Genomic DNA, 72089 nt, shown 5'->3' with positions numbered 1-72089 from the left:
GACCCGGACAATAACTTTGATGGCAGAAGCAATGGCTCAGAGGCAGACTGTGAAGGAAGAAGGGAGGACTTGAACTTGAAATGCAAATACTTGGTGTGGATGATTATTAAGTTTGGGCTAGAGATGGTAAGGTACAGCCTATGCTGAAGGGGTTCCATTTGCATTTAGAGGCGGATTCAAATTCTGCTGAAATCAGTGGAAGGATTCCAACTGATTTCAATGAGCACTGGATCAGGCCCTTACCCCTGTCAGTAGGAGGCTGTGATCTGATAACTCAACTCTTAAGAGGGGATTTTTATTTCCCATCAGATCACAATGGTACTGTCCTATAATCCACCCTTTACTCTGCCCGATGATGTCTTTCTCTCTTCAGTGATTATTGACCCCAGTGTAATCATTAATGCTCTCCTTTGCAGATATGCTTTGTCAGTGGTGAGCCTTACTTGAGCTGTTTCTTTCCTCCTTCTACCAAATATCTAACTCTTGTGTCCAAAAAGTTAAACATTGTTTATTCATTTGAATTTCGTTTACACTTTCAAGCAGCTAAGTGGCCCTAAAAGTCCTTTTTAGGTCACTGACCTGTTCAGACTGTAAGCTCTTTGAGACAGGGACATTGGGGGAGGTTTTCAAAGGCACAAATGGGAGTCTATTGACAATGAGGGTCAGTCACCTAACTCCCATTTGTGCCTTTAAGATCTCCCCCCGCTTCTAGCTATGTGTTTGCGGTGCCTGATGGATCTACTGCAGAACTTATTAAAAAACATTACAGGGAGTAATCCTGTCCTGGCAGAGAGACGGCCGGCTTTACCTAACAGGTCATTTCCATCTCTATGGGCAGTGATTTCCGTCTCTTCCATCAGCAGTGCCATGATACTCGCATCACACTGCTTCTATTCACTAGTGAAGAAGAGGGCAAGGACACTTTAGACACACAAGTAACTGTGCCCTTTCCCATCAGTACACAAGCACTCCACTGCAAGTGGCTAAACCACAGTTCACTTTAAAAAAAAAGACTTTCCTGGTGTCTGAGCAGGTTCTGGGGACTATACATTATTTTTAATGAGGGTTAATAGAGCCCTTTTTTTTTTAACTTTCAGGTTTATTTCCACTCTAAATCAGCTGCCTCCAACCATTTGTGGTTTTAGTTACATTTAGTAACTCTACACAGACATTTGAGTTCTTTTCCAACTTTAGCTATATATTAATGCTTGCCCTATTCGGAGTTGTTCACATTGGTTCATGTCACTGTATTCTCATTCATAAAATCATTCAGAAGACTGAAAGTGAACCTGCTGTATCAGCACTTGATAATCAACCCCCTGGTAGTTTGCTAATATTTCAGGTTTGAATTTGATCATAAATCCTAATTATTTAGGGCCAGATTCTCAGCTGGGTGTAAAAAGGGTGTAGTTCCAATAGAACAATGCTGGTTCACACCAGCTGAGATCAGGGGTCTTTATCAGAAGAAAAGAAAACAAACTTGTTTATTGCCAAGGAACAAACTGACGTGCCTACTGTGAAGGGTCACACCTCTGCCTTTCAAATATCGCAGTCATGTTCGCATGAAAGGAGGGGGATGCAACGGTGGGGAACCAAGATGAAAGACAGTCCCACGCCTCCCTCTGGCCTTTTTGCAATGCACATTGCACATGCTGTGTTGACAGCTGGCAGATGTGCCAAGTGAAGGATTCCTCTGACATCGAGGAATGCCTGGGTGACACGGAGCAGGTGTAAATCAGCTTATATGCCACTCTTCCACTCCACAGCCCTGTGCTATTTGGGGTGCTGGCGGTGTGCTGGGGAAGGGCAAAACCAAAATCCCAGGAGCAGGTACAGATGTAGGAATTTGAATAAGAGCCCACTCCTGTGCATGGGGTAGTGGCCACAGTATAGTACATTATGCTGATCCGTGGCTGGTGCACTAGCCCCATGAAGCCTAGAGCAGCAGTGAGGCTCCCTGCTCCTAGTGCGTACTGGGGAGTCACCTGAGTATTGAGTCAGAAATCTTTCAACCTAATCTAGCTAGACCAGGGGTTCTCAAACTGGGGGTTGTGACCCCTCAGGGGGTCACAAGGTTATTACATGGGGGGTCGCAAGCTGTCAGCCTCCACCCCAAACCCCGCTTTGCCTCCAGCATTTATAATAGTGTTAAATACAAAAAAAGTGTTTTTAATTTATAAGCAGGGGTTGCACTCATAGGTTTGCTGTGTGAAAGGGGTCACCAGTACAAACGTTTGAGAAACACCGAGCTAGACATTTCACTCCACCATTGCCATAACATTGGCGCAGACTGCCTGACAGGTAGTCTGAACATGGGCTCTCTGTCATGAAATCAACGTTTGACCTTCTCTAGGATATTTATTAACTAGTACCACATGCTGGGCCAAGTTCATCCCTGATGTAATTCCAAACAACTGCCCCCTCCCCCCATTTTTCAAGCCAGAAAGCTTTCTCGGAATGGAATCATCACCTAGTATAAAAGTGACACGGGGATGTGTTACATTTTGTCTTACAGGATTATGGAAAGTCAGAATCCCATCTTCTCAGTAGGTGGCTTTGTGGTGTCTCATGCAGCCTGGAAAGCTTACTCCATCTCTGCTGGGAAAGGTCAGCCACTGCTAGCTCCCAAAGTCCCTAGCTCCGGGAATGATTGGCGTGCCAGGGTGAGTCATGGGGACTCGGATATGTACATTGGAACAGGAGGTTCCCTTTCATCTCAGGCTGGGACTAACTGGGGCATGTTTCAAATCACTTTCTCTTTGATGCAGCCCTTAGGAAAGAGCTATTTGTTATAATGCTGTTATAAGAGGCTAGCATTAGCCTCCTGCCTGCCCTCAGGGTCAAAGCGTCCAATGGAAGTGGGCTCTGATTATGTAAGATGTAGCTCAATGGCTGGTTGGGGAGCTTTGATGGAGTTGAACCCAGCAGAAGTGACATTCTCCTTTCTCACATCACTTGTGCAATTTCAGTCACACTCAGTATGACCCTTTCCTGCTGCTCCGTAACTTGGAAGATTCGATTCTGCAAGAGGATCTCAAAATCAAACAAAGATAGATTCAAGTGCATTACTGGGCTTGTATGAAATAGTTACACCATTAAATAATGCACCTCCTACACTCTGAGGACACATTTAAAATGTGATATACCTGTCCTTGTGCGAATGATCCCCATCCCTCCACAAGCACGGAGACCACTTTCATCCCAACAGATACAACCACACGTGATGGGGTGTTCATTGGCCATGAAAGGGTGACTGTGGATTGAGAAGGGGGCTAACTAACCCGATGGGTCACAGCTAAGAGGAATCAGGTGGCTAAGCAATCGCCTGGCGCAGTGAGGGAGCTCAGCTGGGGAGGAATGAACTGGGCTGGATGTATAAAGACAGAGAATTGGAAGCACAGTGGGTAGCTGGGAGAGTCTACAGTCACTCCATAGGAGGAGTGTTTGGAGGTTCCAGTGACAGGTAGTCTACAGTTACTCCTTGGGAGGCGAGAGCTGGGAGGCAGACACACCCAGGGTGGGGGGAGTGCCAGAAGGTAAGGAAAGGGCTCAGGGAAAGGAGTAAGGTCTAGAAGGGAACACACCTTGGCTGCTGACTAGAGGGTCCGTGAGGCAGAACCTGGAGTAGAGGATGGGCCTGGTTCCCCTGCTAGCCCCTAAGGATGTGGTACCATGGGCAGTGAGTGGGAAGACTGCCTAAGACTGAGGAAGTGGTAATGAGGCAGTGAACAGGAAGATTGCTGAAGAAAACCTTTGATACCCCGAATGGGGAATCGCATATAGTGACCTGGCTGGACTGGCCAAGCCACAGAGAGGCAGCAGCAGCTTGTGGAGCAAGAGGAGGGCTGCAGACCCAGAGAAGCAGAGAGATGGCATGCAACTATGGGCAGGGACGTTCACCTCATGAAGCTAATCTTCAGAATGGCCAGCAGGAGGCGCCATCCTAGTGGTGAGTCAAGCACCCCCCACCACACCCTGGTGACTGTGACCATCAGCACCATGTCATGTTGATACCATGTATGCACCTAAATTATGCATAGAGCACAGATCCCAGGACTGGAGCTTGTGGATGGTTGTTGTGACTAGGGGGTACACTCTGACTAGCTTTAATATGCCTATAAAGAGGAAGTAAGACTCCTGTCCCATTCCCATGTGTAGCTTCCCTGCATTTCAATTACAGGTGTGATGAGGAAGAGCAGGTTCCAGACAGCTCTCCTCTGCATGCTGGTAGGGTGGGCAGGAGGATTTGGAGAGGGGCAGGGGTGAGCTAAGCCTTGATTCTGTACCCTCTAAGGCACAAGCCAGAGGATGCTGTTTGGTGCTTGATAAGGGGCTTCTTCTTAGCGAATGCGCAATGTGCCTCAGGTGACACATGACCAGGATTCATCACTGAATTTGGTCCTGCAGACAGGTTCTTATGGCCACATGGAACCTCCCTGAAATGAAGGAGGCTCTTGACAAGTGCAGACCCCCATCCATGCAGAGCAGCTTGCAGGTACAGAGCCTTCATTTTACATGCGATGAAGGGAGGGAGTTGGAACCATCTGGTGTAAATAAGCGTAGCTCCATTGACTTGAATGGAGCGATGTCTATTTACACCAGCTGACGATCTGGACTCTTGTCTGTTCCTGATTGTAATACACCACTGAAACCTATAGAACTAGTCTGCATAAATAGCAGATAAGAAGGATGTCTACACTGTTCCCGTATCTCTTTTCACTATAATCTGTCTATTTTAGCTATTCCTCTAGCATTCATCACTGGCATATCTACAGTGGTCATTTAGATTTGCACAGTGTTGTCCACAGAATGCTCAATAAAAGATTCCACTCTTCATCTGTCCCAGGGTCCTGGAAGCTCTACTTTTTAATTGTTTTTCTTCTCCGTCAGTGTTACGATAATTATAGCCGGATCTCCACCTCGTATAAATCGGTGTGGTTCCATTGACTTCAGAGGAGCTATGCTGATTTACTTCAGTTGAGGATGTGGCTGATTTGCTTATTCTTTGGTTTTGTCAACACCTATTGAAGTGCAATGCCTAATAGACCCTTGGGTGAAAGAATGTGTTTGTTTTTTAAGCTTCAACGGTCCCATCCTTTCAATTACGTTGTAAGTTCACAATGCACATCTCTGAGACCACCCCAAAAGGCCTCCAGCAAAACCTGGAAAGATCAGACTGGACATGCCTGACATTTCTAAGGTAAAACACAAGCAGAAAGAAACAATGCCTTTCCTCTCATCATAAAGAAACAAAAATAGGCACACACTCAAAAGGGCCTGATTCGCCACTCCCTTTTGCAGATTTGAGACCTGTGTAACCCCACTGACTCCAATGCATTTGATGACTGTAATAAAACTGATGAAACTAATGGGAGAATGAGGCCAATAATTTTCAAAAGTCCTTTGCAGGTCACCTTTAAGAGAATTAACCAACAAATTCAATTGCAAAATTCACTTACATGTTCCTGAAAACTTTCGGCTTCATTCTACGGTTTCTCTGTTTTCTCTTCCATGGGAGTTCTGCACAAGGAGTTGCAGAATCAAGTCCTTAATGATTTGGCCTGGGGAATTCAAAGAAACCTAATGGAATTAGATGCTCAGCTCTCATTGAATTGCCGGTGCTATTTGGATACCTAATTCCCTTAGGCTCCTTTGAAAATCCCAGTCTTATGATGTGCCAAATTGCCATTGAATCCAAGCACTGTATGGACCAATCATGCAAGGCTCTGAGGGTGGCCAGGGAGGTGCTGAGTGCCCTTAGCCCGCAGTGAAATCCTTATGAAGATAAGCTTTGAGAGAAATGTAGCATTGTGGCCTCACAGGGAAAGTCTATGTAATATCCAGTTGAAAGCATGCAATCAGTGATCTGCAATGACTGTGCCCCATGCCAAATCACCCATATCATTTGCCTACTCCAAGTTCACTCAAAAGCATTTAGAGCAGCGGTTCTCAGACTTCATTGCACTGTGACCCCCATCTGACAACAAAAATTACTACACGATCCCAGGAGCGGGGACCAAAGCCTGAGCCCGCCCAAGCCTGGGCCAAAGCCGAAGCCCAAGGGCTTCAGCCCAGGGCAGGGGGCCTGTTACCTGAGCCCCGGGCAGTGGGACTCAGGCTTCGGCTTCAGCCCCAGGCCCCAACAAGTCTAACGCTAGCCCTGGCAACCCTATTAAAACAGGGTCGCGACCTAAGTTCCCTGTAAGCTGCGCGGCCATGCAGCAGCCTATTTAGCACCATGCAGGCATCCCTCGGTCCCCACCTAGCCCAGCCGCCAACCTGCTGTTTGAGGGGCGCCCCTCCCCTGGCCTCAACTCAGTCAGCCTGCAGCCCAGACCTGCCGCAGTCGGGGTGCCATGGCCCGGGCCGGCCCCAGGCGCGACCGGGGCAGCGCGGCGTGGCCTGACTCCAGAGCGGCCTGGACCAAACCACGGCCGGGACGGCACAGCCCGGCCCAGACCCAGGTGCGGCCGGAGTGGTCCGGACAGCCCTCTCCTGGCCCAGACCTGCTGGGGGCCGAGGGAGGGGTGCCTATCCTGCAGTCCCAGCCCCAGAGCTCCCACTGCGGGGAGAGGCGCCTCTCACCCCCAGCTCAGGTGCTGCTGCAGGGAGAGAGAGCTGAGGGAGTCCTCTCTCCCCACCGTAGCCCCGGAGCACCCTCCTGCACCCCAAACCCCTCATCCCCAGCCTCACCCCAGAGCCTGGACCCCCAGCCGAAGCCCTCACCCCCTGCACCAAGCCCTCTGCCCCAGCCCTGAGCAGGGCGGGCGCAACCACTAGGCGACCTAGGCGGTCGCCTAGGGCACCAGGATTTGGGAGGCGGCATTTTGGGTCCCTCGCCAGAATTTCGGCAGCGACACTTAGCGGCAGCAGGATCTTCGGCCACCCCAGTCTTCGGCGGCATTTCTGCGGCAGCTTCTCCCGGAACCGCCCCTCTCCTGTCCTCTTCCATCCTTGGCGCCACCTGGGGAGGCAAAAAAGCTGGCGCCGGTCCTGGCTCTGAGCCCCCTCCCACACTCCAAACCCCTCGGCCACATGAATTTTGTTATGTGCACCACATTACCTCCATATTGGTGCACGTAACGTAATTCATTCCTCACATGGGTGGGAAAAATTAGAGGGAACACTGGTCGCAACCCACTTTGGGGGTTTGTAGATTCCTCTGTGCTAACCCCAAATGCTTTTGTTTTGCTTGTAACCTTTAAGCTGGACCTCAAGAAAGTTATTCTTGATGATTAATCCTTGTAAATGTTTTTTTTTTAAAAATCTAGCAATAGCCTAAGTTTCCAGATGTATTTTCTTTCTTTTTGTTTTTAATAAAATTTACCTTTTTTAAGAACTGGATTGGGTTTTTGTGTCCTAAGAGGTTTGTGCACATGTTGTTTAATTAGCTGGTGGCAACAGCTGATTTCCTTTGTTTTTGTTTCTCAGCTCTTCCCCGGTGTGTGTGTGTGAAAGGGCTTGAGGGTACCCCACAGGAAGGAATTCCCAAGTGCGCCTTCCTCGGTTCTCAAAGGGGTTTTGCACTTGGGTGGTGGCAGCATCTACCCATCCAAGGTCAGAGAAAAGCTGCAACCTTGGGAGTTTAATACAAGCCTGGACTGGCCAGTATTAATTTTTAGAATCTTTGCGGGCCCCCACCTTCTGCACTCAAAGTGCCAGAGTGGGGAATCAGTCTTAACACTCACTGTGTGATTTTCCTACAATTTACCAAAACAAATGATCTGCCTTAGTTATGAGATACTGTTTAGATGTATTTCACATATAGACTCTGTGAATGGATTGGGATTTCCAGAGCCCAGTGTGACTCTTCTGTTCATGTTTAATCATTTAGGCCATTATTGCTAGTACAAAAAGACGCAGAAGGAATGTGAATTGTTTAACATCGAGTCTTTTCAGAGATTGGGGTTCCAATTTTTAATTCAAATGATTGTTGATTTTTCTATTGGGAATTTTTCATATGCTATACAATTCCAGAAACAGCCGCTGAATCAATGATTAGCTGTTACACATTTGATCCTAGATGCTACTCTTAAATCAGGGATTTGGATAAGCAGGTGGATTTAAAATCAACACTGGATTATTACTAGAATGTACCACAGCCACTGAGGATTTTCAGAAGCCTCACTCTGCTCCCTTTGAAGTCAAAGGTAAAGCGCTCATTGGCCTCAATGGGAGCTGAAAGTCCTCAGCAGCTCACCTTAGTATAGGGCCCTCTGTGAGTATTCACCTACTTTTCTGCCTCAGTCTTTGCAGCACCAACACCATGGTGCAGACACATCTTAAACCAGATTAGTAAGAACAATGCCCCTTTCCCCTTTGCATGTCACCCCATGCCTTCTGCCACACTGCCACCCCTGATTATGAGCAGTCTTGCTATCAATTAGCCTCCCACGGAGCCCAGGTGTAGACTGTCAGTATTCTCAGTCAGATTAGCTTAACGGTTACCATCACTCCAACTACCAACATCTAAAGATCCCCAAAATAACAAAAATCACAGCTATTTCCTGTTAAACCATGAAAATCCTGGAATCCATTCCTTCCATGCCAGCAATTAATCTAGTAATCCCTACACAGGCAGAGAATTTCAGTGTGTGTTCCCTACAGAAGTTTCTTCCTAAGGACATTCGTTCTTCTTACTCCGCATCTCACACTATAAATTAATATTCAGGATTTGGCTGTTTTTTTTTCTAATTGTTTTAGTGAGTTAAATACTGTGTCCAAAGAATAGATAGACCATCCTGGAGACTAAAATCCTCTACTGTAGTATCAGGACCAACTTCCACACAATGCCTCACTAATAGGAGAAATCAGCTGTAACAGTGAGAGAGTAGTTCAGTATCCTTGGCAAATTCAGTACATGGCTAAGACTGTCTACAAGGATGCCAGATAGTACCAGCTATGGTCACAGTTTTGTGATGTAGGTGAGGGAATAGATTTAGGTCACACATTTATTTTATATTGTGACCCGATTCCCAGGGGAGCCAGCTGAGGTCACTCAGTTAGGGTGAACTGCAAAGAATGGGGCAGACAAATCCCCAAAGCTGGTGGATATTCCAATACTTAGGGCTTGGGTACACTTGCAGGTTAGAGCGCATTAAAGCAGTGCCGGGCGCCCTAACTCCCGATGTATCCACACTGGCAAGGCCCTTAGAGCGCCTGGACTCTGCGGCTGGAGCGCTCCTGGGAATCCACCTCCACGAGAAGTATAAAGCTTGCTGCACCCCAGCTGAAACACCCAGGCATCAGTGTGAATGAGGTGTTGCATTACTCCTCTGTGATTGGCCTCTGGAAACATCCCATAATCCCTTGAAGTCAGGTGGCCACTCTGGTCATTGTTTTGAACTCGGCTGCAGGCACGCGGATATCCCCTTTCAAAGCTCCGTTTCTGACAGCTGGCTGCTTATCTGCTCCGAGACAAAGCAAACCATTAGTGTGGAATGTTGCTGTTGTGTGTGGGGGGGGGGGTAGGGAGGAAGGGGGTTTGCTGCTGTCTGAACTTACAAGACAGCGTGCTGACACACTCTCAGCACCCCAAAACACACTGTCTCTCCCCCCCCCCTACAAAACACACTCCCTGTCACACTCCACTCCCCCCATTTGAAAAGCACGCTGCAGCCACTTGAACGCTGGGATAACTACCACAGTGCACTGCTCTTTGTAGAGTTGCAAGAGCTGCTAATGCGGCCACACCAGTGCGCTTCCAGCTGACAGTATAAACACTCGGCAGCGTTTTCCCTGCTGCGGTCTCCGAAGGCGGGTTTATCTCCCAGCGCTCTACATCTGCAAGTGTAGCCATGTCCTTAGATTTACCAAGCCAGCACAAAACAGCTTCTTTATTACCTCACTGGTTACAACACAGTTCCCTTAAAGTAACCCAGCCTCAGGCCTCCACCCAGATACCTAAGTCAGGTATGATGAAGATTACTGAAAATTGTATTCACCATATAAAAAAGTTCTAACCAATCCCAAGGGATTGGACGCATTATCTCCCAGGTTAATAAATATTCCAGATCTTACGTAAATATACACTTACAGCCAATTCTTATTAGCTAAACTAAAATTTATTTAAAAAGAAAGAGAGAGTATGGTTAAAAGATCAATATACACATAGACATGAGTTCAATTCTTGAGGTTCAGATTCATAGCAGAGATGGTGAGATTTGTAGCTGCAGGGAGTTCTTTTAGAATTTAGTCCATAGGTTATAGTCCAATGTCCAATATCATTTCAGGGCGTTCCAGTTTAGGACTGGGATCTCAGGCCTTATGGCTTAAGCTTCCCCTGTATGAAGCCTCAAGCAAATCTGAGATGACAGGATCAGGACCCAAAGATGACAGGCCAGAGTCCCTCAGCTTACAATGGGCAATCAGGGTGACTTTGAAGTAAGTCCATCAGCAGTAATTAGCTACACAAATTAACATAAAGCAATTGCCTGTTTTTCCACCATTGGCAGGTGATTGGCTATACATTTCAAAGAGAGATGAATACAGCGATATCCCGTGTTTACAGTTCATTTAAATGCTAGGATGTTCTTTTGATCTCTGAATTAACAGAATACAGCATAGACAGTGACTGTTGGTTACATTGTTGACCACCACCCATATATATGTAAATACACAAAACCACAAACATTATCTCCCCATATGCTTTAAGGGTTGAATTTGAGTCATTCATCCTGCAGGACGCTTAACCCTTTCGGGTCATGCGTCACATATGTACAGGAGCAAAGAGCTGTCAGACTGAAATACCTTCCAGCCACCACCACCTAGGACTGAATTTGATCTACCAAACAGGAGGTGAAGAGGAAGAATAGTCTGGTGGTTAAGACACTTGGGTGGGTTTTGGAAGATCCGGGCTCCATTTGTGACTCTGCCACAGACACCCTGTGGGATCTTGTTCTCCTACCCTTTAGTTTGTCTCGTATATTTAGACTGTAAGCTTTTCAGGGCTGGGACTCTCTTACCATATATTGTATGGTGCCTAGCACAATGGGGCACTAATCTGAGTTAGGACTAGCTCTGCCACTGGATTTATGGGTGACCTTGGGCAAGTTGTTTCACCTCTCTGTGTCTCTGTTCTCCATCTGTAAAATGGGGATAATGATACTTACCTTCTTTGTGAAGCACTTTGAGATCAATGGCCAAAAAAAGTGCTGGATCAGAGCTGGATATTATTATTGTTATTGTTAATTGTTGGCGTAGCATACCAATGCAGGTGCAAGTCTGAATCGTTCTGAAGTCTAACATTACACATTATATTTATGTACATGATATCCTGGGTGCCAGTATTGTATATTTACCTTCTTTGCTTTGTTTTGCTTAGTTCAGGTTTTCCACAATCTTGAATTTCCTTAATTATCTCTTCACAAGCCCTTATTTTGAGCTGTCATGTTGGCTTACTGCCTGTCAGCTTTATTCCTTTGTGTAAAACATGTACTATTTGCAAGCCTGATTAAGTACTCAGTTCCTTCTGCTACAGTTGAGTTAAACTGTCATCAAACATTAATCAACTAAAACCAAGATTTCAGATCTCTTGGAACAACTGGGAGTCTTTGTGGGTTTGTTTTTATTTCTAATTCTAAAGCTATGGTTGCTTCTTTCCTTTGAGCTTCCCCAGGGCAACCCTCCACCCCCATACACACACAGTTGAGAGAGAGAAATAAATAAGCTGCAAGTTTAAGTGTTCAAAGCCCAAATCCACACAAGCACCTAGGCGTTGCGGATTTAGGATGGAGTATCCCAATGCCTAACCTTTAGGCACCCAGCCAAATCCACAAAGCCTGAGTTAGGTGCCCAGGCTCCCTATACAATGCATGAAGAGAGATAAGGGCAAAGAATGGGAGCTGGGTGGGGAGCGGTCTAAGCCTAGCCAAAAGCAGAGGTTGAGGAGAAGGGTGTCCCCTAGACCTTGCCCCCTCAGGGAGTTAGGCATCTGAGTCCAGGTGGGAGGGAAGCACCTATCTCTGGTTGGGATCCACAGCTGGGAATGCCCTTCTGGAGTCAGACTGTTTCTTGCATGAATGGTTGCAGCTCACGCCTAACTCTGCACAAAATAAATAAGAGGGTGTGGGGGAGAGGTAGTGACAAATGCCTCCTTCTCCCTCATAACTTTCGCCTAGTGGTTAGGTCACTCACCGGCAGGGCTGCCCAGAGGGGGGCAAGTGGGGCAATTTGCCCCAGGCCCCGGGCCCCACAGGGGCTCCCACGAGAGTTTTCGGCGGGTCTTCGGTGGCAGGTCCTTCAGTGCCGCCGAACACACCCGGCGCGAGTGAAGGACCCGCTGCTGAAGATCCGGAGCTTCTTCCGCTCCGGGTCTTCGGCGGCAATTCGGCAGCGGGTCCTTCACTCGCTCCGGGACCCGCCGCTGAAGTGCCCTGAAGACCCGGAGCAGAAGGACCTCCACCGCGAAGACCCCAGGCCCCCTGAATCCTCTGGGCGGCCCTGCTCACCAGTGATGTGGGAAACCCCAGTTCATTTCTCTCCTCTACCTAAAGAGAACAGATTTCAGCATGAGTTTTCCACCTCTCAGCTGAGTGCCCGAACCACTGCTCTGGGATAGTCTGATATAGGCCTCTTGCAGTCTCGTGTGTTGAAGCTGTTCCACTTGTGACGTTGTGCAGTCTATATGGTTTTATAAAAACTTGATAATAAGTCAATATAATGTAACTGGGATAGTTTTAGAGAAAATATGGTAATAAGTGAATATAACGTAACTGGGATATGCTTCATGCAAAAGGTCTCTTGTAAGGTATCATTACAAAGCTTATAATCTATTGAGTATGATCATCTGATTTGTATAAATGTACCACTCTTGTATCTAAAACTAGAAATATGAAATATAACTCTGAGGGCCTATTGTAATTATGTAAAGTGTGGGCCATTAATGATGGTTTGGAATCTTGATGACTCCCATTAACCAGGACCATTGTCTGCAGATGACTGTGTTTACCTGTTAGTCTTCCTGTATATATGTGTGCTGGCAAGTGGGCAATGAAGTCTTGCAGTGACATGTGATCATGTCACCTGAACTGGAATCCATCTTTAACCTGGTGCTTTTCCAGTGAGGGGGGGGGGTGGAAACCCAGAGAAACAAAGGGTTCCCGCCTTATGCAAAAGATATATAAAGGGGTGGAAGAGAACAGAGAGGGAGAGAGAAGCCATCATGAAGAATCCCCTAGCTATCACCTGAGCTGGAACAAGAGCTGTACCAGGGGAAAGCATTGTGCCCAGGCCTGGAAGGCGTCCAGTCTGAGAAAAACTTACTAAAGCATCTCTGAGGGTGAGATTATCTGTGTTCAGTTTGATTAGGCATAGATTTGCGCATTTTATTTTATTTTGCTTGGTGATTTACTTTGTTCTGTCTGTTACTACTTGGAACCACTTAAATCCTACTGTCTGTATTTAATAAAATCACTTTTTATTTAGTAATTTACTCAGAGTATGTATTAATACCTGGGGGAGCAAACAACTGTTCATATCTCTCTATCAGTGTTATAGAGGGCGAACAATTTATGAGTTTGCCCTGCATAAGCTTTATGCAGGGTAAAACGGATTTATCTGGGTTTAGACCCCATTGGGAGTTGGGCATCTGAGTGCTAAAGACAAGCACACTTCTGTGAGCTGTTTTCAGGTAAACTTGCAGCTTTGGGACAAGTGATTCAGACCCTGGGTCTGTGTCTGGAGCCAGACGGGAGTGTCTGGCTCAGCAAGACAGGGTGCTGGAGTCCTGAGCTGGCAGGGAAAATAGAAGCAGGGATAGTCTTTGCACATCGGGTGGCAGCTCCCAAGGGGGTTTCTGTGATCCAACCCGTCACACCACTGTCTATAAATACTGAAATAATATGGAGTGCGGCAGAAAGAGTGAGCATGTCTTTGTAGTCCAGTGGTTCGGGCACTCACCTGAGAGGTGGAAAACCCATATTCAGATTCCTTCTCCCCGTAAGGAAGAGGGAGGAATTCTCAGGGTTTTCCACATTCATGGTGAGTGCGCTAATGGTCGGGCTAAAGGTTATAAGGGAGGGCAGCTGCTGCTGCTGCTTTGTGTGGAGTTAGGCATGTTTTGAGAACGCCGGCCAGTCAGGCCCTGCAGGTGAGATAGATGGGGTAGTGCGTTCCTCAAAGCAGGTGAAGATAGTCACTGGGGCTTAGGACTGAGACAGAGGCCTTGACTGAGGTGTTGTGTGCATGCCCGGCAATGGAAATACAGACACTGAGAGGACCTTTATGACAAAATTTAGGTGCCTCCAGAGTGAGATGGCAACTGAACAGGTGTTTGGATGATCTCAGTGGCACCTAAATTTTGGACTTAAAAGTGGGGATTAAAGTCCTCTCGTGGATCTGGGCCCAACAGTGCTTTTATGAGGTTCATGAGCATGGCTGTGATCCCCCAGTGCTCTTGGTACCTAATCCTGTGAGATGTTCAGCACCTCCTGCAGGCTGAGATGAGAGAGCCTGGCTGGTAGGCAGCCTGGGCTCAGCTGCTGGGGAGAGGGAGGGGGACCCCGGCTCGCTCTGACCCTGTCCCTGCAGCAGGACCCAGATTGGGGGTGGCCCGCTGCCGCCCCAGTTGCCAGGGACAGGGGTGAGCGAGCCAGAGTCCCCTCTCCCCATCCCCAGCATGTTTCTGGCTCTCTCGGCCCCTGTCCCTGGCAGCTGGGACAGCAGCAGGCTGACTCCGCCCAGGCCCTGCTCCCCACCGCCACGCCCAGGCAGGGAGTCGGCCACCACTGCCTCCCAGCCAGGCTCTCTCAGGCAGATGTGGCTCTGTCCTGCTCCCTGCCAGGGAAAGCAGCCAATTTAGCCAAAAGTGTGTGGGGGGAGACACAGGGATAGAAGGTAGAACCCCTTTCCCTCCCCGCCCCCGGCAGGCCAATCGGGGGGGGGCACTTGACCCCTCATGTCCCTCCCCCAGGATCAAGACCCGATTCATCCACTTAATATGCAATTTACCCCAATCTATTAAGTCTTTAAAATATGTATCTGCCAAGAAACATGTAAGAAATCTAATCACATTTGTGAATCTAGCTGTCACTATTATTTGTGTTTCAACTGCATCTAGAGGTCCCAGCCCAGAATACCATTCTGCCAGGCATTGCCCATAGTGAGAGAAGGTCCTTGACCAGAGCAATCTGCAATCTAAATCGACAGAACAGATAAAGGGTGGGAGGGGAAATAGAAGCTGGATTGACTTGCACAAGGCCAGTGGCTGAGCCAGGAATAGTGTTCCGGGGCACAAATTTCAAAAGCACTTAAGTGATTTAGGACCCTCAACCCCTTTTTCCAAAGGAACTTAGGCACCTAGGACCCTAAATCCCATTGCCTTTCAATGAGACAGGCATCTAAATCTCTGGAAAATGGATGGTGGGCTCCTAAATCACTTAGGTGACAAAAATGTTACCTTAGGTCTCCTAATACCAGTCCAGTGCCCTACACGCTGGACCACACTGTCTCTCTCCAATGGATGTTGTACAACCCCTAAACACAGCCTTCCAGTACCCACAGCAATCCAGCTGATGCATGGCACGTATCACTTGCCTGCAGCTGAAGTTCTAATCATTCCCTTTGCGATAGCATTTGAAGCAGCAGGAAGCTCTAATCTATACCCAAGTAAAACTGTACTTTTCTGCGTGCTGTTGTTCTGGTCTAAAGCCACTAGGCGGGAGTAACAGAACAAGCCAAACACTATTAATTACCCTTTCTTTTACATGTGACTGCAACACTGCAAGCTGCAGACTAAATGACAATAGCTGTAGAATTATAAATATTCCAACATTTGAATCTACCGGTATATTTCAACTAAATCCTCTAAAATAAATCTTCTAAGGAAGCACGATGTGTATGTTAAAATACATCACAAACTTCCTTCAGCAATATTTATAACCCTTTTTGGTTTTTTTGCAAACATGTATGCATGTTGCTTGGGTCACAAGCATATTCAGAGTCTCATGAATACTGATGTGAATGTGTCCACACAAAGATTTACACGCGACTTACTCAAACATCAATCTTGAAATCTCTTTAATTACCTTCGGTTTGATTCTAAAAGTTAGCCATCTGTAGCTTTGCGGACTCATCCCTGTGGTGCCTCCTGCTGGTCGTCTCGGGAATTAGCTCTCCAGCCTCCAGAGCGCCCTCTGCAGGCCGGTGTCCCACTTGTCGCTGGCCCCGTGTCCCTCCCAGGACCCTGGTGCCCTGTTGTCTGGGGTGTTGCTCCCTGGCAGTACCCCCCCACAGTTCTGGGTCTCCCCCTCCCAGGGGAACCGCCACCCACTATCCCCACTTCACTTCAGTTTTGGCTACTGCCCAGTCTCCATCTAGCCCCCGTTCACTGCGGCAGACTGCAGTATCAGCCACTCATCACAGGCAAAGGGGTTCAGACCTGCTGCCTCTGCCTACCCATGGGCTGCCCCCTGCAGCCCAGTACCTAATAGGCCTTACCAGGCCTGCAGCCTGGGGCTTTCCTAGGCCGGTGCTCCCCGGCTCCCTTGGCCTGTCCCCAGCCCTGCTCCCCTCCAGGTACCTAGTTAAGCTCCCTGCAGCCAGGCCCTTCTCTCTCTGAACGCAGAGAGAGAGTGACTGGGCTCCTGGCTCACTGCCTCTTAGAGGGGACAGCTGGGCCTGATTGGGGCCTGGCCTCAGCTGCAGCCACGTCCCCAATCAGCCCAGCTTTTAGAGCTGCAGCCCTCTCCAGGGCTGCTTTCAAGCCCTTCAGGGCAGGAGCGGGTGACCACCCCGTTACACCATCCAATTAGGAAACTGAAGCAGTGCCATGTGACCTCAGTGACCAGCTGCACACCACAAATAATGAATAGTTAATACCCAAAGACATAGCAAGCGGTTTGCAAACAACCCATAGACATAAATATGTCAGCATAGAGGTCAGCTGGTGTGAATCAGTGTAATTCCTTTGAAGTCACTATAAGTTTCTTTTTCCATTGAATCATTCAGAGGCCCTTTAAAGGGACCAGTCTGAATGACTACATTACAGTATTGTAGTGACTGGTGTCACTATATGAAGTCAATGGTTCTCTGCTGATTCACACCAGCAGAGGAGCAGGCTCTGCTAATGATAATCAAACAGCTTTGAGTGACAAATGACTTAAACAAGTTAATAAAAATCAGTCTCTTTACAGATAACTTACAACCAGAATAAGGAGCACAACACACTGGATAAACAACCCTACTATATACAAGTCTCTCTATTTTTTTTAAAGATAAATAGAACGATGTGTGAAGTATGTTGTTGAGATTTCTCTCAAGGCCCTTTTTTCTTTTCACCGTCAAGTATGAATTTGAATTCTGAGATTGCCCACACAAACTTTCTCTTAAGAATTTCCAACACGTAGATGACGACATTTCATTCTGAGCTATTGGGCTTGCAATCAGAATTTAAAGTGAAACACAGAATGAAACTGAGTGCAGCAGAAGTGAGCTTTAATATAGCCCTAGTCCTACCAAACCAATAGCTAGCATACTGCATGTGCAGAGGCAGTGTGTTAGCAATCAAACACAAGTTATCGGGCTGAATGCAGGGGTAACTGGGTGGAATTCTATGACTGGGGTTATGCAGGAGGTCAGACTAGATCAGATTGGTCCCTTCTGTGCTTAGAATCTATGAATCCATCTTACCCCAGACCCAGCCTGTATTTTTCTGCAACTGTCTTATCTGCCGTCCAGGGAAATTTCCCAACAGGGAACAGAGAAGACCTGAGGGTCAGAAGCAACATGGGCTAGGGTCTAAAGTCCTCACACTCCTGTGCCTTCCGGGTGCTGAGGGGAGGGAAAACCCTTCCCTCAGCGCCTGGGCATTTGGAGGGGAGCTGCTCTGTGGCTGAGATGACAATCTGCTGCCTCCTCACAGGTGCTTTGCTAGGGATGGGGGGAGATTCCCACGCCACAAAGGGAAGGGGAAAGGAGGGAAGACAAATAATTGCAGCAGCTAGAGCACTGATAAACCCCTGGCTGGCTGGAAACCTGTAGGGAGGGAAGAACCCAGCGGAGCTGCAACAGCAGCAACCCTGAAGCTAACTGGGCTTGATGCCTATTTGGGACCATGGGAGCTGCCAAACCACCTGCCCCTGGGCTCCGAAGCCTCCTCAGTTTATTGGTAGGTAAACTGCATAGATCCTGCTCCTATATGGTGCATAGTCAAGAAATTAATAATATTTTATTGCAGTGGTTGCTATTAATACTTCTTAATTACGGATTGTTCCTAATATATTCTATTTCACTAATATAGATAGAAATAATTGGTTCTACTTTCTTCCACTCCTATGCAGAAGACTAATGGCAGAATCTATTAGAAGAAAATAGTCTATTCTGCTAATAGATAGGGAAATAATTAGGAGAATATGTTGCATTCTATTCTACTAAATGTATGGAACAATAATTAGAGAATACATTTGAAGACTATATTCTATTCTATTTACTGTTTTACTAATATGCAGAATATAATAGAATACCTGAGAAGAATATAACATATTGTATTTTATTCTATTCTTCCAATATATAGAATAGCAGAATACATTAGAAGAACATGTTCTATCGTATTCTTTTACTAATACCAAGAAAAACCACAGACTATATTACTCTATTCTATTCTAGTATATAAAGTGAAATATATCTGATAATATATCCTGCTGTTTTTCTGCTATATACTTTGAGTCCCATCAGTTATGATTAATATATTCTACTTTTATTAATAGAACATAGTATGCATTAATAAAATACTACTAAGAAAAAATAGATTCTAAAAAAAATTCAGTATAACTTTTATATGTTATAAAACCTGTTTATATTTATTTTCTTAAGGGTATTTTATATACAAATTATTTAAAATTAAAAAGAAAAGGAAGAGAAGATTTGGCTGGAGTGTGACATTTAAAAAGCACACACGCTGAGCTCTGTTTAAACCCAAAGCACAACTGGATTAGCTGAGTTTCTCTTATTGTTTTAGAAATAATTTCGGGGGGTGGGGGGGGGCATGTGGGAATATAATGAACCTGTAATCTAGTTTCTGAGCATTTAGATTATTCCTGGCTGTGATCTTTGTTCCAGAAAGTTGGAGAGACTTTTTATCTTAAGAGAACAGATTTTGTAGACAAAAATTCCTCTGTTTTATGGGATTATTTGGTATGTTTTTTCCATGGCAGGTGATATTAGTGGACGGGTGGCACGACCTGGATAACAGCGACTATGATTGCTGGCCCCTGGAAAAACCAGATGAATATAACATGCTGGACTGTGGAGGTGAGTGGGTCCCACAGTTGCTCAGGGAAGATCATCTCTGCCTGCTAGGAAAATGGATGAGAATGTGAAAATTTAAGTAATCAGAATAATTCCTAATACATCTCAGGTCTCAAACCTAGTGGAAAATATTTCAGTCAGCAGCAACGTCTCTTTCCAGATGAATTAAGTCAAGGAAAGAGGCCAGCACACATACACTTCAGAATAAATATTTGTCTGGAGCATATCTGTTCCAAAGGGAACATAATTAGGATGATTAAAAAAGAAGGAAATCATTGTCTTCAAGCAAGGAATTTTGTTTGACATTAGAAAAAACTAAAGCAGCCTAAACAAAACAAAGCAAACAAACAGCCCTGCATTGCAGCCAGATTGTATTCAGTACTTGGTTCAATTATACCGTGCCAGTTCCAGATTGGATGGGATTCATTTAAACACTAAGCCAAAAAGTGGAGCCTCTTCCTATGTATTTTCATGCTTTGATTTCCCCGCCCCCAACTTCTATTCAATAGAAACAAATAACGAATCTCAGATCTTTATACTCCTACGTATAATACTTTGAAAGATGAGTTTCTAGTGCAAAAGAATCAGAAATGTAAAGGCTACTTGTTTGATATTTGAAACTCAAAGTGTTTTTTTAAAGAGTTTAGGAGTAATCAGAAATAAGAAGCTAAATAATTAATGCAAATAAACAGTTATATAAATGTTGGAAAAGGTTAGGATGAAATGCAACAACTTTTGACATACTGCTGCAAAGAGAAATAACAGGACCCAATCCTACAAGCTATAAACTGGTAAAACTCCCACGGAAGTCTGTGTACAGACTGTAGGCTCAGAATGTAACATAATAGTGTTAACATTGCCTCAAAGTTCAGATTAAATGGTGAAGTTCAAAGAATATTGACTATAAACTGGACATTCTCTACCCTGGCATATTTAGCATCTCTGTTATCCACGATTAAAACAGCTTCTTTGCTAATGCAATTGACTTTCTTGAAACAAAGTTACCAGTGAACCAAAATGCAAAATGAATGCAATAGGAAACAAAGAGAAGGAAGGGGAGGGGAGGGTTGCTAGAGTTTTGTTTTCCCCAACCCTGATGAATAATGTGATTACACTAATATGTGCCCTTTGCAACCAATTTTAGAATGATCTTTAAGCTTTGTACAGTTTATGTAAAATACCTTTACCAGCTCCTATATCAGGGGTTCTCAAACTGAGGGTCGGGACCCCTCAGGGGGTCACGAGGTTATTATGGGGGGGTCGCGAGCTGTCAGCCTCCACCCCAAACCCGGCTTTGCATCCAGCATTTATAATGGTGTTAAATATATATATATATATTTAAATTTATAAGGGGGGTTGCACTCAGAGGCTTGTTGTGTTAAAGGGGTCACCGTACAAGTTTGAGAACCACTGTCTAGACGCAGATGAAAACTGAGCTAGAGACACATATTATGGCTCTTATTGCTGTAAATTAAACACTAGTTCTTTGGTGTGCATATGTATCTATGTGTAAATAGAATTAAATAAAGGGATTTGCTGCTGTTGTGAATCCTTTTCAAGGAAAAAAAGCCTTTTGCTCTAAGAAATTTATTTTGACCTCTCACCTAGCTGCCATGAAATACTCTCAACCTAAACAATTATTTTACCTTTTAATAATTTGTGAAAATCTGGCTAGAATAATATATAAAGTGAGCTTTCTTTTGTCTCTTCTATTGTATTCATTATTAATGATTTGTTATGATTGTTCCTCTAATGCTGTTGACCCAAAAGGATTGTTTCTTTTATAATTAACCCTTTTATATCTGAAAAGGGAACTATGTGCAGAAACAAATCGTTTAGATCACCAAGCGGTATGCAAGTGAAGAATATTGTGATAAAGGAAAACTCCAGTGTAATAAGTTCTAATCACATCTAATTATAAGGAAAAGGAAATCACTACAGAATAGTAACCCTTACTCACATGAGTAGTCCTGTTTAAGAAGATTACTTGCTTAAGTAAGGATTATTCATGTGAGTAAGGGTTTTCAGGAATTGGCTCTGTGTGTACTAATGATTCCTACTACTTTGTTCAGTAATATACCCTCTGAGAAAGAAGGGCTGTATTTATGGCTTGACAGAGCCAAGAGATTAATAAAACTGGGATTTTTCAGCTTGGAAAAGAGACTAAGGGGAGATAGGATAGAGGTCTATAAAATCATGACTGGTGTGGAGAAAGTAAATAAGGAAGTGTTATTTACTCCTTCTCATAACACAAGAACTAGGGGTCACCAAATGAAACTAAAGGGCAGCAGGTTTAAAACAAACAAAAGAAAGTATTTTTTCACACAACACACAGTCAGCCTGTGGAATTGCTTGCCAGAGGATGTTGTGATGGCCAAGACTATAACAGGGTTCAAAAAAGAGCTAGATAAATTCATGGAGGATAGGTCCATCAATGGCTATCAGCCAGGATGGGCAGGGATGGTTTCTCTAGCCTCTGTTTGCCAGAAGCTGGGAATGGGCGACAGGGGATGGGCACCTGGCATTGGCCACTGTCGGAAGACAGGATACTGGGCTAGATGGATCTTTGATCTGACCCAGTATGGCCATTCTTATGTTCTTAACCGTTACTAGCAGGAAAACAGTGTAAATCAGGAATAACTGCACTGAAGTCAACTGAGTTACACTGGAGTGAAATCGATACAAGTCAGAAGAGGATCAGGCCCACCTGAGCAAAGTGAGTAGGGTTTGGTCCTAAGTTTCCAAGTGCTCTGATTAATTAGCTTGCACACTGTAGGGGAATAAAATCTAAAAACACTTCTTCTCCAATAGATGTTATTTTGGAACTACCTGTACACTATACATGGGGAAGTCCTTTGGCCAGCAGTAATGACAGGAAGAATATTTGTGAAAACATTTACATTTCAATTGGATTTCTGCTCCAGAACAATTTGTCCAGTTGCACATAGTTGTAGTAGGTTAAACCAAACATGTTGACCCATAACTGTGTGTTATTTCTAGGTCTTGAGATGGCCTGGGTCCAGAGACCTCCAGAAAAGGCTGTGAGTGGGGAGTTCTTCAATGTAACGTATGCAGTCTTTGCTTCAGATCACTTTTACCACTATGCTGTGCAAAACGGAATCCTTTCTCACAGGTACCACCTCCTGGTGCAGGTTTGTGTGTAGACAAGGTGTCAATGGATTAAGCTCCTGGGAATGGGTAGGCCACTGGTGTACTGAGACCACTGCCGATCTTGTTGACCAATATTGTCTCATTGTTTACTTGTACTCCCCCTTTGTGCTCTCTGTGTCCATCTGTTGTTTCTTGTCTTGTATTTATATTGTAAGTTCTCTGGAGCAGGGACCACCTTTTTGTTCTGTGTTTGTACAGTGCCTATCACAATGGGGGTTGGTCCATGACTGGGGCTCAAACATACTATGGTATTACAAATAATAATTTGTATTAATAATAATAATCACTGCTGCTGAACAATTGGGCGGTGCACATGCTATTATAGTTGTTATTCATCTTTCCCATCCTCAACCCAGCCTGCTTGTTTCATCCCACTGTTATGTCGTACCTTTTACATTCTGAGATCACTGCGGCCGGGATATGTTTATTCAGTGTCTAGCACACTGGGACCCAACTTGGTTGTGGCCTGTAGGTCTCAATAGGAATACTACTACTACTACTAATGTTTAATGTACAACACACACATTAACTACAGTATGGCTTGTGACTGTTGAAGTCATGGACAAATTTCTGATTGACTTCAATGAGGCCAGAATTTTCCTACTGTAGCTATATCAGCACACTTACAGAGACTTCTACAAACGTAATGGTGTATAATAAGGCAAAATCGGGGGATTAACATGATGCCATTGTAATGACAAGTGTAAAAGCTGAGCAGCTTGTGACATAGGATCACTGAGATGCATATTTAGGCCCCAGTCATGTACTGTGATCCATGCAGAGCAACGTAGGATTGGGGCCTTAACCTCATTTCACCATTTTCTATGTTGTTTTTATGTATTTGGTGGGTTAAAAAAGATGGTAAATGAAAAAAATCAGATTACACAGAAAATGTTCCAGTGCCTTCCTACGTGTTCATTTTTACAAGATTCAATTTGTGAGAGTAGTTCTTCAGAGAGATTTTTTTTTACATGTTCTTTAATATTTAAAGCTGATATTCAAGATTGTTGGGGAGGAGGAATTTTGACAGTATAGGTGGCTTTAATCATGAAGTTGTATTTCGTTCATTTGTGTACTGAGGGATTTTGGACAAACTTTAGTAATGATCTGTAATAGTAATGGTAAAACTTTTTTTACATTTTCCCAAAAATATTTATAGCTATAATGTCATAGCAGTAAATTATAGCATTGTGATGACATAGCCATAAAATAAAATTTCTCCAATAGCTGGAAGTAGGATTATTGCTACAGTCTTTCCAATGGGACTTGTGCTCATAAATGATTGAGGAACGCTTGAAAATCTCACTCTGAATGCATTAATAATACACACAGGTATCAAACACTCAAAGACAGGACCCTTAGGACCCAGTTCAACAAGATGCTTAAGTATGTGCCTCTCTTTAAGAAGGGACGTAAGTCCCATTAGCATCAATGGGATGCTGCCTTGCTTAAACTACCTGATCCCAAGGCCATTGGAGTGGACAGGAATCATTCTATCGACTTCCTGGGGCTTTGGATTGGGCCCAAAATGAGGCAAGTACTTAAGCGCTTCACTGAATGGAGATCTTAGAGTTTAGGAGTAAAATGTTAAGAAGTGCCCAAGGACCAGATTTTCAAAGGTATTTAGGTGCCTGAAGATGCAGATAGGTGGCTAGTGGGATTTTCAAAAGTGCTAAGCAGGTCAGGTGCCTAACTCCAAATTAGGAGCAAGAAGAAGTCAATGTGAGTTAGGTGCCTCTCCTGCTTCAGCACTTTTATGAATCCTACTAGCCACCTAACTGCATCTTTAGGTGCCTAAACCCCTTTGTAAATCTGCCCTTAAGACACTCTTGAAAAATTTACCCTAGGTGAACCTTAACTCTGTTCCCTTAAAATGTATTCTCCTTTTATAACACTACAAATTACTTGTCAGTTAATACAATTTGCAATAGGATAAAAACTGTTGTTTTTTTCATAGAGCTTTGAATCCAGTAACAGTACACTAGATAAAGTCTTTAGATTTTAAGTCTCAGTCATATCTACAAAGTAAGCCACACTTGAAAAAAAATCAATTACTTTGTTTTGAAGTAAAGAATGTTTACAATGGAATGTCCTGAAGTTCAGAGAGACAATCACTCATTTGAGATGGTGCAGAGACTGTAAGTAGAGATGGACATCATCAGAAGTGGCATGAGGATCTGAGTCAGGGGTTGTGTGGCCAAGATTCCCCATCTGGTGGTGTTGTCAGGGTGGAGGGCCAGGTTGAGGAGTTGGCAGCTGCCAGAGGATTGACAGCTGCCAGACCTTTTCTGCCTGGGACCAGATGGTGCCCCAGTTGATAGCAGAGATCCATCACTGTGGGGCTATTTCCGCACACAGCAAAACAATATAAAGAAATAGCAGTGTGTCTCCTGCTGTGTATATCTGTGCAGTGTAAAGAACAGGACTTCATTACATGCCTGTTAAAAAATTTTCAGGAATGAGAAATGAATATAAAATCCTCTCTTTGTATTTTAAAAAAAATGGTTAGCAATGCTGCGGCAGCCAAGAAGTTCTGTGAAGAACAAGAGTGCCCTTCCAACTGGAAAGATGCAAATGGAGAGAACTGCTGTGTCCATCACGCCAACATCCACTCCTGCCCTTTGGCCTTCATGGTTAGTACAATGGGTGGGTCTGTTCTGCATGCTAGATGAGACACTTTAATAGCCAGGTCAACATAATGAAAAATGAGGGCCTAAAATTAGCCCCCTAAGTCCATATTAGGGCCTGATCCAAAGTTCATTAAAGCCAACAGAAGGACTGCCATTGATTTCAGCAGGCTTTGGAGCAGGCTGCTAGAGACTGAAACAGCCTGATTTTCAGAAGTTCTGAACATCCAGCAGTTTCCATTAAAGTCAATGGGAGTTGCTCAGTGACTTGCAGGGTTGGACCCTATATGAACTGGTTTTATCATATTTCATCAAGGTAGAAAAGCATTCAAAGGCCAGACAATAAGCTCCTGATGGCTGACTTTGCACTGCGAGAAGAATCTATCCATTTCTTCTGGACTCTGTTAGGGCACTTGTACTCAAACATACTGGGAGAAATCCTGGCTCACGGAAGTCAAGGCAGGTGTTTGTGCTAAATTGCAGAGGGGGACAGTCTGTTTCTCTTCACTTTGTGTACTTACCATATTTAAAATGGTGGCTCCAGAATGACGTGTTAGAACAGTTTAGTCTATTTGTATTTACGGAGGGACAGATAGTACCCATAGGACCAGAAAGGAAAGGAAGTTCTGCGAGATTCCACTCATTACCTTTTAAATGTATTTAAAGAAAGAAGGCTTCACAGGGGAAATCATAGAATCATAGAAGGGACCTCAGGAGGTCATCTAGTCCAACCCCCTGCTCAAAGCAGGACCAATTCCCAACTAAATCATCCCAGCCAGGGCTTTGTCAAGCCGGGCCTTAAAAACCTCTAAGGAAGGAGATTCCACCACCTCCCTAGGCAACCCATTCCAGTGCACGTGTCTAGCCCATAAATCATGTTCATCTCACCCAGCTGCACCAAGGCCCCTGTGCCTCCACAGCAGCTGTGGCCCTGCTCCTTGCCAGCACAGCTCTATTGGAGCCACTCTGTTAGGGATTTCCCAGCTGACCTCAGAACTTCCCCTTGAAGGAAGGGGGCTACAGAAATATCATCCAGCCTGTGGCGGTGTAATTTTTTGGCTGGAATCTCCACTGGCACTGCATAGCACGATATGCATCCTGTCAGCATGCCCAGTCCTCCTTCCGTCTGCCACTGGCTGCCACCTCCCTCAGGATCACTCCCGTGTCCACACACCACCCTCTGTGGGAAGGGAGAGGGTGCATTGTTGTGGAGGTGTTCTACCCCCAAATCCTTGTGGGGAGGGTGTGATCTGTGAGTGATTCTAGCACAAAGGCACCACCCAGCCTCTTGCTTTTAAAGTTTGAAATATTTTTGAGCTTTCCTGCTTAGACAAGGCAAGCATCTATAAAATAGCCCCCATAGAGCAAAACTGCTGTAGGAAAGTGGGCTTGTGCCACTGAATGGATAGTTACAAATAAAGCTCTTTCCATTAAGCAGGGGCTTTCAATACGGTGTCATCTTTTCAGGAAGAAACATAGAATCATAGAATATCAGGGTTGGAAGGGACCTCAGGAGGTCATCTAGTCCAACCCCCTGCTCAAAGCAGGACCAATCCCCAACTAAATCATCCCAGCCAGGGCTTTGTCAAGCCTGACCTTAAAAACCTCTAAGGAAGGAGATTCCACCACCTCCCTAGGTAACCCATTCCAGTGCTTCACCACCCTCCTAGTGGAAACGTTTTTCCTAATATTCAGCCTAAACCTCCCCCACTGCAACTTGAGACCATTACTCCTGGTTTTACCTCAGCTAGCATGAGCAATCTATTTCTTTTTTGCATACTGTATTTTAAAGTGCATGAACAGAAATGCCTGAATACATATCTGAAATTTAGCAAGAAGGATTAAGCCATTTAAAAATCCATGATCCTTAGACAGCCATTATAATTCTCAATGGCTGCAGCTGCTGGGAAATTAAAGTTGATACAATCTTAATGAGAAATGCTCTGGAAATAGGAACTTTCATGAAAGAAACACCATATCCCATAGTTGTCAAAAAAAAATAGTAGAGCTACAGTCAATCTACCAGGTAGAGAATAAAAAATTGTGGACAAAATTCTACTTTTAGTGAAGTAAATACAGAATAACTCCATTAACTTCAATAAAGTTACTCCAGATTTAGGTGCCTAAATGAGATGAGGACAGAAAATGGCTCATGGACTTTGAGTGAGTGAGAATTTTGTGGAATTTTAAACTGGACTATCAATCCGTGTGCTCCTTTCCATTTGTTTGTGTTTTATTTTAGCACACAATGGTGTCATTTATGATTGAGCATTGTCATAATGAATAATACGTTGCTAGTTATTGGAATAAAGCACAAGGCCCCCAAAGAGTACTAAATTTAAGAGTATTAAGGTCTGGAATTTTCCTTGTTTTATTATCTATTGATATAACTGCTCTTTTTTGGTAAAGGGGAAAGGTGGAATATGTGGCCCGTGGATTCCAGATGATGGCCAGATATTTACTCACACTTTATCTACAGCTGGCAAAATGAGTCAGACAAACTGGACTGCCAAGGTATAGTACATTAACGGCATACAATGCTCTAGACCTTTTTACTAGCAGGCCAGATCCCGCAGTCCTTAGGTAGGAAATCCGCCCACTTATTTCATTTGGAGTTATATGCATATAAAGGCTGCAGGATAAAGTCCTGAGACTGCGAGGTGCTGAGTGCTTTCAGCTTCCAACTGACCTTACTGGGAACTGAGTGCACCTAGCATCTTGTTTCCAGAGGACTGGATTCTACTTCTGCTTGTCTCACTTCCCTCACTTCATGGCAGCTCCGTGAGGGTTGCCAATATGTCTCAAAAACATTTATGGAAATAGCTGAGGCTATTTGGGCCCCAAAAGTCTTGGAAGAACATAGACTTTGCCTCTCCCAGAGGCTGACCTATTCAACAGAACTGCACGTGCAGCAGTAGGGTTGGGTGGAGTTACAGACTCCCTCGTGGAGAGACAGAGGTCTTGAGTGGCCATTTAGCTTCCATTCTGGTAACAATATCTAATGAGGTTTGGAGACAATTGATCATGTTGCCACATGGGCTGATGGGAAGATGATGAGACCTCCATTGCCTGCAAATAGGAAGAAGGTGAAATAATAAATCTCTAGGAGAAAGGAGATTAGATTATTGGCGTTGAAAAAGTCCAATGTATGAAATTTAAAGCAATGGCTGTTTGTTTGGCAGGTCGTTTTGGTTCATGTGGGGGTGACCTCTCTCATCGCACACATCAGGGTTGGGAAAATGCAAGTTGCTCTGGAAGCCAAAACCACGGTGCTACCTGCAGTAGGTATGGTATGAAATAAAGACTTCTCATATGTTAAACAGGAATTACACAGCTCTTCCAATTCTACTGATAGGCTAGAAGAACAAAAGCCCACATAGCCCCTTCACAAGTGAATGTATCCCATCAAATGTTTCTACAATTCTTTTTCAAACCACTTGAAATCTCTAAAGTTGTTCCAGCTTCTCGTTGCCTGTGTAGGACATGAGAACCCCGTAAAAGGCTGCACTTGGTCAAACAGCTGAAATCAAATACCAGAACCAGCAGCTTCAGGCACTACAAGGCTTGTTGGGATGTCATAGGGATGCGAAACTGTTCTACCACATGGTCTCTTTCCAGTATATGGACACTCGTCATCAGACAGGAAGCAGGCTAGCCTGAGGCATGACAGCTAACGTGCAAACACAAGTGATTCTTGAGCCTGGTGCTATTGTTCCTATAAACCTCAGAAACACTGCCCAATGCAGTGCTCTTGTGTTAATTTTAATAAATATAATTGTTAGGCATTCAGAGACCTCTGTGATGGGCATAGTACTGGAACGCAGATTACAATGGAATAGAACTGAAGCAGGCAGAATTATTACCAATTGTTTTCCAAAACATTTTGGTAGTTAGGAGATCTGTGCTTTCGCTCATCTCAGTGGCACTAAGTCTTCTCTTGCTTGAGAATCTGAGGTACAGCATTCTAGTAGTGAAGATCCGTGGGTGAAATACAGGCCCCATTAGAATTAATGGGAGTTTTGCCATTGACTTTCACTCTAAAGTATCTAAAGAAATTCCCACTGGGATTATGTTTTAGTAAATGAAATGAGAAAACAGTGATTATTTAATGAAGTTACCGTTTGCCATTGACCTTATTGCCTACAAAACCAAACAGACAGCTCTTTGAACATCTCAGCTGTAAAGATCATGTCTTTCAGGGATACTTTTCAACTTTGTGATCATTTGCTGATGTTGGGCTGGTGTTGAAACTTCCATTTAAATTACATTACATCTGATATTGGTTCTAATTTTCATGAGCTTTCGTTTGAAACACCTCTTAGCATGTTTGTTCATTTTGCCTGAAGTTATTCATACTACTGAATACCAGTCCTGCTGATTGAAAGGAAAGGGGGCAAAGATGGCTTTCTGTTCTCCTGACCCCTGGGTCTCCCAAGGGCTGGGCTGAGTATACAGAGTAAGGGACAGTCCCTGTTTTCAAGAGCATACAGTCTAAACAGGCAAGACAGGCGACGAGAAATAAACAGACAAAAGGTAACAACCAAGCAACACATCTGCAACAACATGTCAAAAGCACTGATGTCCACACTTAGTCTAAGGTCAGTGTATTTTAAGGGTCCTTAGATTACATTTAAAATCCACAGCTTTCAACTGCAGGACAAAGATCCTAGAATCCCTCAAAACCTGTTCTTTCGGATTTTCTGTGGCCACTCCCAGGGATCCCCAGCCCAGGAGCCCTATGTATTTGTTACTGACTTGAGTCCTAAGAGTGGATAGAGCTCTTTTCAAGCATTTTGCTCTCTACCTCCCTTTTTGCCCAGTCTGCGGAGATGGTGTTTGTGAAGAAGATGAAAGCTGTTCCACGTGTCCAGCTGACTGTGGGGAGTGTCCACTGACAGCTGATGCCAGGATAGCAATTGCCTTACCAATATGTTTAGTCTGTGCTGGCTTCATTCTGACAATAGTGGTAAGTGTCAAATGAAATCTCCTTTCTCTTCTTTTATTTCCATCCTGGTGTCTCCATTATTTTATTGTTTACAACACAACTCTTTACGAGCATCAGAACAGGTTCTCTGCTACACACAGAATCCCCCGGGTAGATCCAAGGGGGAAGAAGAGAAATGGGAGGGAAAGTTGCTTCTTGATTCTGGGGCCCATTCTACACCAGCCCCCCGGGTATAGTTTAGAGCAGCCCCACGTTGCTGAAGAATGGCTCACAAGGGGCTGACACCTAGGATTACTCCTTCTCTGTAATGATCCTGGCATGTCTGACTGTGCATCCTAACACCAGCTGGAGCCTCTCCCCAACTTAGGAGATCCGTTCAGTTTCCAATCCTTGGGTTTTGTTTAGTAGTAGTAGTTAATTATTATAACAGACTCACTGGGGGGAATACAGAAAGGGGTGTGTGTGTATAAAAGGATAGATCAATATAAGGAAAATGCTTTGTGATCCTTTGGGATGAAAAGTGCTGGATAAATATAAGATGATATATCATTTTTACTTATTCTTTTACTATATTTCTGCAGAATAGGCCCTTCTATTTTTTGCATTCCTATAGATTCCTCTGTATCTGAAGGAACATAAATTAATTTCTGAACGTTATGGAAAGCTGTTGCCAGGGAAATATTTTCAGATGTATAGTCATGGTATTGATTGTGTGCATTATGGATAACTTGCTTGGTTTTAACCTATAAACCTGTAAGTGCATTGGCTCTTTGTTATGGCAGGGATCACTTCCCTCCTCATGTCACACTGCTGTGGCTGAGACATCTGGAGCGCTCAATCTAACACCCCCTGGTTGATTGCAAGGGAATGAAGGCAGGATGCTCTTGCTCAGGGGAAGAAAGATGATCTTACGGCTAAGGCACTGGGTTGGGATTCAGTTCCTCGTCCTATCATATACTTCCTATGCGAACTTGGGCAAGTCACAATCTCTGTGTGCCTCAGTTCCCAACTTGTAAAATAGGGATAATAGGTACCTACTTCACAGAGCTCTTGTGAGAATAAATCTAAAGTCACAGCCCTGGGAGACACTTAGATACTACCATGCTGAAGGCCATATAATTAGATAAAACTGTGGAATTAGCTTTCTGCTTCAGATTGCCACAGCCCAGATCTGTTACCTTTCAGGTTACAATGCAAGACCTCTTTGTTCTTGCCAGCTTTTTCTAGGGGTAAGAGAGAAATTGCTGGGAAGAGCATTGAGAGACTCTAGATGGGAACTGGACAGTTGTGACTACTTTTCTGAAGGGCATTTTCATGGAAGGAAATTCTTGTTCCGTGTAAATGTGTCCAGAGTCTCTGGTGGGCACCGGAATATTTTACATTCTAAGAGAAAACACGCCAATGTAATGAATTAATTAAATCATAGAAAAGTATCAGTTATACAACTGTTAAGCCTCTTTACATGTTTCAGTATCAAATGTATTAACATAACGTAGACTCGATTCTGCATGCCTTCCTTATCCGCTCTTATCACAGTGAGAGGGTCAGTATGTGGACTACAGCATTGGACCCTTGAACTATTGCAACTGGATGAGCAACTTGAGGTTTCCTAAGCCCATTACAGTGGGCCAGTTCTCTTGGTGGTACAAATAGGCACTGCTCAGGTCCAACAGAAGGATCTGACCCCATATGTTGATTCAATGTTGGTTTGTTACTCAAACATTTTTATTGAGGATCTTCCAACATAATACACATCAGACCACTTCACCTTCCATTTCCCACTTCTTTGCAAGACAGGCTGGAGTTCAATCAAGCCCCTACAACCAGATTTCAGTGGATAACTTTAAAGTCATCATACGAGTTAGGGAAACAGTTAGCCCCCTTCTCACTTATGCATATATTAGCTGTGAGTCCTCCAGAATAAACCCAATTTACCTGTTGTCTCAGATATTCTTTGTTTTGCAGGGACTCTGTTGTTTTTCCTCTTATGCTGGAGTGCATGCTAAGTATCATCTACCTAGCTTCTGTAGGTAAATGCTACTAAGAATTCTCTGCTGCTTGTTGCTTAGTCAATGTATAAACTTGTTTTTACAAACAGAGCTGAAAAGGTCACTTGTATCCAGTTTTCAGTATACAGCAAGAGCACAATGCTCCAATGATCCTCTCTCTCATATGATCTGATCCAGCCCCCATTAAAGTCAATGAAAGGATTCCATTTAATTCAGTGGGTATTGAATCAGTCCCATCATGTTTGTTTGATTATGGTCCTTGCACACTAAAATACATCTCCTTTTCCTGAAAGCACAGGCCGATTGAAATCAGGGGAAAGACTCCCATTGATTTTCTGGGCCTGGAATCAGGCCCAAAGCTCTCCCCAAATTCTGCCACCACTTCCCAAGATGTCACAAGAACTCTTGTGTAAATTGGGTTTTTGTTACTTGTCATCCATCCAATGTGTGCTGTTGAAGGTAATATTAGATGGATGGCAAAATGCTGACCATCTAATATTTGTGTTTAAATTGTCTTCTGTTTATCATAGCTAACCTGCAACTCTGATCTACAGACAAGTATGTGCTTGTATAAAATGGGTTTATTGTACTTGACAACTTTTTGGTACGTCAGTTATTAGACATACATCTTATTTACAAAATAGTGACAGTGTCCCGTCTAATGTTATGCAAGCTACAGTACTTTGTGTAATAATGTACCATCTAATTTGCTGCTCTGGGGCCTGATTTTGATTGCCCCATCCGATATGACCAGTAACTGCTGCATATCTGGGGGGAAATGACATTTGTTTACACACTGGACATTTCCAAGATGTGAAATGATGTTCACCACATCGCTGGGGTAAGAGCTGGGTTCTAAGTGCAGTGCACAAAAATGCAAACATGGACTGAAACTATCAGACTGTCCACTACAAAATGTCATGTTCTTTAGTCTTCAGAATGACAGATTTTGTATTTTGGTGTTAGATCCAGATCTGTTACTTCTATGTAAGTCAGTAAGACGTTGAGAGAGGATGGAGGCGAAAATGGTGATTCTTGTTCAGACACCTGTAGGATTTTATATTTGAAAATATCCATACAACTAATCATTTATTGGCTACGCTCATCCCTAGTGCAACTCCACTGAAGCCAATAGAGTTGCCCCAGGAATGAATCTGGCCTGTTATGCTTTCTGCAGTGGTTTCAATATCAGAAGCAAAAGATGTTTTGGGATGAAAGCTGGATTATAGACTTCTCCCGCATCAAACAAGGTTTGTAAAGACTGTCATTTTGATGCACTTATCATCAATGCACATCCTGTTGTGTAAATGAAGCACACACGGAAATATACCCATATTCCATAAGGGTCTGACCTAAAGGAGGAGGATCTATCTTTGACAGGTGCCGGTCACCACAGCATCTGTGAGCTGATCACTGGAGTTTTCCTTTAAGGATGTTATTTTAACTTGAACACTTTGGCTATGGCTACACTAGAGAGCTTACAGCAGTGCAGCTCCACTAACTCTTACAGCGCTTCTAGCGTAGCTGCTCCAAGCGGACAGGAGACAGAGCGACATAAGTTATACCAGCATAAGTAGTAGTGTAGACATAGCGTAAAGATCAGGGTTGTTGTTTTTTCACATATGGTTTGGGGGCTTTTTTCCTGTAATTGATGGTGATTTACAAATAAAAAACAAAGGAATAGATCAAAAATACACAAATCCCCTCTGGAAATATGTGAAAATGGGCACAACAGATGGCGGTGGCCCTAGTTGCTTTATGATCAAACATGCTCTTTTTAAGTGACTTCAGTGGAGCGATGTTGGATTTGCACAGATGTAACCAAGTGCTTAATTTGTCCCACGGTGTGTTATCCGTAGCTGAAGTAATTCGTCATCACTTGAGTTTTCTTCAATTTATCTAATGTGTAAAATCATAATTATATTTGTTTTCCACTTGGACATTTTTTAACATCGGAGCATTATTGTACAGTTTGTCATACAGGCTGTACATTCGCTGTATAGCATATAATTCACCATGTCATTTATTGCTATCATATGGGCCAGATGCTCGGCTGATATCGATTAATGTAACTCCATTGAAGTCATTGGAACTACATTGATTTACACTAGCTAAGGATCTAACTATAATTGTAGTCCTGCCTCCACAAGGTATTGCTGAAAAGGTCCCATCTGCTTTAAATATATAATATGTTCAGTACAAGTCAATGGGATAAGACTTTATTGCATTAATTTAGTACGGATACTTGGAGCTGTATGTTCATTTCTAAGTAGTGTAATGAGATACTTTCATGGTCTTAAGGAACAGATACCAGGTTAATAAGGAGTCTAATTTACTAAAAGCAGCCAAGATTTTGTGTGTGTGTGTGTGTGTGTGTAAAAAACAAAATGCCAATGCAGTGCTGAGTTGATATGTCCCTGTTCCATGGCATTATGCCTCTGCATAATAGTGTCTCTCTCTAGCTCTGCGGTGACCTCAACTGGGGTACTGAGTTCATTTCTATGTAACCCTTGACCAGAACAATTAGCACTAGACGGAGTTCAGAGAAGATAAACAAAAGCGACTAGGTGGCAGGATAGACTGACATTTTTTGGAAATTTGAAGAGTTGAAGATATATCCAGAGAGAGGCTGAATGACGTCTAATATGATGCCACATGTCTAACAGACATACTTGGAGTGCAAACATCACGTCAAGAAAATGTTAGTCTGTTACAGTAACGGAATGTAATCAAGGAAGGGAATATACATCACATGGGCACATTTAAAATGAAACTTGACAGAATGCTAGTAAAGAAACACTAGAGAACATTCCTGCATTGACATGCAAATTAACTGGAAACCTAACAGGTCTCTTCCGTTTCTAGTTCAGGTATTGTAGGGCAGAATTCATATGTACTTATAATCCCTCTCTTTAACTGTCTCTACAGCTCTCATCAACATAGGATCCAATCTGTGCACATTTTTTCATGAGTCTGTCTAATCTGCTCCCTATGTAGTTTTGTTACTTTTTGTCCAGCTCAAAGCATCACCTTCCTCCCCCTCCACCCCAAAAGAAAGACGTGAAAAATGTTGATATTCTAGTTTTTTCAACCAGTTGGATTGTGGCTTTGTTTTGAATTCCCTTTAATGTCAGAATCACTTCCCATGATAATAACTTTACATTCTTCAAAGAGTCCTAAATAGATTTGTAACATCATAGGTTTTGGAGTTTGGGGGTTTTTGTACTGTCTCTTCCTTTATTGGCTTTGTCCCTCGCATAAAATGACACTCACTGAGTTTGAAATTGTTCCATTGAGGGCTGATAGTTTTGAAGGCAGAGGAACTGCCTTCAGCTACTGATATTAGTGGGAGAGGCCACTGGCTATGGCTGTCAACCACAGTCACCCTGTTACATGTTAACAGTCAAATCCTCAATTAAAGCATTCCTACTGCAAGCATAAATGAGCCGGCTCTCTGGTGCCATGGGCAGCAGCATTTCCTGGGTTTTTATGATTCAGGAGTCTTCTGCAGGTGCACCTGCATATAATGTGCATCTCAATGGCTTTTTTTTTATTTAGATCGCATGCTACGGACGGCAATGGGCAGCATCATTAGTGCAGCCCATGCACCCAGCGACTCCAACGCCAGCTGTATCACGGCCCTGAGTTCTTGCACAGCAGCTGTCAACGCATCCAGGAAACAGCACTTCACCCAGACAGGGATATAGTAGGCTTATATGTCAGTCAGTCTTTGTGTTATGTTGTGTATTGTAGTTACACCCATGCAAGATAGAGACTTTCAGTTCTTGCTGTATTATCACCTGGAAATAATGTGAGGGCTAATTTTCCTCTGCTTGGGCCAGGGCCAGGAACGTTAAGGGACTAACTTGGCCTTCCTAGCACACTCAGGCTGAAGGATATTCTCAGACGCACATTGATGTTTTCTATTTTTGGATGCCCCTTTTCCTTCTCCTGCTGAGATTTCAATGCTCGTGGGACTGAGCTGCAAACTTGACTCTGCTTCTGAACATCCACAGCATTCAAGTTTATTGGGAGCGAAGGTTTTGAGTCAGGCCCGTCTCTAATATTTAAGTAAAATACAAGTAAGCAATTTGGCACAGAAAATTATGTACTGTACTACAGCTCATTATAATCTATGGCCTTAAACCAGCTCGCAAGACTGGGAATGGCGCATTTCCTCTCTAGCTCACTGGTTTGGAATACATCCCTAGCTGGTAGTGACCTACCTGTACACACAGACGGTAGATGTATCCATGGCTCCTAAACGTCTTTTGTAGGAGCACCGGCTTCCAAGAGATTGGTGGACACTGCAACCGCCACAAAGTCCCCTCATGTCCCAGGAAGGTTGCTGCCATCTCTCCTTTGTCCAGCAGAGTTTCTCTGTCTCCTTTCTTGCCCCACCCATTCTTCTTTTGTTCTCTCTCCTTATTGCCTTTTACTTTCCTTCTTGTTTTGTGCTCCTCCTACCTAGGTGGGTGATCCCCTTTCCACAGTGGCTCCCCTTCCCCAATACTCTCACTCACTGGAAGGCTCTGCTCTGGCTGGAGGCAAGAATCACCGCTGGCTTTGTGTGGCTGCACTGTTGTGCTTATTCAACTTAGCTGAGTGCCACATGGAAGCACAGAGGAGACCTTGGACTGGCAGGCTGCTGCCTTAAAACTGCAGCCCTGTAAACATGAGCTACTCCCCAGCTGACTGCATTCAAAGTTGCTACAGGCGGAGGGAGGGAAAGGGAGGGCTTCAAAGAATCACCTGCTACTTTGTCCCACCCTTTTATTGGGGGTTTGCAGCTTTCTCTGCCCCCACTGGTTCCTTCCTCTGCCCTCACCACTCCCATATACTCCATACTAGTCTGGTGCTCCCCTGCAGAAAACAGAAGACTTCACTTCTTTGATTGGGGAACATTCTAATACACACAGAGATAAATTGACCTGAGCTGCAAAATTTGTAGGGATCTTTGGGTTTTTATTCCCTACACGCCCACAGTTCCAGGCTGCTTTAACACAGAGTTCTAGCTCAGCCTATAACAGAAAGAGGCCCTAATCATGAAATTCAGACCTATCCAGATTTTGACAAAATCCACATCCGCGTACCTTCCGCAGAGAGCCAAAGCTCCTATATAGAGAATACTGCATTCTCACCATGTGGGAATCCAGCACTTAGGAAAGTCTTTTTCTTGTTGCAGTGATGGTAGAACAGTCGCCATCAAGAAAATAAGGAAGAAGACATTCACCTTGTCCAAATCCATACGCAAGGAAGTAAAGCAAGTGAGGTAAACAATGAAACCTGCACATTGGGGGCCATTCCACATTTACACCAGTGTAATGGAGATCAGAACCTGCCCCATCATTACTTGTTTTCGTGTTTTTCTCTCGCAAACAGTGTTGAAAACATTTCTTTGAACCTGGTTGAACATATTTCTATGCATATTTAGCGTTTCCTCTAAATCCAGTGACAAAAGCCCTAACTTTCCAGTTCCAAAAGGTGTAGAGGGGAGGCTTAGAAAGGGTGTGATTCCTGTTCATTTTCACAGAGAACTTGATCATCCCAACCTCTGCAAATTCATCGGCGGTTGTACAGAGGTGCCAAATGTTGCCATCGTGACAGAATACTGTCCAAAAGGTAGCCTGAGCGACGTGCTGCTCAATGAAGACATTCCTCTCAACTGGGGCTTCAGGTAAAAAACAAAAAAAACTTGTGAAATAAGATACACGTAGCATCACCAGGTGACACTTGAAGAGGGACATTAATTATAGATAAAGTCATTGGTAGACACGACAGTGCTGTGATGTATATCAGAGGATACCATTCTTCTGAGATGCAAGGAGAAAGAGAGAGACCTATTGGTAAAGAGATAATCCAAGTTTCTGATTTGACCTGTCCCGTGGACATCCTGACACCCCTGAATTTAGCACTACCCATGTCACGCCCAAACCTTTTCATCCCATCTCTAGTATGCTGCAACACCATTTTAAACCTTGGTTCCCATATAGCCTCTTTTCCCCACCGCTGCCATCTGTACTTAGTACACTTTGATGTTCTGGCTTAAGATAAGTAAACGAGCAGCACAGCCTCATTCATGATAGTCCAGCCGTGAACAGATTAGTACAACTAAAAGTGCAACATTAGCGTTACCCATAAAAACAGATGTACACAAAACTGGCTCAGGATTTCAAAGGAACTCCCCTATGAACTACTTCATCACATATAATTGCAAATTGTCCCTTATCCCTTCTATCTCTGCCTTATGTTTGCCTTGCTTCTATGCAACAGCAAAGAAAAAAAATGGTCCAAGTCGACACGCCATACAAACTAAAAGTTGAGTACTTTGCTCAGCTAGTAAATATCTGCGCACATGATTCGAGCCCACAAACTGCTGAGAACTTCCACAAGATTCTGTGCATTCCTACAAGGGACCCAGAACCCTCCACTCCCATTCAACTGTATGGGAACTGAGGGCATTCCGCAACTCATGGGAGTCCTCAGCACTTTGCAGGATCGAGTCCCTGGGGACTGATCCAAAGGCCATTTAAGTCAGTGGGAGTCTTTCCACTCATTTCAATAGTCTTTGGATTAATCCCTTCCTGAGTGTCTGGTTCAGTGGAATACTAACATGTTAATAATGATTTTGTGCCTTTCAGGTTTTCCTTTGCTGGAGACATTGCCCAAGGAATGGCTTATCTTCACCAGCATAAAATCTATCATGGATGCTTAAAGTCTAATAACTGTGTGATAGACGACCGCTGGGTCTGTAAAATTTCAGGTAATGAAGAGAGATGAAAATCTGAAACATGGCTAACTAACCTACTAATGCAGGTTGATTTCACAGCCTTCACTGCTCCAGCAGGACAGTGAACCAACGTTTCAGGTGGAAATGCTAACTGCAGCAGCCTTCATTAAAAGTAAACTATGCCAGAGCAAACATCCCATTACATTATCCTGTCTAGCCTACAATTTAACATGTCACCATTGCACCAATTATATGACACAAATGATGGAGTCAGTCATCAGACCTAGCAGTATATCCATGTCATTCTCTATGAATTCTTTGCCTGATGCCATTCTTTGACATAAGGCAAATCTTCCTTTCAGACAATAAACGCAGTGCCCTTTCACAGCTAGGTGAGAAGCTGGGCTTCCAGTCTAAAGAATGGGATCCTTGGAGTGTCCCAATTAGATACTGGTCAGAACCAAAACCACCAACCTGAACCCCTGTCTCCGCATACCAAATTTCAGTGCTGTCTGGATCTAGGAAATAGAAGTCAGAATTTGTATCATTCTGTTCTCTGAACACAGCTCAGCACGCGGACCCTGAGTCAGATCCTGGGGTCCAGATGAGCTTCATACAAAGCAGGTTGGAAGATGGGGTACAAAGCTGGTGGAAATTTCCCCTTTACAGTCCCCCGATGCTGTGGCCTCTGTGCGTAGGTCCAGGCCCTAGCATACATTGGAAGAGCATGAGAGCTGCTCTGACTTACCCTGGCATCTATGTAGTCCAAGACACTGAAACCACAGCTGGAGATCACCACAGCTGAGCGATGTCCCAACCACACCCCCTTTTCTTTGGGCACACCCCTACACTGGCAGCAAGGAGGTGCAGAAAAGAAGCAGGTATGCTGACTCTGGCTTGCACTGCAATGATCCTACTGTGGCTGGATACGTTGGGCCAGAACCACCACCACAGGGGTAGCAAGAAGCACTCATACCTCACCAGACAATCTCTCCCAATATTTGAGCTGCAGTTCCAGTATTCACAGCTATATTTGGGTACAAATCAGAGCAACATAGCGCTATTTTTTTAAACCAAGTCATCTCCCCATACAGAGCAAACTCTTTTAAACCACTAATATTGCTACTTAATAATGGAAGAGTTTCAGGAGTGAACACAACCCTTACGGAGTACCTGTTTCCTTCTTTCTTCCATGAAAGACTATGGATTACAGTCCTACAGAAAAGAGGATCATTATGAGGGTGCTAGTGCATATCAGCAACGTTTGATGCAGATTTACCTGGCTCCTGAGGCCCATTCGTTGTCAGACTTTGTCCCCACTTCCATGGCAGATGTGTACAGGTGATGATAAACTTTCTTGTCTTTCTCTCTGTGATCAGATAGTCTTTCGTAATAATTTAGCTAAATTCCAAAGCTATACCAGGGTGAATTTGGAGGATTGTGATTAAAAATTGATCCTTATTTAGAGAATAATTTAGATGCCAGGATCTACCCTTCCAAGATAGGAAGCCAAAAATCTCAACTCAGTCATGCTGGTGTAAATCCAGAGTAACTCCATTTGTTTTTATGGAGCTATTCTGGATTTGAATCCGGGTAAATGGATATAAACAAAAAAACTAGCCCTGGGTCTGTTTTTTTGGTTTTTTTTTAAAATCACTTCCTCCCTTGTGTTTTCCCTGTTGAAAAAAAATTATTACTTAGCTAATGGCAATATACTAAAAGTTAAAATAGGAGCAGTTTTCCAATGTGTCAGCAAAATTCATCCATCCTATATTTCCATATGCAATGAGAACAGAGTGTTTTTGCTGAATACACTGGATGGCTATATTTTGTATGGAGAGAAAAAATAGCTACATAGAGGAAAAGAATGCATTCTTGAGTGACTCCGTGCCTTTCTTTCTGAGAGAACCCAGAGGGCAATACTTCACAATCGCTCATCTGCCCAGGGGATCCTGTCATGCCAGCTTCTAGTCTGCCCCTCCGCCTATTCAAACATGTACAGGGGTTTACTAGGAGAGTTGCAAGGAGAAGAATGGTCCTGTGGTTAAGGCACTGGATTAGGAATCTGGAAACCTAGGTTTACTGCCTTGTTCTATCACAGAATTCCTGTGTAGCCTTGAGCGAGTCATTTATTCCCTCTGTATCCCATTATGGGACAATAATATTTAGTCTTTTTGGACTGTGAGAGCTCTGTGGCAGAGATTCTCTCTTACCTAGTCTTTGTACAGTGCTTAGCACAATGGGGCCCTGATCTTGGTTGGGCCTTATAGAGGCTACTGGAATACAAATAATGAATGATTAGGGGTAGTGAAGGAATAAAGGCTGTGGTGCCTTCAGTGTGCGGAGATCTGCTTTTGTATTTCCATCTCTTCTGACCCAGCCAGAGCATTTGAGCAACGAAGACTAAACAGCCAAATGCACTCCTCCTGTGGAAGAAAGCTATCCACACTATTACGTGATTAAAAACGTTAACTGCACTGTTAAACAACAGAACACCATTTATTTAAATATGTTTGGATGTTTTCCAGATTTTCAAATATATTGATATCAATTACAAGACAGAATGCGAAGTGTACAGTGCTTATATTTATTTTTGATTACAAGTATTTGCACTGTAAAAAAATAGTATTTTTTCAATTCACCACATACAAGTACTGTAGTGCAATTGCTTTATCATGAAAAGGCAATTTACAAATGTAGATTTTTTTTGTTACATAACTGCACTCAATAACAAAACAATGTAAAATTTTAGAATCTACAAGTCCCCTCAGTCCTACTTCTTGTTCAGCCAATGGCTCAGACAAACAAGTTTGTTTACATTTGCAGGAGATAATGCTGCCTGCTTCTTGTTTGCAATGTCATCTGAAAGTGAGAACAGGTGTTCGCATGGCACTGTTATAGCCAGCATCACAAGATGTTTGCGTGCCAGATGCACTAAAGATTCTAATGTCCCTTCATGCTTTAACTACCATTCCAGAGGACATGCGTCCATGCTGATGACAGGTTCTGCTCGCTAACGATCCATCCAAAGCAGCATGGACCGACGCGTGTTCATTTTTATCATCTGAGTCAGATCCCACCAGCAGAAGGTTGATTTTCTTCTTTGGTGGTTCGAGTTCTGTAGTTTCCGCATCAGAGTGTTGCTCTTTTAAGATTTCTGAAAGCATGCTGCACACCTCGTCCCTCTCAGATTTTGGAAGGCACTTCAGATTCCTAAACCTTGGGCCGAGTGCTGTAGCTATCTTTAGAAATCTTACTCTTTGAGTTTTGTGAAATCTGCAGTGAAAGTGTTCTTAAAATGAAGATGTTCTGGGTCATCATCCGAGATTGCTATAACATGGAATATATAGCAGAACGTGGGTAAAACAGAGCAGGAGACATACAATTCTCCCCCAAGGAGTTCAGTCACAAATTAAATTAATGCATTTTTTTTAACAAGCGTCATCACCATGGAAGCCCGTCCTCTGGAATGGTGGCCGAAGCATGAAGGGGCCTACGAATGTTTAGCATATCTGGCACGTAAATACTTTGTGATACCTTCTGATGGCTGTTTGGGGACATTTTTATGAATTCACTGCTAACTGTGACAGGCTTGCTCTACTCACCACTGGAGGACGCTGCCTCTTGGCGGTTTTGGGGATTAGCTCCATCAGGCCAACTCCCCTTCCAGCAGTTACACCCGATCAGTTTCTGCTCTGCAGCCCCTCTCTCGCTACAGGAACCATGTCTCCTTTTCGTGACTCAGCCCTCCAGCTAGGACACTATTGTGGTTTCCCATTCCAGGGGGTTGGGAGGTGCATCCAGATTCCTGCTCTCCGGACCAGTCTTCTGCTTCACTGCATCACAGTGCCACTCCCACAGCAGCTAGCAGGAGCACCTGGGCCCACCCTCTACTCCAGGTTCCAGCTCAGGCACCCTCTACACAGCAGCCAAGGTCTGTTCCCTGCACCTTGCTGCTTTCCCTGAGCCACTTCCACACCAACTAGCCTTCCCCACTCTTCTGGGTTTGCAAGTCTCTTCACTCCCTCCTCCCAGGCCACTTGTCCCTACAGCCCCCAACCCTTTCTCCCAGGGAGTAGCTATAGACTTCTCCCTGGTATCTCCTCTGCTTCCAATTTCCTGTCTCTTGTAGAAGCTCCACCTGTCCCTCACAGGTGAGCTTCTCTCTAATTAGCTGCCTCCAGCTCAAGCTCCCGTTTGTAGCCTAATTAGCTGATTGGGCCCACCTGGCCTAACTCCGCTCTTGCAGGGCCAGTGTGGGGAAGCACACTAACATAAAATGATTTAAATTAATTCTTCCCTGTTATCACTAAACACCCACCAAAAAGGAAATATTCTGCAGAGAAGCTTGTTAGTTTATGTCTTGGATTCATGTGTATTACTGCCTTATGCAGAGTCATACATGTATTATGCTGAGATCTGCCAGGACTCTGCTAATGACCATTAGCCATTTCAAGCCAGATTTTTAACTTCAGTGGGAGTTAGGTGCTTTTGAAAATCCCACTAGCTGCCTCTCTTCATTTTTAAGTGCCTAAATACCTTTACAAATCTGGCCCAAAATGGCTTGGCCTTCTAATGACTGAACCCAGCTATGCTGTTCTATTTCTGTGCTAGGCCTGACTTCAGAGTGATTGAGTGCTTGAGCTTCAGTGCTCCTTGAAAACAACAAGGAGTCCGGTGGCACCTTAAAGACTAACAGATTTATTTGGGCATAAGCTTTTGTGGGTAAAAATCTTCACTTCTGTCAGAGGGAGGCACGAGGAATATTCCGAAACAAATCTGTTAGTCTTTAAGCTGCCACCGGACTCCTTGTTGTTTTTGTGGATACAGACTAACACGGCTACCCCCTGATACTCAGTGCTCCTTGAGTTATGGTGCTCCTTGGAAGCAGTTGTTTTGCAGGAGTGTCTCATGCATTTTGTTTTGTCACTGCCTCACATCCAAAAAGCATCACGTTTCCCAGTAATGCCGACTTAGTTGTACATGCTTTCAGATTGCTGCCCGCTGCAGGGGCAAAGTGTGCAGTTTTAGGCTACCGAGCTGTAAATTTGTGGCTGAGCTTGCCTCTTGGAGTCACATCTTGCTAAGACCTTTCCTTAAAACAGAATGTCAATAGGTACATTGTTCACGTCTTAGGCAACTGAACACTCCAGTGAACTTAAAAAGGTTACTGAGATTTCTGTTACAGTACAACATGTCAACCCCAAGTGCCTATAAAGTCTGTCTTTGCCTAACATGGCAGATAATCCCAACTTGGCAAATAAATGGCAACAGGTGAAATCAGATAGAGGCACGTAGCACCTGAGTTGCCAAGCAATCCAGCAGAAGAGTTCCTGCAAAAGAGATGACACGTGTAGTAGTACAAGGGCTGTCCATCTAACCCGGGTTCACTAGCGCTTGGCATCTTAGTGTTTGACACTATGAGCAGGTGCTAAGCCATCTCAGCATGTGAGCATGTGTATTGCTGGCCAAAACGCCACGGGCCCAATCCTGCAGTCCATAGGCATCCAAAAGGTCCATTGATTTTCATGAGAATTTGGCCCAAATAAAGATAGATTAGTGACAGGAAAAAGAAAAAAGCAGGAAGTGAGAGAGAAAATGGGCAAAAATGTCATCTTGTTCTTCAAATGGCTCTGTTTGCGATATATTCACTACAATTATTTGTCTCTAATATTGCAGTTATTCCATCATTTTATTAGAGATCGCAACAAGAAGTGACCCTGTGCAGGTAAGAGTTGAAGAGCTATTTGTGAACGTCCTCATAATTTTGATCCTGCTGCCATTGAAGTTATTCTCAAAACTCCAGTTGACTTCAGTGGGAGCAGGATTTGGCTCACAGTACCGTGTTCACAACGGTATATATTCCCGTCATGGATCAAAATCTTCAGTGCTTACTCAGGGCTGGATCTTTATTTTGGTTACATGGGTTTAAATCCAGTTCCAGTGGAGCCAGGCTACCAGTGTAAGATTCCTCCTGGCCCCACCAGCCCCTGGGATCCTTGAGAGAAATGCAGTGGAAAAGAGAATACAGCTTCTGTTCTATTCTTTTTTTCTGGGTATGCTCTGTGGGGCTGGAGTGGGGATGAGGTATGTCACTCCTAGCCTTACCCTTGACCTGCCCACCCCTCCTTTGGCCTGCTCAGTTTCCAGTCCTCCCACAATACAGCCCCAGACCCACAAAGCACCTTGACAGGATCCAAAGCTGGGGGGACAGTGCTGGGTAGCTGCTGAACCCCTATCCATGGGGAAGGTGTTGTCTGTACATGGATTCAGGGCAAATGATCTAGGCCAAACTGTTTGCATAAAGGTAGGGTTACCATCCGTCCGGGTTTCCCCGACATGTCCGGCTTTTGGGTCTTTAAATAGCCGTCCGGGGGGAATTTGTAAAAAGCTAAAAATGTCCGGGATTTCCCCCCGGACGGCTATCTAAAGACCCAAAAGCGGCTGACAGGGCAGCCGCGCCGGATTGAGCCGCTCACTTGGGGCCGCTCCGGCAGCAAAAGCCCCTCCCCTGCAGCTTCAGCACGCCGGTAGCAAAACGGGAGCGGGAGCTGTTTGTGCCGCTACAAGCAGGGGAGGGTTGGATGAGTCAGGGGTTCTGGGGGGACCTGTCAGGGGGCAGGGGTGTGGAGAGGGATTGGGGCAGTCAAGGGACAGGGAGCAGGGGAGGGTTGGATGGGGTGGGGGTTCTGGGGGTGGCCTGTCAGGGGGCAGGGGTGTGGAGAGGGATTGGGGCAGTCAGGGGACAGGGAGGGTTAGATGGGTTGGAGGTTCGGGGGGGGCAGTCAGGGAACAGGCAGCGGTTGGATAGGCATGGGAGTCCCGGGAATCTGGCGGGGGCAGGGGTGTGGATAGGAGTCAGAACAGTCAGGGGACAGGTAGGGTGGGGGGGTCTCAGGAGGGGGCAGTTGGGTACAAAGATAAGGGAGGCTTAGATAAGGGGTGGGGTCCCGGGGGGTGATTAGGGGCAGGGGTCCCAGGAAGGGGCGATCAGGGGACAAGGAGCAGGGAGGGTTGGATGGGTTGGGGGTTCTGTGGGGGGCAGTCAGGGGGGCGGGAATTGGGAGGGAGTGGCTAGGGGGCGGGGCTACACCCCCCTCCCCCGGAGTGTCCTCTTTTTTGAAAGTTCAAATATGGTAACCCTAATAAAGGATTTGCATCAAAATCAACGTAAGGTGCCCTGAAAAAAATGTGCATAACAACTCTGGCTCCATAAAACAATTTTGCTTAAAAATAACTCTAGTGGCCTGCACTTATGGTTATGGTTCTCCTACTGTTAACTGTTCATGCCAGTGGCCCAGTGTGGTCCTTCCAGCTTCATAAGGGGCTGTGGCTCTCACTGTGCCTGATGTTTTCAATCATTTCAAGAGCTGCTCCCCTTCAATATAGGCTGAGCTCAGATCTTGTCAGCTGAGTGAGAGTTTGGAGACAGCCGTCTGTGGCAGAGTGAGAGATGTAGACCTCTTCTGTACTCAGACATGAAAGCCCTGATCTGGAACATTTCCAGTGGAGAGAACAAAGGAAGGCTTCTGTACAGGAAGTGATAGGCAAGAATATGTCCCCACCATATGACAATAGGGGTGTATTTTCAACATGGTGGATGAGAAACCTACCAGCTATTCTCACTTTCCTTGATTGGTGTATTCAGTGCTTTACATCCTTATTATTGATTTCTTTTCACTGCTGTCCTCATTCCTGTCCTCTTCTTCCAACGTTGTTTTCTCAAGGATGATTCTCATTCAGCGGAATATTCCTCGTGCCTCCCTCTGACAGAATTAATTTCAGGAAAGTCTGAGAATTCCTGCCCATGCCCTACAGACTATGTGGAGGTAAATAAGGTTATTTAGTCTCTCACACAAAAATCTTTATTGCGGTGAACTTCAGATTGCAGGCACATGACAATGGTTTCAGTGCAATATTCCTTTGAGGAATGTAAACATTATTTTTAAGTTAGAAACCCAGGAAATGCAGAGTTAAGATTGTACTTTTTAAGGAAGGCACCATAAAATGCTCTTTAGCTTTAATATCCACTACAGGTATGTCTACACTTACAATGCTGTCGTGGCACAGCTGCAGTGCTTCAGTGTACACGCTCACGCCAGTAACGGGAGAGGTTCTCCCATCATCGTAGTTAATCCATCTCCCTGATAGGTGGTAGCTAGCTCGATGGAATAATTCTTTCATCAACCTAGCACTGTCTCCACCAGGGGTTAGGTCGGCGTAGTTACATCTCTCAAAGGTGTGTATTTTTCACACCCCTGAGAAATGTAGCTATGCTGATGTAAGCTTTCAGTGTGACCAGCCCGATGAAGGAGCCATTATTCTGCCAAATGGAAAATTTCAGTTTGTCCCCCAAAAGTTTCAGGGCAGTAATGTTTTCAATATTCAGTCATTGGAATTGTATGGCTTTTAATTTTGTTATCAAGTGTCAAGTCCATGTACATATTTAATATCAGTGAAGCTTTATTGTTAGCATTTGAAAGTCAGTTGTTAGTCAGTTATAGTATGTGTCTGGAGATTAAAGGTCTGAGTCTCATTGACACTAAGTGCTGGTCTGCACACACAATTGCACTGGTTTACTAAAGTGTGTCTTTAAACCAATTTAGTTAAACTGGTGCAAGTTTGTGTGTAGGCACTCTCAGGCCTGGTCTACACTGGGGGGGGGGAAATCGATCTAAGTTATGCAACTTTAGCTATGTGAATAACGTAGCTGAAGTCAACGTACTTAGATCGACTTACCATGGTGTCTTCACCGCGGTGAGTCAACTGCTGCCACTCCCCCGTCAACTCCGCCTGCACCTCTCGTGGCGGTGGAGTACAGGAGTCAACAGGAGAGCGCTCGGGGATCGATTTATTGCGTCTAGACTAGACACGATAAATCGACCCCCACTGGATCGATCGCTGCCCGCCGATCCGTTGGGTAGTGTAGACATACCCTTAGTTCACTTTAAGAGTGTCATAGCTTAGCTTGTCAACTTAAATGAAACCAACCTACCCTTAAACTGAAATAAGAGTGTCTATACTGGGTTTTACATTGATTTAACAAAATCAGTTTTTAAACTGAGTTAAGTTAAACTAGTACAACTTCTGTGAATAGATAAGCCCTAAAGCCACTTTCCACCACTCTGGCAGTGTAAAGTGCTCTTAGTGTAAATAAGATTTAAAAGTATTTGACAGAGGAAACCAAGCATGGCTTTTGAGCATTGCAGTGTTTCTCCCAGTAGCACATTCATTTACTAATGCTATTGAATTACATGGGCCAGATTATCAGTCGGTGTATATCAGTGTAGCTCCAGAGACTTCAATGTAGCTATGCCATTTTATGCCAGTTCACGATCTGGCTCCAAGTTCAAAAATGGTCCAAGCTATAGTGCTCGAAGGAAAACCTATCTCTACCTTGAACTATTAAGGGTCATTTGATTTCTCTCTCCCTTTCCCTGTTTCAGCTAATCAGGAGGTGCAGGAAAACCAACCCAACCCAAAGGCCTACATTTGAGCAAGTCAAGAAGTTATTGTACAAGATGAATCCTAACAAAGTTAGTCCAGTTGACATGATGATGACTCTGGTAAGCTTAATAGAGTCTTAACCAAACCAGAAAACAACCCAGGCAGGAGTTAACATACCCACCTGAAACTGCTGCCAGCTCTCCCTTCTAATCACTTGGAATGGTCTTGTCCTTTGATGTCATGCCCTTTGTTTGCGAAGAAGAATAACAATCACTCATTGACCTCTAGTAGAATTAGCTGTAGCTTGAGCTATTGTGGACGCTACAGTTAACTTTGAGCCCCAGGTTCCATTCTAGCCCCTTTCCTTCAGTTCAGTTCTCAATTTTGTTTGGGGCTGAATTAAAAACAATAATGTGACAACATTGTTTCTTAAAAATGCAGGTCTGGAAATCCTGTCCTCCTCCTCAAGTGCAGAGCTCCCCAGCTGCAGCAGCAGCTGAAGCCCAATTTACTATATATCAAGAGCACAGCTCTCCAGAAGCATCTTGAGTGCTATTGCGCAAGGCTTTGGTGGTGGGAATGGGGCTAGTGGCACCACCATCTATTGCCACTCAGAGTAGGGGTGCATAAGCCACAGCATGGCCTAACGCAGCTCTGTGATCAGTTGGTGGCGGCTTGAGACTTAGGTCCTTATGTGGTCCCTGCAGAGGGTTTCAACGCACGTCTCTGCAACTGGTACTATCCAGGACTTGGCTCCCAATAATTATGTAGAATTTGAAAGCAATGGGGCAAATTCTACCTTCAGAAGAATGTGATCTTACTGTTTTCCTGTGGGACCCATGAATGTACCTAAGGACAGAATTTGGTCTAGAAAAAAATAATCTAGACCAACTTTTGACTTGTGCCCATCTAAATGTTACCAAACCAGAACCAGCCAAATGCTGAACTGCCTGCCGTTTATAGACATGAACACCTTAGTGAATGGATTATATTATGGAATCTGTTTGTCCTGCTTAGATGGAGAAATACAGCAAACACCTGGAAGTAGTAGTTGCAGAACGAACCCAGGACTTAATGCATGAAAAGCAGAAGACTGATCGTTTATTATATAGTAAGTCAATCATATTACAGAAAATATAGGGTATTCTGAGCAGTAATAATTGAAATTTAGCTTTCCTAGTGGCAAGCAATGGAAGAAACTACCTTTTAATAGGTAATCCTTTAATAGAGTTCCTCCATGCAAGATTCAATAGATATTTATCATTTCTTTATAGTTCTCCCCCCCCAAATAAATACTTTTACATTGAGTAGTTAATATTCCAGCTTCCTCAATGTTCTGAGACCCTCTTCTGTTGCTGAGAATGTCAGCTTGTGCAGTTCCAGGCAAGCTGGAGGATATTGGGGAGCTCATAGAGGAGTTGGGTTCTTTCATAGATTGTGCACTATAGGATTCACAAGAGGATGGGAATGTGAGGACAGACAGAGACAACAAGGGAGAGAAATCAGGAAGGAGAGAAGGGAAAAAGGAGAGAGAAAAGACCAGAGATGAAATACACAGGAGAAGAGGAGACAGAAGGCAGGAAAGAAAAGACAGAGGAAAACAAAAGAGAGATAAAGAAAGATAGAATCAGTGATGGCCCTGGTTACATCCAGACTTCCTCTGACTTTGGAATGTTTAGCTCCCAAGCTTTCTTCTAGCCCTGTATAGATCCAGGGGGCAACTAGACTAGGATTCAGAAAGGAGGTTTGATTCCAATCCAAGCCTATCTCTAATAGTAACACTAGTTGTAATAATAATAATTAGAATACATAACAAGCAGCACATATGGATAAGTTCTGACATCAGTTACACTGGTGTCAAACTGCTGTAACTTCATTGATTTCCACAGAGTTACTCTGGATTTAGCAGGCTGTAAGTGAGGGCAGATTTTATTCCTATGTTTTTTCCAATGTCAAAGCATTTTACATTCATAAACGTTTCTTTTGCTTTCTATATCTGAGTGGGGAAAAATCAGATTAAGCTAATTTTATCCTTTTCATGTATTTCTCACCCTACAATAACAGTTGACAATCTCGCTTTATGCTCTAAAATAGGTATGTTACCCAAGCAAGTAGCAGATGATCTGAGGCAAGGAAAACCTTCACAAGCCCAAAGTTACGTAATTGCCACTATCTTTTTCAGGTAAGTGGGAATGGGTGGATTTAGAACTATAATTTACTTGCACAAAACAATTGTGGTCAAGTCACTTGTAGAGAGGAGGCAAATAATGTCCATGAAACACAAACATTAAACTTTTTGTTTGAGTGAGACCATAAAGGAGGTTTGCAAATTTCCACCTGTGGAAAGGAGTGCTGTTAAAATGCAATGGATGAAACCTTGGTTCCAGGCACATAATTTCTATCAAAGCTGTGATCGCTGGTGGGAAAATGGCAAAATTTTCCTCAGGGCAAATTTGTGAATTTCTATGAAAGGTCACAAAATTGCCATTTTTTATGTTAAAATGAATGAAGTGGAAAGTGAGACTATCACATGGCTGCAAGTCTAGCACTCGGTAATACATCACCTCTAGCAGTTAAAAGAAATATTTATTGCCCAAGTCTGGACTAAGTAAAGACATCAGGATCGGTCCCTATGGGGGGGAAAACAATACATACCTCAAACATGTTTTCAGAGACTTTATTTGGCTTTCGGCATTGAACAGCATGGTAAAAGGTACAGCGGTGAGTTGCTGTCCAACAATTTAAAGAGCTAGCAGCTCAGTCCATGACAGAGGTAGGATCTTATGTCCACTTTTTCTTGTGTGCATAGTCTAAAACCAAGGACCTTTTATCCACAAAGTCTGGTTGTAGGTGAAAAATTGTCTACTCCGTTGGAAAGTGAAGCTGACTTAGTTCTGTCCGGTCTTTGGTACTGATGGAATCTCTTCTTGCCTAAGCAAATGTTTTAAAGAGGAATATCCCCAGCCAGAAAGAGAGACTTCAAAACAAACAGAATGAAAACACAAATTCAGGGCTGGATGTTGGGGGTGGGGGGGTCAATACTTCAGCTGAGAAAATAGTACTGCATGGGAAGATGTGCCATTGTGCTCATGTTTAACCAGAACACCTGACTGGATGGTGTTTAGCCAAACACCTCACTGGACAGTGTATGTTCTCTTGTTGTGCCTTACCAGTGACATTGTTGGCTTCACTCAGCTATCCAGCACCAGCACACCTTACCAAGTGGTGGACTTCTTAAACAAACTCTACACTACCTTTGACGAAATCATAGACAACTATGATGTCTACAAGGTGGAGACGATAGGAGATGCCTGTAAGTTCCCTGTGCTGTGGGCAAGTGGGGATTTCATAAGAGGCTTAGGAGAAGAAGGGCTCAAAGCATAAGAATGAACAGTCCAGGGGATATGAATAGCTCATTGCCACATTAAGGACCAGAATAATTACATTTTGAGAGGGGAGAGTTCTAACACCACCCTAACGATGAAGGTTCATTTTCCCCCCTACATGTCCATAGTATTCCATTAAACCTGATGAAAGGAGAGAAGTGGGTGGAGATGAACAAATCCTTCTGAGTTTGATTTCTGTGACCTGCAGGGTCCAGTCTTAGATGCTGACAACAGATCAATCGTGGCTGGTTCACTTGATGGCTTGTGCTTTACAGAAATGTGTGACTCTCATATGAACCAATGCCAACAACCCATCCCCACCCCACACCTTCTGCCCAAGACTCCCTCTCCCAAATGTTATCATTGCTGTCTTCTCAAGCAGAGTGTGGTAGCCTTATCCTCCTTCCTACTCTGTATGGAGCTGGAGGCTCTCTCTGGGTTCTTTAGAAAAGACGCCACTCATTCTTTCCCCCATATTGTAGGTTTGCAAAGGGTGGCTGCCACTTAAAGACTACTCTTGCAACAAATCTTCCAGGATCTTGCGGGCAATGGACTCTGAACCCTTAAATGTTAATGGTAGTGATGAAACACCTCTTGCTGCAGCAGCTGTTGCACACATTAGGGATCCCGAACATCTTAGCTAGCATTTGGTTACTCAAATGGATTCCTTAGCCACAGAGCTAGTGACTATCTCTGCCCTTGCTGCTCAGTGTAGGAGCCAGTTTCAGAAGGCATGGGAGAGGACTCCTGATGGATTTGGGGTTCCTTGCCATTTCCTGGTGACCCCCACCCAAAGCTAGAAGAGCTGATACCCTCCGTGAGGCCCTGTGCCCCTTCTCCAGAGTCCTTGAATGTGGGGAGGGGTAAGAGGGAAGTCCAAAGTTTTGCACAGCTCTAGAAATTAATCACTCAAAATATTATACTGTGTTTTCTGTCCTAGATTTGTTTCTGGAGATTTTTGCCCTAAACTTAGAGCTAACCCAGTGTGTGAAAAGGAAATAGGATTTTTTAGCTAAGGCCAGCATCCTTCTAACAAATGCCTGTTTAAAACGACTCATGTTGAAGGCTGATGAGGCTGTATTTTTGTTTTGAGACATGGTCGTGTCGGGGGTACCCAAAGAGAACGGTATTCGTCATGCCAGTGAAATAGCAAGTATGGCTCTAGACCTGGTGGCCGTGTGCAAGACATTTAGGATTCCGCACAAACCCAACACCCAGCTAAAGATACGAGCAGGAATCCACTCAGGTATGTGGCTATGCTGCCATCTGGCAAATGTTTGTAATAGCGTCTTGTCTATGTAAAGATTGAGCTGAATTTTCAGCCAGGGGCTGAGCCCCAGGTAGATGCACTATCACCTTATCCTTAGAATCCAAGATCCTGTGACAAGGCAGTTACTGCTGAGTGGCAACTGTTGAGTTTTAAATGGCCCTCACCATTCCTCTGACATGGATGCTTTTGCAAAGAGCGCCCCACCAGCCAAACTGGGAGGAGCAGAGCCCACTTGTGCCTCACAGAAGGAGAGAGAAAGCTGGTGCTAATACAGGCCAGGGATGGTAATTTTGTTGCCATTGCTAGTCCCAGTTAGTTTGTTCGTGATCCCAAAAGAGTTTTTTCCTCACATCCTTGACTCAGCTCCCACACTTATGCTTTCTCTGCTTCCTGATCTGGGTCACCATCTGATTTTCCCACTCATCTGCATGCCTGGTTGGCAATACGGAGTCTGGATTAGACCAGCACTCATGCTGTGATGCTCAGCACTTTGGAATGCGGCCCCAACAAGACTATTAGCCCTTGTTATCGCAACAACAGAGCAAACCCTTCTCAATTTAAAGCAGAATGGGCTGACATCACAGAACCAAAGCTAAGATTCAGTAGAGATACCTAGGAATAGAAAGCTCCTCTGCTATTGTCAGCAATATATGAGCTTGGTTCCTGCTCTTGCTTTTCCAGATGCTTAGTGTGTGCAGGGCCAGCCTAAGGTATTTTTTGTGGGGCCTAGTGTGAACAGCTCCCGTGGAGACTCTGTCATGGGTCCACTTACCACAGTGGTGCCTCTTTACAGGGATTAGCTCCGCCAGCCAGTATGCCCTCTCCTGATGGTGTCTCTCCCATCGTTGTCTCAGCCTGCAGATCCGCCTCAATCCAAGTACCGCAGCACCCTCTTCATGACTTGGCCCTCCCTCTGGCCATGTCACCATATCCATGTTTCCCCTTTCCAGGGGGGAAGTATCTTTGTCAGTAGTCCAGCCACTTCCCCAGTGGCGAGTGGGGGGTCCCAGGCCCACCCACTACTCCGGGTCCCAGCCCAGGGACCCTGTCAATGGCAACCACGTGCTGCATCTCCTCAACTCCCCTTATGACTGCTATGCTTTCCTGGGCCTCTTCCCGGGCCCCCAGCACCTGCTCTGCCCTCACCTCAGAGCCTTCAGGCACTGCTCTGTCCAAGGTACTAGCACTCCTTCCTCTAGCTAGGAACACACTCTTCCCTCCTTGAGCTCCAGACAGTTACTCACCCTGCTCTGCTCTGCGGCCCTTCTTATATAGGCCTGCTGGGCCCGGATTGGCTGCTTCTCACAGCCTCCCTCCTATTGGCCACTTCCTCACACAGCCTCCTTAGGCCTCTTTTAACCCCTTACATGCCAGTGTAGGGCAGAAACCCCATCACAGACCCATCTAGCTCTCTGCTCATCTATGACCAGGCCCTCCTCCCCAGACCCTTCTGTGTACCCATAGCAACTCCTGCCTGACTGTGATCCCTCCATCCCAGCCCCTACCCTGCTCATGAGGATCTTGGGCTTCTAGTGACTCACCTACATGGACCTGGAAGTCAGTAGTGGAGGTGAAGCACAACTTGTCAAATGCAGGGGATGATTAGGACAGTATCAGCATTTATACCTTGTCATGGTGCAATGCAACCAGACTGGACCACAAATGGGGAACTGGGGACACTGGACCAGAGCTGTGTGTGGCACTGGGCCCTGTGCAACCACTGAGGTTACATGAGCCTAAGGTCCATTCTGAGTGTGAGTTAAAAACATCTCCCAGAATATTTGGCTTTCTTTCCTTCAATAGGGCCAGTTGTAGCTGGAGTTGTTGGAACCAAAATGCCCCGGTACTGCTTGTTTGGAGACACTGTCAACACAGCTTCCAGGATGGAGTCCACCAGTGAGGGTAAAGAAAAGCCAAATGCTGGGGCAATGCTTAGCACATTTTAATGAGTTGTGGAGAAACAAAAGGCTGAGTTCTGAGTCCAGCCCTGGCTTAAGAGGGTGCAACTCCCAACCTCAGGAGGCTTTTGACTTGAGGGCTCAACTGTGCAGCCAAGATCCACAGACAGAGGGGAACCTACATGCATGGCTTTCCCCTCTTGTGAAAAAGGGGGCTCCACTGCCTTGTGACAGCCTCCCCTCTTCCTCCAGGCCCAAGAGAGGGGTCTCCAAGGGTCCAGAGCTCCTTGCAGGAGATGGGGCAGGCTGCAATCAGGCCCTGGAGATGCATAAGATTAGCAGGGAATGTTCATTGTTCGTCCTCCTTCCCTGCACTCAGCGGAGCTCATCGCAGAGCTATAATATGTTCTATGGCCCACCCTCCTCAGTGTAACTTCCCTTTAAATGGGGACTGCTAGTGACTACAGAAAGTTTGACAACCTGGCTCCATTGGAACTGCACCCTCAGTCAGTGGAGGTGGGGGAAGTCTGTTGCATGGGGAAGCAAACCCTGTTGTCCAGCAGAATGATCAGGAAGAAATCTTCATGAGAAAATCTGCGGACAGAGTTCTTCTTCTTCAGCTCCTGCCAGGGACTGACAGAGTCCCGAGTTTGGTTAGCAGACTTTATCTTTAGCTGAGCTGAAATCTGATTTGGTCCAAGCTCCAGGGGCCAGAAAAAGCTGAATGAGCCAAAGCTGGGCTTTTTTTTTTTTTTTAGACATATTTGTTCCTCTAATCCATGAGAGAAAGAAGGTTACATAGTTTTGTTGGATGGGGTTACTATGCTTTTCAAATGTATTAAAACAGGGCAATTTTCCAATATATTTTAAAGGGCTGTTCCACTCCAAAAAGTGACTCTCAAAATTGTCATGATGGGGTTTAATATGTCCATTGTGCCTTACTGATTCCATATCAAATTTGCCCAGTTTACAAATTGAAAGTGTGTTTCCTCCCCCATCCTAACTGCTAGCCTTGCAAACTCGACCCATGGATCTGAGAGTCAAGCTGGGTTCTTTCCTTCTCACTCATCATCACTAGTATGAAGATTCTGCAGAACAAATTATGCCCTCAGTGACATCTGTTCACCCCCATTGTCTTCAACTCATGCTCTCAGTTATGTGTGCAACCTCATTAGCCTTCTGTCGATCTCCCAGTCTGCTCCCTTCCTCTTCTCCCTTTGCACTCTCCTGGAGTGAACTCATTTGATACCATAGGCTCAGCTACCACTTTTATGCTGATGACTCCCAAATCTTTTTCTCCATCCCTCACATTTCATCTTCTCTTCAGTCATGTATCTCTACCTATCTCTCACCTCTTCTTCTGTATGTCTTATCAGCACCTCTAACACAGTGTGCTAAGAAAAAGCTTATCATTTTATGACCTTAACCCTCTCCTCTTTCCATGCTTCTTTCGGAATAGTCATCTGAGGATTTCAAATAGCTTTACACACTGTAGGTAACTAACCCGGAGGACCTCACAGTGATAGGTTAGAAGTATTAACTTCCGTGAAATCCAGAATTTCCATCCTGTGTGGACATAACATTTGTTTCTGTTCCAAATCGGGATGAAATGTCAAAATATCAAAACTGTTTGTGGGGCAAATAGTTCAGAAAAGTTTTCATTTGGAAATTATGGAAACATTTTATTTCAGCATTTTTCAATCTAAATGAAATGTTCTGAGATTTCTGAATCAAAATGCTGTGGAAAAATTTGATGTTAAGGAAACTGTTTTTTTCTGTCAAAAAAATCATTTCAGTGGAAAAATCCTCCCACCCCCAGCTCACGAATCATCCCCATTTTTACAAATAGGTAAATTAAGTGTCTGGTCCCATGTCACACAGAGAATTCGTTGCAGAAGTGGGAATAGAACCCAGGAGTCCTGGTTCCCAGTCTCCTGCAATGGATGAGACAATAAGCATTTTGCATGAGTATAAATCCTTCCTTGGTTAGAGAAAAGATCATGTTGCCAGAATAATTCAGTAGAAGTATTTATACAGTTACAGGAGATGGCACCTCCCCCCTCTTTTTATTTATTTATAGGCTTGGAGGCAGTGGGTGGGTGGAAATTTCTCTTAGCTTTAGTCTTTGTTCAAAAGTGAGTACACAGAAAAGGCAGTGGCTGTTCAGTGGCCACTGGCTAAAACTCCATATGGATTTCTTCCCTGTGAGATGAAAGGGTCACTTGTCAAGCAACTCCAGCCAGGCAGCTATAAAGAGCTGAAAAATAATATCGGATACAGGATGTGATGTGAAGTGTTTGTTGACAGTCACGTAGGTGTCCTGAGATGACTTACAAAGAGACCAAGGACCTTTCAGTTCATCTGTGAGCATTTCAAATAACATGGTAGTGACAGCCAAGAAATGAAAAGAGGTAGGTGTCATTCAATAATAATGACCCAGCCTGGGGGGCAGATGGAAGTTTAGTCGCTATTCATTGCTGGCTAAGTCTTCAGTGGATAAATGGTTACAATAATATGGCAATTTCCCCCCTTCCAGCTCTTAAAATACAATGCAGTTCAAATACGTACCAGCTGTTGGAGCAGATTGGAGAGTACATATTAGTGTGTCGTGGGAATTTGCAAGTCAAGGTAAATATACAGCATTTGTGCTCAGCTTTTCAGAGGGGGAAAGTGTGAACTGTCTTCTGGAATGCCGTTGTTTTAATCCTTCATACCCTCCTCGCTCAGAGAAGGGCTTTACTGAATCTGAGCGGTGCCTCCAGCTGAAGAGGCCTGGCTGGAGTTCCATGGAAGGATCACTCAGCGGAGTTTGCTCAAGGGTGACATAAGCTGCTCCCAGGCCCAGCCAACTCTGGGAGCGAGGGCCCAAACAGGGGCTCCACACTCAGATTCACGGCTTGGCAAGCCACCCTGCCTGCCTGCTTCAAATCAAACACGAGACTTGAAAATAGCGATAAACAATAAACGAACACAAACTTTGTGTTTGGAACCTGTCAATCCTAACGGCCCCCATTTTGGGAAGTAATTTCATTCTCTGTGGGATTTTCTCTTTGTGGTGAAAATGGACCTTGAATAATCACAACCTTTGGGAGGAATCTGAAGCCAGATCCAAAACTGAACACTGCAGGCAGCTTCTCTCACTCTGTAAGGGGCTGATAGAAAACCCTTGGCCCTGGACTTTGAAGGGTGTGAAATCTAGAACCCATTTTTTTCCATTTTGGGTCCATATCTGTCTGGCTAATTATCCTGCCATGCGAAGCATGCAGGTAAACGTCAAAGTGTCCCACAGTTTTGCTTTGCGAAAACAATTCATTTCCATGGCCTCGCTCTGAAACAGGCCCATGCCTATCTACACCACATGGACAACTGAATCCTGGGACCCAGTTACCACACCATTTCCCACTGACCCAATGACAACATAATTACGGTTTGTACTGCGGGTGGGACCTAACCATGTTGCGACCATGTCTCACAACCAGACTAAAGGTCTGGCCTGGCCTCAGGACTTTAGCTAAGGCTTTGACCTCAGTCATGGGATATGGTAAAAACACAATTAGATCCAACCCACACTACAGATTGTCATTGTCTGGTAAGTGGATGAGAAGAAAAGCCTGTGATAATGGCATCCCCTGATTCATTTGTATTTGTATCTGTAGTGTTGACAGACCCATAATTAAAATTAGTGACACTTTCTCAGAGATGAAGTGTTTTTCCATCATTAATAGACACAGTAGTAATGGCTAGACCACTCGACTGGGACTCGGGATCTGAGTTCTATTTCTAGCTCTGCCACAGGCCCGCTGGGGGATCTTGGCAAGTCATTGTGTCTCTCCAGGCCTCAGTTTCCCTTTCTGTACAATGGGGTAATGATACTGACCTCCTTTATAAAGCACATTGAGATCTACTAATGAAAAGCACTATATAAGAGCTAGGTGGTATTATTATTACACCTTGACTTATTTTCCTCCATAGGGGAAAGGAGACATGGTGACATACTGGCTAGAAGGAAAGCAGAATATTGCCATCCAGAAGAGAGCACCCATCACTACCACAGCCTCTCAAGACCCTGATGGAACTACTTTCAGTTTGATTCCAGGAGTCTTGCCCAGTGATCCTCTCTCCAGCCCAGCTTAAAGGGCAGGGGTAGATGTTTAGTTGTTCCAGTTTCTCCTTGTTTTCAGTCTTTTAGATCTACCTGGCAAACTTCTCCTGTGATCCAGGAGAGCCTGAGATATTTGAAAGCTTCCATTGCCATGCCACACCTAGAGGCAAAGCAAGAAAATAGATGCTGCTCCCCCACAGCCTCTCTGGATGTATGGACAGTCATTAATCAAAGCTCTCTCCCTTAGTCTGACGGGAACAAAAATAAAGAAGTAAAACAAATCACTGGTGACGACAAATGTGTGGATAATTAAGGAATTAAATGGATTCTTCTGTGTCACCAGCTATCCAGAGACCGGGATCAGATCTATACAGCTGTCGCTTGGTTTTGGGGGGGAAAGCCCTGCAAACAGCCCCCGTTATTAGACTTGGCACAAGCAGCAGGCTGGAGATGCCAGAATATTAACTCCTCTCGTGGTGAGAAGGAGAAAGGGGAGGCCGTGCTATTTAGTGCCAGGGTGGTGATAAGCCTCATGGGATTAATTTGTTTAATGTTTTGAAAGGAGGGATTGAAATGTGGACTTTGCTAGAACTGAAGGCCAGGTAGAGTAGGAGGGAACAATCTGGCCTAGTGGATAAAGCATTGGACTAAAAGAACTCAGGGTGTCTGGCTTCTGTCATTAGCCATTGGAGTGACTTTGTGTAAGTCAGTTCACCTGTCTGTGCCTCGGTTTCCCCATCTGTAAGCATGGATGATACTAACCACCTCTGTAAAGTGCTTTGAGATCTAGGGATGAAAAGAGCTGGGGATTATTAAATAGGAGAAAGAATGTTTAAACAGTTCATGTCTTAGGCTGCTGCAGGAGCTCTCTGGAATGCTGGTCTGACACTCTTGGGTCAAAATCCACACCCCGAGTGACATAGTTATACCGACCTAGCCCCCGGTGTAGACAGTGCTATGTTGACAGGAGGTCTTCTCCCATCAGACATAGATACCACCTCTCGGGGAGGAGGAGTACCTAAGCCAATGGGAGAAGCTTTCCCATTGTCGTAGGTTGTGTCTTCACTAAGCCCTACAGCAACACAACTGCGTCACTGCAGCACTGTAAGTGTAGACAAGCCCTAAGAGAAAACGCTCTATAAATCTCCATGTTTGCTGATGGAGATGGGTTTGCGCTAGTGGCTTCTCATTCAAGCTCTGTCAGAGGTTATTTTCTCTGAATGCGAAGTACGCTGTACAATGTGTGCTGTATGCTGTTTGGGACTCTGCGGTTTCTTTTTTCCACACTACAGATTTATTTTAAATGGCAGCAGATTTTCTCTACTTTAGAAAAGTTTCACCAGCTTAACTAAATTTATTCCAAATCAATCTGGATACACCAGTGCAAAACCCTAAAGTAAGTGTACTTAAACCAGTGTAAATCAATTTAAATTAACTGGGTAATTTACTGGCTCATGCCCCATGTAATTAGCATATTTTTATATTAAATATGTACTGTGCGATCACGGAGATTAAAATTAAAAGGTATTGCTGAGACTGAAATTTCTTATTTAATTGGAAAGCACACGCAATAGTAATAGCAACTGACTTTATTGAGTGAGATTACAATATACAGTCTGACAATTCTTTTTTAAAGTATTTTTCCATTTATCTAAACTTTAAATGTTAAATTTGCATACGTTCCAAATTTTATAATATAACCACCAATAAACTCAAACTCCAAGTCAACCACAGCATTGTAACATCCTTTCACACATTGAGTTCCTCTGCTGTTCAGCCAGAGCCCCATTGATCTGAATACCGTGTATGTTCCTGAAACACTTTGATCTACACCATTGCATCATGCATTATATATTTGGCATTACACTTTCACTGAATTAACATGTTAAAAATTAGAAATTATAGAAAGGGACAGATCACAGGCCTTTTAGGAGATGTGAATTTGTTACCATTCACTCTATCTATTGCATATTCATTTGCAGAAAAGTTGCAATTGTTACTCATCTATGTTATACTAACGTAGACTGCTAGGATTAAAGGACATTATAATGAACATTTTCTGAGTCCAGGTTATTCTAAATATAAGTCAGTTGTATGATCATTTGAGTTTGTACAATGTTTGTGTGACAGTGCTTAGGAAAATTGTTGGACTGACAGCTGTGGCTATTGAGGACATATCTTTGGGTTTGGTCCAAAGCCTAATGAAGTTAATGGGAAGACTCCTGGTGACTTCAGAGGGCTTTGGATTGGGCTGTTTACTTGCAGAAAAAGAAGATCGTGGACAACACCATTGTAAGCATCCCTCTGTTGCTTTGTCAATAGCTCTCGCCCCTATCTTGGATGGACCACCTCTGCAGTGATAGTTTTCCATAGCTCATTGAATGTCTGGTAAGACTTCTAGAAAGGCTTTGATTAGTGTCAGTTGTGCTGATGGCATCTTGATTAGTGTCATTTATGCAAATGGTTCTTGTGATGTGGGTATTTGTCTACTAGGAAATGGATGTACAGTACAATGTGAAATACAAGTTGCAGTGTTCTCAGATGATTTGGCAGGTACTCGGGATTTACAGACATACCTTGATAATAATGTTTAATGGATTTGGCCAAAACTGCATTGCCACCTATCTCCCCTCACCCCCAAAAAGGTCTGTTTTATTATCATGACTGATAGGTCTCAAACCCACATTCACAGAGTTCATGGAAACAACCACACTCCAACCCTCCCCCTGGTAGCCTGCTAACAATGACTTACCTGGGACCCATGAAGCCTCACCCCAGTGTAAGGCTCTGCCCCTGAGGCCCAATTGGTGGAGTCCTGGAGCCAGCAGGAACAGGCAGCTGTCTGAACAACTGGGCTCGCCTCACCCCACACTTCCTGCTCTTGCTACTCGATTTCCTGGCATCCAGACCCAGCTTGACTTGTGGTTCCTGACCTCCAGTTTGTCGCCTGCCTCTGACCCCCTGATATCCTGAGCTGTCCTGTCTCCGGTTCCCGACACGTGGTTCTGATCTCCAGTTTGTCTCTTGCTTTTGATCTTCCGATATCCTGACTCTTGACTCCTGTCTCATGACTGCGGACTCTGCCTCCGACTACTAGGCCTGGCTGCCCATGACCCTGCCGTGACATTCAATGTTATATGAGCGCCACATTTGTATTGGAAGTTACATAGGACCAGTCCTGCAGGGTGCTGAGCAATTAATGGAGCTGCTGAGCCCTCAAGCCAATTAAAAATGAATTAGGTAGCCGCATGATGCCTTATGGGATCTATCATGCTTAGGGATGATCTGGTTGAAAATGTTACATTCAGCATTTTACAAAGTTGCTGAAAATCATACTGTAAACTCATAGGGCCCCAGTCCTGCAAACGCTTATAAATTTGGGTAGATTCACAAACACATGAAGTAGTTCTATTTAGGATTGGTTGTAACAATGAAAAATTTCCACACACAAACATTAAACAAAAAGAAAAGTTTTTGTATTGCTTCAAAAGTCACTTTTTCATTGCAAACCACACAAACCTAGCTCTATGTCCATTGAGTTAAATGGGGCTGTACACATGAGTAGTTACTGCAAGAAAAACTCAGGGTAATTCTATTATATCTTCCACCAAACAGATAACCCACATAACATCACACCACCAGAAAGTATAGCCATAGGGCTTGATCCGGCTCCCACTGAAGTCAATGGCTAATGTCCCACTGGCTGTAATGGTGCAAGCAGGGCTGATGAGAGGGGGACAAGGGGAGGACAATTGTACCAGGCCCCAAGCTCAGGGAAGTCCTCAAAACATCTGTAACTGAGGTGAAATGGGAGGGGTGGGGCCCTAGTGAACGTGATGTACCAGGGCCCCAAATTTCTCTCGAAGGCCCTCGGTCCAGGGTGACCAGTCAGAAGTCAAATTACCAACCAAGTGCCCTGATATGAGACTCTGTAAATCTCTGAAGAGCTAAGTGCTCTCCTATGACACAGATCTGTGAACGATCAGCTTGTGCTGAAGTTTTTGTGTAGACAGGGGACACAATAGATGTTACACTTATATAGGTCGGTGATATTTTCCTCCTCTTTCTTAAAATATCTATTGCATGTTTAAATTTGAAAGTAGATGGATACTGGGCATTTCCAGTGATAGGGCCTGATCCTGAGAGGTGTGGAGTACCCCTTGTGAGGTGCTGGGCACCCTCAACACTCTCTCCCAAGTGGGAGGTGAAGGTGCTCCATTGTTACTGGGGGCTCTCAGCCCATCACAGGATTGGGCCCTCCGTGTTTGCAGTCATAGGAAAACAGCACATGTGGACAACAAGAATACCACTCTGTTTTTATGAAGTGTTGATTTTATATATATTATATATTCTGATGACTATTTATTACAATTTCATCTCAATTTCATCTCAATACAGGCTATGTACAGGTAATGATGCACACAGGCATCGGAAATAAATAGCATGATACAAAGCAGAAAAAGAATTACAAAATTATGTAATATTTAACTAACCTGTGTGAATGCTGAAGAGTAGATGGAACAGTCAAATTATAAAATAATCACCAATGTTGTAATTTTATTGGTAAATCAATTTTCCAGGTTTAGAAGTTCCCAGAGTTGATTCAGTCAAACTTAACATTGGGAAAATTTTCTTTCTTTCTTCAAACAGAGCACCTAGCTTCTACTGAAGACTTGGTAGCAACTACCTAACATTTAAATGTCATGTTGATATTTTCTATAGGTACTATAAAACCAAAGATTAGCTCCTGGGATATGTAGGCAGACCTAGCCTAGAGTGCCTCCCTAACAGATCTGCAGCTCTCCAAATAAGGAGGATGAAGCAGCTGCTCCAAAGAAAGGGACCCAATGTCAAGAGCCTTCCAACCATTCTGGGAAACTTTACAGAGCCAGACTGAACCTGACTATGCAGCACAAATCTGATCCTGCTCTCATACAATTCCATGGTAATACTCCATTGGCTTCAGTCATGCAGGACGGAGCCTCATTTCTGTGTGGATAACTCCTGAGACAGGAGTCAGTGGGCTTTCTATACATGGACAGCCAGAATGTCAGACCTGTGGTGCCACGCAGATCACTCACTCTCTCCCTCCCCAATAACTTCCTGGTCCTAGCCAAGTACGCTTACCTCCTGTGTTTTCCCTTTCTTCTCCCTGAGCAACTGGCCCATACTGACACCCCTGGCATGAGCTTTGATCCCTAGGTTTAAAACAAATATTCAAAAGCACTTTTCCTCCTCAGAGTTATAAATCAATCCTTTTCACATTCAAAACAGCTCTGTGAGTTTGGTGTTTGTAGAAGCTGTTGGCTTGAAAGCCCTGAACAGCAAAGTCCTTTGTAAATCCACAAAGCTCTACTAGAAGGACTATCAGTGCAGGCTGCTCCATACGCATATCATAGAATATCAGGGTTAGAAGGGACCTCAGGAGGTCATCTAGTCCAACCCCCTGCTCAAAGCAGGATAAATCCCCAGACAGATTTTTTTTTTCCACCCCAATTCCCTAAATGGAACCCTCAAGGATCAAACTCACAACCCTGGGTTTAGCAGGCCAATGATCAAAGCACTGAGCTATCAAGGGCTTTTTATTTTTTTTTTAATACAGATTACATTTTGACACTGAATTAAAGCATAGGCTGCCATTTGCCGTATTTATGAGTTCTGAAAAACAAAATACCTTCATCCCTGAATTTTAAAAAGAATTTTGTTTCTTGTGTGATTGCATCAGGTGCTTTATGATGCACCAGTTGTTGGCTTAGAGACTGAGCGGTGCTGAGAACCCCCAATTTCAGTTTACTTAAACGGGAGTAAGGAAGAGGCACACTCTCTGCGGATCAGATGCATATTTTACATTCAATCTGTGATGGATTAACCCTTTCTGTCACCTTGGGACTAGATGAAAAATGGGGCCTGCCCCAGCCAATTCCACCTAAGGGCAAGAAGAAAGGCCTTGCCCCGGCCCAGAAAATCATACAGATGCTGCTGAATCTGGCAAAGAGATAGAACGTATACACAAAAATCCACTGACTGGAGTGGAACACGATGAAACCGACACAATGAAAACAGAAAAAATGATGAAGCCATGTATCCCTTTCTCTCACTTAGTGGATGGATGTTGCCCCTTATTTATGCTTGCTCTAGGTTTTGGCCAACCTGGACAGTACATTAAAGGCCAGATTTTCAAAGAGCTCAGATCCCATTCAGGCCCCTAGAGCAAGTGGCCAGGTTTCCCAAAACCTTCAGCAGCTCCCAGTGTTTTCAATGGGGCAATGTGGGGATTGGTTTTCAGGGGAATTGCTGGGCGCTAAGCACTTTAGAAAATCTTGAGTGAAATCTTGGCCCCATTGAAGAAAACAGGAATTTTGCCATTGGCTTTAGTGAGGCCCGTATTTCATCACTGGTTATAACAGTACAGTCCTGCAGCCTTTAAATTCCTCATGTCCTGCAGGAGATATTCTGCCTGACAAGGCGTATGCTGTTGAATAACATTTGAATTCCTACAAGGAGATTCTCCTTTCCTAAATGACAGGTGGGATTTTAAAGCACCAGGAGTGTTGAGATGAATTCTGGATGTGGATTTAAACTTCCCCAAATCTTGCATAAAGGTCGGTGAGTGCATCTGACAGCAGAATCGGGTCAATAACCATAAGCTTCAGACCTTGTGTGTTACCTTCCATGCTTTTAAAATCAAAGGGAGCTAGAATCCACTTGGCTGGTAAAGGAAATGTAGTTCTGTCTCCTCTGCATTCTATGGGGCTGACAGACTCCGGGTAACCTCAGGCATCACTAGAAAAAACATCGCCTCTGAACATCATAAATAAACCCTGGACTGGATTTTTGCACTCATTGGAAATGGATGCAGAATGCAAGAGCCTCTGGTCTCATAATCCCATGGGAAAGACAAGTAACAAACATCCACACAACATATGCCTGTCCCCATGTACAGTGTCTGCAAATTAGAATCAGATTAAAAATATGAGGCATGCAGCAAAAGCCCCACACAGGGAGTTGACACAATACTTTCTAAAAAAAAAAGTCCTATTACATTTGATAGAAAACACTTCTTTAACTAGCACTGATGTTAGCAACTTGCAGAAACCCTTTACAGCTGGGAGGACAAAGCTGGATCATTTCAGACCAATGGTTTCTATCAGCACGATGTGGCTGAAGCTTATTAACAAGGTGTGGAGGCGACTTCAGGGATTACTGAAGGTGCTCAACTCTAACAAATGGTACTCTGTACCTCATAAAATCCAGCCCCTGATGAGGCGTGGTTATGACCATTTTGAAAATGAGACCTAAAGTGACTTAATTACTGATCATCATTTATCTATTTATTTTGATTGTTAGTTATTATTAGTTATTAAAATGTCCATAGGAGCATTGCTGTGAACGACGCTTCACACATATGGAAAATACAAAGCCCATGCTCCAAGAAGTGACAGTCTCAACCAGCGTGATGATTTTATATCACCGTCTCAACTAGGCTTATGATGTAGGGACAGATTCTGCCACCCTGACATTGAGTAGTCCCTTATTCTACGAGTAGTCAGCTAGAAATCAGTGGGACTGTTCACAAACTAAGGTGCCATTCAACATGAGTGTCAGAAACTGGCCCTTAATGTAATAAGCCAAATTAGACTGCTCAAAACAAAGGCATGGGATGAGGGAAGGAGAAGAAATTACATTAACAAACAAACACAAAAATCACAAGGGGAAAGGGAAAAGTGCCATTGGGACAACAATATTTCTATAAAACTCAGATCAGTTGTATGCACCCAAATCGTGAGCAGGACTCAGCACTCTCACCACTGACGTCAACTAGGAGTGGAGAGCACTCAGCACTTGTTAGGATCAGGCCACACATTGTGTTTTTGTTTCTTTTGTTTGCTCTCTAGACAATGATGAGGTGAAGATACAGTTACACTTGAGCATAGACTAGAAAAGTAATAGAGGATTATGGCTGCAGAAAAGGTTTCCTGGTTTTCTGTTAAAGAAACTGCCTGGTGTTTTGTAATGTAATCTGTGTGGATAAAAATGCTACAAACAAAATGAAATAAAATAATGCAACACTTCAAACTATATAATGAACACAGTTGATCTGTGCATCACTTTTACATTACTTCAGAAAAAAAAATAATACCCATCAGTGCAGAAGTTACAATAAATGCTACCATAAATTATAGTGTATAAATCTTAGAAATCTGTCTTAAGTGCTTATCACCTGATCTCTACAAAGACAATTTAATATCCTGATCTTGCTTCACTGAATCAATGAAAGTTTTGCTATTGACATCAGTAGATGCCGGATTAAGCTCTAAGAGATGAAGAACATTGCAGTTATGTTCACTGCTTTGACACTTAAAAAATCAAGGATGAAGTGAAATTTTAACCCAGGGAGTGTGGGTGTTTTATTGAGCTGGTAATGACATAAAGAGACTCACTTCCAAGTCACGAGTTTGAATCACACCCAGATTTGTAATGACCATGAGACAAATTCAGCTCTGAGATGAGCAGGAACAGCGCCATTAAAATCAATGGAATTGCTCCTCCTTCCACCAAAATCAAGGCTGATCATACAGGATGTAACCATAATATGACTGCTTGAGAGATAAATGTCCAGGTTTAAAATACACTCACCAGCAAGAGAGGCCAAGAATTGAATGGCCAGAGAGATTAAACAACTCTCTGGTTTAAGAGAGACAGTGTAGATCAGGGAGGGAGGCGCATTGACAGTCTTGCTGCTGCCTATGCTCTGCTTGTCTTGTGTGTAAACAAAGGGCTTTAATCTCCAGGATTATCAATTTGGCACTTTTCATGGACACTAAGGGCTTGAACCAAAGCTCACCAAAGTCAGTGGAAAGGGTCACAGTCAATCCAATGGGTTTTGGATCAGACCCTAGAGACACTTTTTTTTTTAAAATGGCCAGATTCATCCCTGATTTCACTCTGTTCTGTTAATTAAGGGTAATACTGAACATGGGAAAAGGAAAGATTCTCAAGTAGAGAGATTTCAGAAAAGGTTTGTCCATATTCCTCTGGTTTCAAATTCCTATTTGTGCTTATGTTAAATTACCTATAAATACTCTTTAAACTTAGCATGTAAAATCCTGGACCCATTGACTTCATTGGAGCCAGGATTCCACCGATAATCTTCACTATTTTGTAACATTCATTTTTTTTTAAATTGTGCGTAACTTTCACTGCCATAAAAATCTGCTTTCATTAATAAAAAAAGCAAAACCCTAAGGTCTAACAGTAAGAATGGAATATAGTGCATGACTCACAGTTGCTTGATTGCATATTATATCTTTGTCATGCCATTTGCCACTAGAATTTATTGCCTAACCTTATGAAAGACCTTTCTACTACATTTCAAATGTGTGGTTTGGCAGACAGCATTTAAACCTAAGCGAAAAAATCGTTCAACCTCTTCTTCATACCTATTTGCAGAACTGTCCTAATCTGTGCTCTGCATGGGCTACTTATTTGCTACCAAACACAATGCAAGGGGTTGTTAACTGAGTCCTGAATTGTAGAGACTACAATGTAATCGGAGAGGTTGCCTTTCTGCTGATGGGCCTGATCTCAAGTGGTGCTAAGCACCTCTTGCACTATATTCAACAGCCTCAACTCCCACCGATGGGGGCTGAAGGCATGCAGAAGGCCTTATTCTGCACCATGGGAGTCCGTTGGATTTTAGCTATTGACTTAAATGGGAGCAGGATCTGGCTTTCAGCACCATCCCGGAGCTGCTCAGCACCTTGCAGGATCCGGCCCTAGATTCTGTTATGGTGATTACGATCTCTTGAGCTATTCTTGGAGACAATCCCTGGGGTGTCTCTGTCCAGGGCTGGAAGCTGAACATTTTCAATTGGGGGTCTCTCTCTGTGGGACTCATTTAGTCTGACAAAAGCTCAAGTTTTGCAAATACAAGTCCCTGAACTACACACCCCAGCAGCAAGACCTGTGGTGTGTTAATATTAACTGGCTGTCCCTGACTGAGACTAACCTGCATTTGTTTTATTTGTCTGAATAGCACCCTGATGCCACAGCAATGGGCACTGTGTGAAAAATCAGTACATAAATGCGTAAATAAAATAAACAATGTTACGTTTAGTGCACCAGAGAGAAGCAGAGAAAGCCCACGCTGGGAAATCTTCCCAAACCTCCCTTTGGCAATCTCCTTTGAGCTGACTGTCTGTAACAATTTGAGAGCAGTTTCCAAATGAATGGACTCTCAGGATGCCTGAGGTTTCCTTTTATTTTCCAAATAATTGCACAGACATAATGAGGAGTTGTCCAGCTTTCAATCTCTCAGTGGAAAATTCCAGAGCAGTTTCTGCAGAATATTCCTAGGCTCCTGTTAGCCAGGGGTGGCTTCTTTTTACACTGGTAGTTCAATAAGTCTGTCTGGTACAAATTATGGTTTATTAAAAATAACTAAAGCAAGAACTGTTATTAAGACTTCCAACACGGAGAGACTTTTCAGAGCTGTGTTGAGCATTTTGTTATGGAAATCAAGGCTTTGTCTGTGAAATGCTAACAAATTATGTTATGCTTTAGCAAACATTTTTTCTAATAGTTTAACCCTTAGATTGGCTGTATAGATTACATATATATTATATTGTATCTATACTATCTCATATGGTAATATATATGTTAGATTATGTGTAATCTGTAGTACGTTTATGTAATTTGTTTTATATAGGTGTATGCAGTTTGCAGGCTCCGAAGGGTTAACCACTATGCTTTCGTATCACTCAGGTCATGGTTCCAGTACTATGCATCTGTGATCAGTGAACTCGTTAACAAAACATACAGCGTGGTTGTGGAAAAATCGTGCCAACCATATTTCTCTAGTCTCCCCCACCTTAAAAATGGCTTTCATAATATTGAATAAAATATCATTATTCAAGATCCATGGATAAACATCTGGAGTTTTTGAAGAGGTATGTGAAGATGGCACTTCTCTAAGAGCCTGATCCAGCTTCTGTTACAGCCAGTAGGCGTCTGTTGACTTCAGTGGGAGTTGGATCAGGCCCTAAATCTCCAAGTGATTTTATATATATATATATATATATATATCTCCCACATCCAGTGACCCCTGCTGCTAAGTCTCTGCAATGATTTTATCAATCTCTTGTTATAAAGTACAGCTGTAAGTGCCAAACATATTAGAAAGGCTTTGGTGGATTCATTAACAAATAAGAATGAAACAGAATAGCCTACCACTTGTACCTTTGATATGACTGCTGATAGATTTGCCTTCAAAAATTCTCTCTATCCTAGTCCCCTTCCTTGACTCAGGAGGCTGGCAGGGTAATAGCCTACAATGTTGCTCTTTGATTTCCTAAAACAAGGTCATGTAAAATCTAATAAGAGCAGAAAACTGAAGTCAGACATTGGCTCCCTGATTTTGCCTGCCTGAGTCTAGACTGATTGAACTGAAAAGCTTTTCTAACAGCTTAACATCAGGCAGCCAACTAATTCAACTGCACGTTGACTTCTATCAATTCCTTCAGAAATAAAGGAAGTGACACTATTCCTAAGATCCACTCATCCATATTGCATGTTATTTTACATAGCGAGCTCCAGACTTTTGACTCTTGCCTTGATTTTAGCTGACAGTCAATGCCTTCATCTTGCCAACTTGTCTAAGAGCTCGGGTCTTGGGAGCGGGGGTGTCTGGACAAAATATTCAGCACTGACATTTTTTAAAATAATTAAAATTGATTTTCACAAAGAAGAAGGAGTTCTTAGCCTTAAACATGCTTATTTACTTACAGAAAGTATTTCAGGCACAAAAGGTTTGAGCATCAGTCACATACCAGGTTAAATTTGTAATAGTATGAGGAGTGTTCCATGCAGTGCAATCAGCTACTTTCCCCTATTAAGAGCTGAAAGATGTAGAGTCTGTAAAAATACATAGAGATATATAAAATGTGCATCATTCAAACTATAGTCTCATGGTCCGAGCTGACTCCAGTAGGGTTTATATAACAACAATATCTGTCGTAGGGGCTATTCTCCTTGTAGGAACAAACAATTATACTGTCTTTTGGAGCCACAAAAATGTTGTCCTCTGTGTCAGGGCAGGCAGCACTGTCCCAGGGAGGAGAACTCTTCTTCTCCAAGGCACTGTAAGTGGGACCCTCTCCCACGAGCACGTTCCCTGGCATCTCCGGATAGCAGGTCTCCAGGTATCTCAGCATCTCCTCCTGGTCCACCCTTTTGATCAGGCTCTTGCATTCTCCCATGGTGGTGGTGGTTGTGGTGGTGGTGCAGATGGACACAGAGTCCTCTCCCTTCAGCACTTTCCTGTCCTGCAGGTATGCCTTCTTGGCTAGCTCATCGCAGCTGCCTTTGCCCGATTCCAGATCCGAGGGCGTTCTCAGCAGCTCCACCACTTCCTTGTCTTTCGCCTTTTTGCTGCAGGGACGCTTGTCGTCAGGCCATTTGGTGCAGCCATCTGTTTTCCTCGTTAGTGCAATGGCAGCTATGCCCGGCAAGCAAATAGCAGGTCCTATTGCCAGGAGGGGGATGTCTCCCAGGGTCTCCCCTTTCATCCCAGAAACGGTAAACATGAAGCCAAAAACAAGGAAGACGCTGACCAAAGCCACCACTAGTCCCGTCCTAGGGTTAATGTCGTCTGGTCTCATGGCTCCTCACACCATGCAGATCATCCGACCGCTCTCCTGCAAAGGCAGTGCCAAGCTGAGAAGGCTTATGAGCCTGCCTTTGAGAGCTTTCCTCTGGAGGGATTTGCTGCAATAAACAGACAATTAAAAAGTTTCCATAAAAAAACCAAAAGCAGATACTGTTTCTCTCGCCACTGTCTTCCAGGGAGAAATGGGTCAATGGGGAAATCCCATGCAGTCCCCCTAAAAATATCCCAGCGCTTCTGCCAGCCAGAGCAGGCTTCCCCGGAGTGAGGATGCTGCACCAGGCTAAAAGAGCTCCTTGTAATCTTACACGGACAGCCCCCAGGCCCTCTGAGGCTCTGTTTTGGATCCTAGGCCAGATCAGCCAAGAGGAGATGCATTAAGAGCAATTGTAGTGCATAAAACACGGAAGCAGTGAGTTATAAGGCATATGTGCGTGCATGTCAGAGACAGAGGGGGATGGACTTAGATCCTGGAAAGAGACAGAGGCTCCCGGCTTCTAGTGTTACAGCCGATGAAAGAAAAGCCCAGGAACGGGCTAAGGACTGGGAGAAATGGGTCAGGGAATAGAAGTGTCCCAGGAGCTTCCATCACATG

The 72089-nt window shown here is 44.0% G+C and overlaps 2 protein-coding genes across 2 annotated transcripts; one reads left to right on the top strand and one right to left on the bottom strand.

Annotated features, from left to right (window-relative positions):
* Positions 1–18052: 18052 nt before the first annotated feature.
* On the top strand, positions 18053–58862 carry LOC113405339 (atrial natriuretic peptide receptor 2-like). The gene is made up of 24 exons (XM_029914334.1): positions 18053–18106; positions 19152–19248; positions 22246–22378; positions 23470–23478; positions 24926–25049; positions 27453–27557; positions 28226–28328; positions 29864–30009; positions 33175–33247; positions 35556–35703; positions 37183–37269; positions 37531–37674; positions 38639–38760; positions 39927–40068; positions 44407–44455; positions 46455–46556; positions 48174–48293; positions 49192–49285; positions 50269–50356; positions 51348–51487; positions 52654–52806; positions 54634–54732; positions 57265–57356; positions 58701–58862. Exons 1-24 carry the CDS (start codon positions 18053–18055, stop codon positions 58860–58862), a joined length of 2586 nt encoding a protein of 861 aa, XP_029770194.1.
* Positions 58863–70781: 11919 nt separating this feature from the next.
* On the bottom strand, positions 70782–71489 carry TMEM215 (transmembrane protein 215). Its single transcript, XM_026646459.1, has one exon. It carries the CDS (start codon positions 71487–71489, stop codon positions 70782–70784), a length of 708 nt encoding a protein of 235 aa, XP_026502244.1.
* Positions 71490–72089: the final 600 nt, after the last annotated feature.

The sequence above is a fragment of the Terrapene carolina genome, unplaced genomic scaffold (genome assembly GCF_002925995.2).
Source record: "Terrapene carolina triunguis isolate 2854851 unplaced genomic scaffold, T_m_triunguis-2.0 Scaffold35098, whole genome shotgun sequence".
Taxonomy (NCBI): Eukaryota; Metazoa; Chordata; order Testudines; family Emydidae; genus Terrapene; species Terrapene triunguis.
Note: the sequence above shows the minus strand (reverse complement) of the source record. Positions and strands in the feature narration are given on the sequence as shown.

Bases quoted from the DNA above. Each gene is read 5' to 3' on its own strand.
- LOC113405339 (XM_029914334.1), top strand. From the start codon at position 18,053: ATGGGAGCTGCCAAACCACCTGCCCCTGGGCTCCGAAGCCTCCTCAGT. The intron at 40,069-44,406 runs GTGATGATAAAC...CTAATATTGCAG, and splicing joins TCCATGGCAGATGTGTACAG to TTATTCCATCATTTTATTAG. The intron at 50,357-51,347 runs GTAAGTGGGAAT...GTGCCTTACCAG, and splicing joins ATTGCCACTATCTTTTTCAG to TGACATTGTTGGCTTCACTC.
- TMEM215 (XM_026646459.1), bottom strand. From the start codon at position 71,489: ATGAGACCAGACGACATTAACCCTAGGACGGGACTAGTGGTGGCTTTG.